Source organism: Neopelma chrysocephalum, unplaced genomic scaffold (genome assembly GCF_003984885.1).
Source record: "Neopelma chrysocephalum unplaced genomic scaffold, ASM398488v2 Primary Assembly neopelma1_147, whole genome shotgun sequence".
Lineage (NCBI taxonomy): Eukaryota > Metazoa > Chordata > Aves > Passeriformes > Pipridae > Neopelma > Neopelma chrysocephalum.
This window is the reverse complement of record NW_020897809.1, coordinates 12,229,033-12,299,747: the sequence shown is the minus strand read 5'-3', so window position 1 is coordinate 12,299,747 and position 70,715 is coordinate 12,229,033. Positions and strand designations below refer to the sequence as shown.

Below are 70,715 nucleotides of genomic sequence, written 5' to 3'. Positions count from 1 at the left end.
AGAAGACATGCCTAAATGCTACAGTGCCACCTTTCAGAAAACAGCCTACTAAAACTAATTAATAGTGCACCCTAGTTAACACATGCAAACTTGGCATTATTAGTCTAATTAAACGGATTTTAACAATCCGAGTTCCCTTCTCTCTCCCCCTCACAAATTCCAACATACACAAGTTGAGTAAATTAAACCCATTAATCACGATTGGTGCAAATGATACAGGTGCCTGTAAGGTAGGCTCTTCTCTGAAGAGAGATGGTAACAGGCCTCGTTATGTTTAATTTTGCTCCTTAGCAAAGGATAATAAATACAAATTGTATCATCACAATAAAATATTTAATTATTCACGAGTTTGGCGAGAAACATAATTAGCTTACTGGTATGTGTCTTCATTTGGGTGATAATGGATCCAATTTAGGACCTTAAACATTTCTGGATAAAGGCTGAAAATGAGAGGTTTGCTAGGACATTAATGCTTATAAATAAAGAGAATGAGCCCATTTCCACAATCTCTATTACCTCCTGTGGAGCTGTGTGGACATCCCAGCTCACAGGCCTAGGAATGTGCCACGGGTACCTGGAGCTCTCCTGCCTCTGAACGGGCTTGGGTTGATCTCTTCAGTCTTCTACAGATATGGGAAACTGAGGGCTGATGGTGCTTCCACAGATAATACTAGAACAATCCCCAAGAACAGTATGTGGATATTTTAAACTTAATAATGATGTGTTTTTAATTTGCTGCAGAAAGACTGCTTTGGGTTTTGCAGGGGTTTTCTTTCAGCTACATGAAACAGAAGCCACAGTTCAGGCTATGCCCTATTTGCAAAGAGAGGAGGACTGGATGGAGAACACACCCTCCCCACCTCTCTCTAGCCCATCTACATCCCTGGTCACAAGCCTGGCCATAATGAAAATGTCCCAGGAGCTCCTGTGGATGGGCCCCTGACTTGCAGAGCTGGTGCTGCTGCAGCTCAGGGGTGCAGGAGTTAAGCTGGTGCACTGCTTGGTGTAGGAGGCAACTGAGCTGGCAGCATAGCTGCTGCTGTTTGCTTTTATGGGATCCTAATTTTATTTATTTTATGTTCTCCTTATTGCATGTATTTAGGTGACAGATGTGCGCGTTCCTTAATCTCTTTCTCATTATCCTACGAAATTGTAGCCGCGTTTTGACAGCTTTGAGACAAAGATAAAAGAGGAAAGGAGAACTTCAAACATATGGAAATTTGCAGATACCCTGCCCTGACTCCTGGTGAGGAAATCACTGAGCACATAGTTAGAGGAATTAGTTAAGACTGGTGGCCTTTGAGTTCATGGTGTCTGAATGCAGATGTGAGGGAAAGCATTGCTCCAGCAGCCATGATCCCAGCTTTCGATTATGTATCATACAGGAGTGAAGGGAGCTTAGGAGTGGATTAATGCTCTGAACAGATTAGTTCAAAATTGTATTTCCAATGCACTTGCCATGCACCCCTGCACTGTAACCTTGCTTAAGGGAGGGGAAAAAAAACACCATCAGGAAACTTGGGACATCTGAGCACCTGCATGATGCAGCCAGTATAAATCAAACTTTCTTTGTAAGGTAATTAACAGTGGGTTGATTGTCCTGGCAGAATAAAGTGTCTTACCAGAAAGGGCTCAGGAGATTTACATCAAAATTAGTGAAAGCAAAGCACAGTATTTTTGCTTAGTCTGAATTATTTTGCATTATTTGCCATACCCATTTTCCTGACCCTATCATGATGTCCCCTTCACTATTTCCACTCTAAACAGATTTTCAAAGAATCCCCTAAACCACAAATTATATTATCTTTCTGAAGAAGGCATTTCTGGTTAGTGCAAGAGAATGTGAATATAAACTTGCAAGCAATGTAATAAATGTGGTGTAAGTATTATTTCTTCCTCCACTAATTCTTCTGAGTAAGATTTACTGCCTCAGCAAAGTTTTTTTTTAAATAAATTAAATATAACATGAACTAGATAGTTGTTCACATGGAGCTAGAGCTGGAGAGGCTCATTAATCACTAGTTTAAATCCCAGAGTATCCAGTCATCCTAATTAATGATTCAGTGCTGAACTTTACTCCGGCAATGGCAGCTGAACCAGGCTATTACCCATCTCGGCTGATAGGGACCGAGTGAGCTGGAGGAAAAGAAACAGCCCTTGGGGCTGGTGAGGCAGGGCTGCTGCTACCTCTGTACCACCTGCATGGGCAGCACGGGCTGTCAGGGATGCCAAAAGCAGCTGGCCCTGCCACCAAATAGCCACATTTTCATCAGTTGGTTGGTGCAGGGTCAAACTGCAGGTTTGGGGCGTGTGCTGAGAACTACACACTGCACCTCTCTGGGGTGAACTGCATCCAGTCACTCCTCCCCAGCAACAGCATCCCTAATACGTACTCTAAGCTAGGGCACATCTGTCTCCAGCAGGCGCTCCAGCCACTATTTACAGAAATCACAGAATGTGCTGAGTTGGAAGAGACCCACAAGGATCATCGAGTCCAATTCCTGGTCCTGCACGGGACCATCCCCAGGAGTCACACCATGGGCCTGAGAGTATCATCCAAATGCTCCTTGAGCTCTGTCAGCCTTGGTGCTGTGCCCACTGCCCTGGGGAGCCTGTTCATGCCCATCTACCCTCTGGGTGAAGAACTTTTATCTAATATCCAACCTAAACCTCCCCTGATACAGCTTCAGGCCATTCCCTTGGATCCTGTCACTGGTCACCACAGAGCAGAGATCAGTGCCTGGCCCTTCTCCTCCCCTCATGAGGAAGTTGTAACTGCAATGAGGTCTCCCCTCAGCGTCCTCTTCTTCAGGCTGAACAGCCCAAGTGACCTCATGGAGTATGTTTTTGGGGTATGAGGGTTTCTAGCCCCCCGGATTCCTGGCTAAGGTTCTTCTCTTGTCAGAGATGCAGGGCCCCAGAAAGGAAGCCACGTCTGTTCATGGTGCCTGACATCTCCTCTGAATCCTGTCTGGGGTCCTGATACTCCATGCACAGGAACAGAGCAGCTTTTGTGCAACACAGTGCATAATTAAAGGTTGTAGAATTGAAACTCACTCTTGTAATAGGAAAATCATAAATCATAATCCCATTATTCAAATGAATTTACCTGCTCTTTAGGGTTACATTAGTTCTGTATTTCATTTATCTGTGTTTCTAAGGCAAATAATTCACACTGTTTCAGTACTGGTTTTGCAGTAATGATTTAGCATGTAAATTCTTTGCATTTCTCATAAATGCCAGGGAAAGGACATTGTCTTTTGATTTTTTTTGTAGGAGTTAGTTTTGATTATTATATATTGGCAAGAAACTCCACTAGGAAAGTGTTTCATTGTGCCTTGGAGAGGAAGGGACACACTCAGGCCCTAGATTAGCAAACCAACAAATGACAAACTCCTGTGCCTTGCTGCAGCCCCGCTGCCTGCAAGTTAATTAATTAGGTGGTCCTGAAGGATTGAACTTTGCTGGCTTTGGGGATAGCAGAGGTCTTGTTCTTCTTTTTGTTCTGTTACAGGCAAATTCTTCCAGGAAATAGTTAGCTTGAGCACAGTCTCAGCACATGGAAAATCTGCATAGAATGAGTTTTGCACTTGCAGCATTATTTTACACTTAAAGTTTTTGTCAGCTGTTGTTATAATTAACTTAACCAAAAAAGCTCTTAGGACTCTACTCACCTAATTCTTAACACAGAATCAGGACCTTTGCAGCAGCAAATAATTTTTATTCTTGTTGATTTTCAGCCTGGCTAGTGGGAGCTGGGAAATTTTAGCATATGTAACTTGAATTATTTCATGAAACATTTAACAAGAACCTATTTCATTCTTCACTAAGGCAAGTTGATATAAGAAGGATGATGTTATGGTTAATGTAAATCATAATTATTACCAGGTGCATCACTGAACTGGGAAATTGTGCTAAAAATGTAAGTTTTGCTCCATTTCATATTGAAAAATTACTCTGCAGCCTGACGGCCATTAATCTCTGTTACAGGAATGTTATTCTTTATTTTTATAAATTACAGAGCTAAGGTATAACAAGGCATAAATTATCAGGCCACAGGAGTCCACTTCTCTGAGCTGAGCTGGGCTCAAACAACCCCTGATGGTGAGAGGGACCAAGGCACCCACACCCCATGTCCCCAGCCCCCTGCTGCCCACGCTGGGGACACCCAGCTCCACACACAGCCAAGCCTTGAGCACCTCTGTTCCCCAAAACTTTTCTTTTGGCCACATCTAAAATGCTTTGTCAGGGCAGCACTCCATCTTTGTAGCTCCCACGAGGCTGTGCCCCAGAGAGATTTGTGGGCTGGGTGCTCTTCATCTGTTGGCATTGCTAAATCCTCTCTAAAAATGGATTTCCTCATAAGGCAGGGCTCCAGGAAGAGTTATCATTTAATCCATCAGCTTCATTCTTAAAAGCAGGATGGGCTGTCCGTGTTTGGTATCTAGCTCTGAAGGTGGGATGCAAAACTGTATTGCCTTTTTTGTCCCCAGGGGATGAATTGGCTATTCCATGGTAGAAGCTTGAAGTACATTCTAACTTGTAATAAAAATGCTTTTTTTTCCAGAAGTGATTAGCTCTGTATTGGGCTTGTGGACGGGGAAGCACCATGGGCAGTAGGGCTCTAACAGCACTGGGTGTAGTAAGGTCTCCTTTGCTAACAGGGAGAGCACTTGTACAAAGGAATATTTATTAGGAAATACCTGGACTTCCTCAGAGCAGGTGCTGCTCATCTCAGTTTATGCTGTAACATCAGAAGTAGAGAGTCCTAGTAGTTTGTGCTTTATAAGCAGGAGAAACAACAAAACACGAGTTTCCAAGCACTGAATTATTCAATAGGAGTGTGTAGGTTTTTGAGATGATTCTCCACAAGGCTTTTCATCTGCTCCCACTGAAGCAGTTTTGGTTGACCCTACTCCATTTACTGCGAATCCAGCTTCCAGGCTACTGACTCCATGAATGCTATGAAATTCAGAATAGCCTTTATTTTTGATAGATATGTCTTTCTGCATATAAATGATACCTCTTCTCTTCCTCTTACTTTTGGCACCTACTCCAGATCAGTGTAATCATTGTCACTCTTCACAATAGTGTTTTGAAAAACAGCACAAGTTTGTCCATCAACACATCATCACCTGCCATACAACGCTTAAGCCTGAGGTGGTGAATCTCTGCCCTCTCTGAAATGCCTGTATCACCCATTTTGTTGGAGCTCAGCTCCTTATATTCAAATCACTGTCCAAAAACCCTAAGGGCCCCTCCAAAGCTTTTCATTGATTGTGCAAGCAATATTTCTCAGAAGACCCTTTATTAAATCCACCCTCACATTTGTTCTGCGCACTTCATCTTTGACAACTTCCCAAGACAGGATGAGCAGTTTTGAAAACATAACTGAGGGATAGACCAGAAAAAAAGTCTGCCTGCCTTTAGTGACCATTTGTAATTTCCATTATGTCATCCTCAGGCTGCCAGGGAAAGGGGCTGGAGTGGACACGTCGGCGTCCTGGCGTCTCTGGTCTCTTCACTTGCAAAAAGCAATATTGAAAGTGTTAGAAGTGCACAGCAAAGCTGAAGTGCAGCCTGTGAAAATGATGATAACAGCAAATGGGAAACCATTTAATACTAGATGTGTTGGTCAGCCTGACAGCAGTGTGAGAGTTTTGCCAAACCTTAAATATGTGTCTTGACAGTGCAGAGTCAGCAGGAAAGTCCTGAGCCAGCTGAATCACTGTGCTTTGTGTTCAAAGAAATGGCTCAACAGATGCAGGTCGTGTTGCATTCAGGGTTTGCTAGAAACACATGAGAGCAACGTGGAGCTGCCCTTTACCTAAGCAAAGCAGGAAGTAAAATTAAATACATTTCTCCAAAGTTGGTGCTCAGCCCAAATGGTGCTCACAGGCCCATTAGTAACTAACCTGACCAAATTTGGTTTGCATAGCAATGCAATTCTGGGCAGCTCCCTTCAAATGATTGCTAAAATATTATTGGCATTTTCCATACTTTAGCATCTGGTATATTGTTATTCAGAGGGCTTATTTCTCCTGGAAAATGCTGAAGTGAAAGTGGTTTCAGTAGAACCGTTGCCATTTGATAGCAGGGAATAGTGCACCACAAACATTTCTCTATGTGCCATTTTCTGGGCTCTTAGAAGAAATGTAGTGTCTCAGCCAGAAAGAACAGATGTGAGAAAATTGCAAAATGGTTGCCAAGCATCATGAATTAACTCTGCTGGTCAGATGTTCAACACCCCCAGTTGATTGTGCGCTAATCTGAGAGTAGAGTAAATCAATCATTATCCAGGCTCAGGATATCTAGGTAGACCATAGGAAGCCTCTTGATTAATATGCACATCCTCACCTAGATGATGGTTAGCTCTGCAATTCATGGTTAAACTGAAGGCAGAAAGAATTGCTTTTTAATAACCTTGATAATAACCCTTCTGATAGCTCCATTTAGGCATCATTATTGAATAATGGCCTGTGCATGTCATCGAGTCACTCTGACATTAGAACAGAAAATACACAAATATCCTGGTCATGCCACTGATCAAAACAAGAGACAAATCCTCTTCTGGGGCAAATTAACATAGTTCCCTTGATATTAACAGAATGGAGTAGAATTTCTAAACAGACACCAAACCAAAATGATGCTTAAAATTTTGATGCAGTATGTAAAAGATTTTATGCATCTAAGATGCTTTAAAAAAGCTTTAACTGCCTCTCTGCTGTCATTCTGGCACTGTGCAGCATCAAAACTCGTGCTTAGAGGGTTTGTGATGGACTTGAAGCTGCAGGATGGTGCAGATGGATGAGCACCAGAGCCAGGGGGACCTGAGCCACTGCAGACCACAGAGTGTGGGGAGATGATCAGGGATGTTACAGGGTGGTGAACCAAAACTGCAGTTCCCAAAGGTTTCCAGAGCCATTTATCACAGCTGCTGTTGTGACAAAGGAAGGCAACACTGGAGAGACTTGGTAAACACAGACAGGAAAAGAAAAGGTGGGATAAGGTGGGATATTCCTGCAGCACTCGGAACACCTTTCAGAGGGAGGGAGACGTGCTCATTACCAGAATTTGCTGCCGTCAGCTCAGCAGTGCCAACATCAGTAAAACCACAGTGAATTACATCAGCTGCTCGTTATCTGCTCCATGACATACTGCATCTGAGCCTGCTCCCACACTGCAATATCTCTGCTGATTCAAGCGGGAACAAGACTGTGTGCAGCATGAAGTACAGATCCTCTGTGCAGTTAGCACAACTTCAGCCATGCATGGCATGTGAAATACCCATTTCATGGAGGCTTTTGTTTATTTTTTCCTCCATTAAACCAATTACTAGCTAATCATTTTCTATAAAACAACACAATATGACATTAATGGATCTGATACATGCAAGCCTTTTATGTATAACGGCCTTGGTTTAATTTCATTTGTGGGATTAAAAAACAAACAAACCTAACAGCAAAATTGGCATTAATGAAAACAAAAGTGAAGGCAAATAATTGTCACCCATGTTCAAGCAGTGTTGAGTGATATAAGTTTTGTTTAAATTTTCAGCTCTGATGACATGAAGCTAAAAGGAGTCTTCATGCCAAATAGTCAGCAAAGAGGACTAAAATGATTCAGTTACAAAAATGGTCTCTGTCAATCTCCTTTCCCTTTATTTTTGTGGTAATAGTGCATTTGTTATGGTTCCAGCATTGTGTGTGCACCCATTCCCCTGGATGGCCCCAGTATGAAGCATTTACTGGCTGGGCAGAGAGGTGAGACCTCTCTGAACAAAGTAAACGAGGTGGTGATGGAAAGGGAGACAGTGTTCAAATCACTTTACCTCTTCCAGGTGTTTAACTAGGACAATAGGTATTTTTCCTGATGTAGGAAATGAAAGACATATTTGCTCTAAGTTTTGTCCCCTGAGTTGTTCCTTACAGACAGGCTGTAAGGCTCAGATGGCAAAGCAATACTGTGGAAGAACCAGATTTTTTGAAGGAGCATTTGAAAAAGCATTTGCACAGTAAACATTTCTCATTGTCCTCTTTCAGAGCACTCTGGTTCTGTAGTTCTGTACAGTAACAATTGTTCCTGAGCTGCTAAGTCCTTCACAAATTGCTGTGGTCTGGTGCTTTGCAAATGCCAGTGAAAAACTCCTCGAAGAATCAAATCCCAGCCTAGCTAAATCAGAGATATAAGCTGAAAGGTGCCTATAAATCACAGCCTGCTTTCATAACTCCCTTCTTATGTGAACAATATGTAAGAGCTCCTGTATTAACAACAGAGCTCTGGTGAACAGCTCTGTGGACAATTCTGTATTAGCTGCCAAGAAAATATGATTTATCTGAAAACTTTGCATACAGAAAAACTGACATGCTCTCCCAGGTGGCTTTTCTCCCCATCCCTACTACTTATGGCAGAAAGTAGAGCTTGAGCTGACAAGCCAATTAACTGTCAATTAGCTGGTAGATGTGCCCAGCACTAAGCAGTGTGCAGCTGGACACATTGTCACAGGCCTGGAACCACAAGTTCGGTTTTAGCACAGACCTTCCTGCCTTGCTTCTGTCTAAGTGTGTGTCAGGATTCATCCAGGAGTAGAAAGAAATTTTAGTGAAGAAGCCCCCTGGTTTTGCCCTTGCTTTGACCCCTCAGCCTTGCCTTTGGGTGGATTTAGAAGGCTTTTTTACTTCTCTAAGCTTTACTTTGCCAGAGTCAGAACCCCTGGTAGCAAGAGTGATGAGGTTTTCAGAATAAACCCGCCACTGCTTACTGGACTGGGGGGTTTTGTCCTATTTACACTACTTCTAGTAATCCTTAGTTACAGTTACATTTATTCCCAACGCTTCTGTGACAAACTAACACACTTAGTTTGCCCTAAAAAAATAAGGATGGGGTTTTTTTAAATAGAGTATCTTAAGTTCTTTATTTACATTCTCCTGCGAATACACAGTCAGAGTTCCTTCTTATTCATTGGTTATTTTATACATTACAAATTTCTTATTCCCTGTATCAGTGGCTGTTTATTCAGTTACCCTGTGGAAGGAAAAGTGATGCAAACCTGCTAATATTAGTATCACAGGACCTAAATATTCCTTTCTTGCTCTCTCTCTCTCAATAGAAGTTGACTTCTAATTTCCAAGCTTCATGCCTTCAGAAAGCCAGATGATACCCATTTGTCTGCATGTTACCATTGTTCAGTAGCTGAAATATTTTTTTCTCCTTTTCTAGGACTTGTTTTTCTTATATAATGAGCTTTAACATTTTCCAGTGGTTTAAATCAGTATCTGCTGCAGTAATTTTTTTTTCACATTTTCCTAAAGCTTCTCTTTAAAAGTAAATCCTTCTCAACAGTGAGTGAGTGTCTTCTCTCACTTGTTAGTGTGATGGTTTTAAGGTGCTGATGGAGGACAGTTAATCCTTAAGGACAAGAGAGAGAGAGATTCTTATTCCACAACTGTGTTCCCTTGCACGTCCCTGGGTCTGTGCCTCACTTTTCCCTCTCTTTTTGCAGTGTTTGATGGGGCTGTTTTGCAGAGTAGTTGTGTAGTGCCTACAGTGACTGTGTGTCCTGACAGGGAGCTTGGGGTAATATCCTGAATTTCTCTTTCTGATGGATGTTTGTAAGCACTTCTTGGATATAACTGCAAGACAGCAGAAAGAACTGCCTGCTGGTCTAGGAGAGAGTTGTTAAAAGGAGTCTTTGACATTGTTCAAGTGGAATGTTTTCCACTGGAGTGCAATTTTTATGTGACGAGTGATACAGGTCGGAGAGCAGCTGAAGTAAGAGATTGATTTCTTGGGTTGATCACAATCCACGATGTAATCATTGCCTTCTGCAACTATCTGTGTGTGAACCTGCCCAATTCTTTCCACCATAGTGTGACAGGTATGAAATTCTTCTATTTGAGAAGGTAGAGAGACCCCAAACCTGCAGCAGTGGTGCCACAGGGCAGCAAACAAGGTAGGAAATGTGCCACACCTGGAGGGTGAAAGCAGGGGCAAAGGGAGCTACTGTACAGGCAGGATGCCTTCCTTGTTTTCCAGCTGTGACATGATGTAAAGAAAACATAAAGGATGCTCAGGATGAATAATTAGGGAGAAATAGAGGGTATAAAATTGGTGAGCTCTGAATATGCAGCCAAGACTACAACTTGAAGCTGTGTCTGTCTCATTTTCAAGGCAATATTGGATTTTAAACTCCTATCTCCAGATGTTAATCCTTAATGGGAGCAGAGCGGGATCTTGGCTTCCATAACTCAATTTGTAAAATAGCAACCACGTGTTCCCTTCATCCCCCTATGGTTTTTATCACATAAAATGCGAAATTGCAATTCCCATGCTTAATTTTTCTCCTGTACAGTCTTCCCATTTAAAAGAGTTATCAGCCAAAAACCCATTAAGTAATGGTTTTGTCTCTTATTACAGGAATATGAAGTCTTACTGCAAAGGGTTACAACTTTCAGAGACCTGAGCTAACCTTTGACTCTGCACAGGTTCACTATGAGTCCAAATTGTTGACCCCCTGACTTCTAGAGACCAGATCCTTACCTGGCAGAGACCAGGCCAACTTTTATACACACTGAGGCTGTCATGGTATGTGCTGGCCATTCATACATTCTGCTCTGCTGCTATGGGCAGCAGAGGATCACTTGTAATCCTACTTGTAGTCATTACAACTGACTTTGCACATGGTCAGATGCACAAAGACAGAATCCCTTCTTTTTCCCCCATGCTTCCATTTTCAAGGATTTTCAGTTAGTCTGTGCAGTGAGAGATGAGCACCAATGAATATGCAGGTGTCTAGTTTAGCCCTACAAGGAGGAATACCTGAAGTTCAACCCCTCATTTATTTGTGTGTGCCTTGGAGAAAATTGCTTCTCTGCCACAGTGGCAGCTGTTGAATTGGAGGGAAGGAGGATTAATAAGAAGTGGTCAGCAAGAAATTTGGAGAGAGTGGACAAAGCCATGCATCATTCAAGGGGAAATGATTCAGAATCAATCCAGTCTTCAGCTTTGGGGCTGCAGGAAGAGCAGCTGGATGAAGGTGGTGGATAGTTAATACCTTTTCCCTCTGTGGGGCTGACAGTATCAGTGGCAGGATAACGGGAGCGTGACGGGAGCTGTGCCATCCGCGAGCGCCGCTCGCCACGCGCCAGGAGGGACATCTGCTCTGGTTGGAGGGGAGGTAGAAACCTCTCATTCCCATCCTTTGTGCGTGGGTTTCCTTTAGGTCAGATCTGTCTTTCCCACAGTTCCTCCAGGGCCTGAGGAAACTACGGGGAAAACAGAGCGAGGCACATCTGGAGCGATGCAGCAGCTGGGAAATGCCTGATGCTGCAGGGGATGGTGATATCGTGTGAATGGCTGTGACCTTTTCAGTATTCCAGATTTTGATTGATTGGCCATTTCCCCTCTTTCCCAGGCTGTAAACAGGGGAGCTGTGAAATAGGTGGCCAAAATAAACACGAAGTTACGTAGGCTAAGACAAATTTATTTTGAATTTATGAGAGATAAAATTTTGCTACCTCATTCCACCCATAAAAATTATAAAGAGGAAAGGAAGTGACATAAAATCAATCCATTTCCATGACAAAGCTCATTATGAGAAGAGAAAATATAGACCCATACTAACTTGTTCTCATTACTGTTCTAAGATTTATCATGTCAGGTGCAATGTGCAAGGGAGGAAAGGAAAACCTTCCTTGCCCTTACCTTAAAAAAAAATCAAACAGACAAAATAAGCCAAATTATCCTCATCATGTTCAGTGAGAATATATTTTGCCAAGGTTCAGAAGGGGCATGAATAACTCAAAGGTGTGACTTTGAGGAGCCCTTCCAGGCTGGATGCTCTGGAGCAGGACAGGTCTCCCTGTCCTACCAAATCAGCTCTTCCCTCAGTGTCAGTGAAAACTGGCACTCTGGGAGGAAGCTGCTGCTTGAGGGCTTGACAAGATGAAGGAAACCACTTTGAGTCCATAACATCTTCTAGAGGGTGGCAGGAAGTGTGTCACAGCTGTTAAAATGCAAGTTTTTTAATATTAATGAACAAGTAACCCTTTTTTGTGCTACTGTGTTTATTCTGAAATGCTCATTGCATGTAGCAGTTGTCTGCTTTTTAGCAATTTACTGGAAATGTAGTAGTTGGGAATCGATAGAGGGCAAAAAGATATCTCAATTTCTGTGCCAGATAAGTGTTAAAGTTGGACATCAGGAAGAATTTCTTCACTGAAAGGGTGGTCAGGGAGGTGGTGGAATCACTGTCCCTGGAAGAGTTCACTAAATGACTGGACATGGCACTCAGTGCTCTGGTCTAGTTGACAAGGTTGTGATCAGCAAAATGTTGGACTCAATAATCTTGAATTACTTTTCCAACCTTTATTATTCAAAGGTGCCAATTATTTGACTTGCAAATATATTAGAAAATTTTTAATTGGAGGAGTTTCTTGGCAATGCACAGAGAGCTTTGTAGCTCCAGCTCAAACCCTGGCCCCGCTCCCATCCATGTAGTTGCAATCAGGTCAGATCTTGGTTGAAACAGCCACGAAATGATGTGTAAACAAGGTTCTTCACACTGCAGAACACAACCCAGACTCCAACACATGAGGAACAAGGTAGCCCAAGTGCCCCTTGAGCTGACTGACTCCAAATACACCATGGACCCAGACCCTCTGGATTGTTTATCAGTGGTGGGTGAGTTAGGACTGGCCTTCCCAATGTCTTTCCAGTAGCCTGTCAGGAAAAAGTCATCTTCCTTCTGGAGGAGTGGGACTATGGGGATGAGAATCTGAACTGGAAAGGTCAATGCACACCATGCCTGAACTTCAGCTGAACTTGAGCACCCACTGATGTGACATCAGGCACCTGTGCAATAGGCTGGAAATTTGGGTAGAAAAGCTCCTCTTGTCCCTAAAGCCCAGCAAGGAAGTCATCTGCTCCAGCCAACAGACAGAGCAAAGGGCTGCTGTAGATTTAATGTGGGTTTTCTTTTAAAACCCCTTAGCTGGAAGGGAGCAGGATTTGGAGTGGGAAAGAGCTGACGGAAAAATAAGAGCAGACCTGAGTTGCTCAGAGCCAGGAAAGGGAATTGCCAAGCTCAGGGCAACCCCAAGGTCAGTTATTTGTCTGACTGCTGTATTTTACCTGCAATTCTCATTCTCAACTCAGCTTAGGCAAAGCAACAAGTCCTAGGAGAGAAGTCCAAACCTGCCTTTGCAGATGGACTCACTGCTGCATTTGCAATGCAAGCCCACAGCCCTGGCTCCGAGGGGCCATTCCAGAGTCTGGACTCATCCTCACATGCATTGCTCCTCATGTACAGCTGAACAGATGCAGCTCATTTTGGAGCTGACATCTGGTGCTGTCAGAGCACATAACTGGTGCTGATTTGCAATGCAAGCTGAATACTCTGACCTTTTTGGTGCATTCATAAGAGATGATAGTCTGTGTGCACTGTATGGATACACTGCTCAGTGTGTGGTGCGTGTGTTTGTTTGCAGGGGTGACAAGGAAGAAATAAATACCCAAACCAGAGCCTGCCAAACCTGGCCAGTGTAAAACCTCACTGGCCAGCTGAAGAAGGGAAGAGATGACAGACAAATGGAGGCTGAAATGCCCTGATAAACACAGGCATTTCCTCAAATCAGGATTACAGATATTGCTTCTCAATTCAATCAGTCTCCTCCTTAGCCATGCAAATATTATTCCCAGCCTTCTCCCCTCACCTGTGGAGGTGCACAGCACAGGAGTACTGTGGTGCTGTAATAGGATTGCCTTCATCCTTCCAAAATCTGGGAGAGCAATGTGAAGTATCACTGAGGCTGGGACGAAGAGAACCATGCCAGGGATAGCTGTGCTTCCTGATCTGTCCATGAAACCTAACCTAGCACTGACTTGAGTGGGAACTTTTACATGGTGCAATGTAACACCCTGCAGCAAGGGTACTCCAGTCTCGAAGTAGGGGCTCTCAGGACAGGCTAGGCTTGCTTTCCCATGCATGGTTCTGGGATTTATACTGTTGTATGGTTGTAGGTCTTTGTTTTGACTATTTTGTCTCAGTTTTGTGGTGTGGGCTTTGAAACCATCACCTTTCATGTGTTTAGCCCCCCCCATGTCAGATTGGGACCTGGGGAATGGAGAGAGAAGCTGTTTAAGGAGAGGCTTTGCTTTACTTGGCTGTTAGCATCCAACTCTGACACACCCCAAAGACTGTTGGCATGGGGAGATGTAGGGTCACACAGTGGGGACCCTCAGCCATCACCTGTGGAGGGCACTTGGTGCACTTGTGAAGTGTGAAACGAGAAGGGATAGTCAGAGCTTCCAACCTTGCCCATTCTGTGAGAGAAAGGAAGAGAGGCCAGGACCCCTCCTTTGCAAACCCTCACAGTGTCACACCCTGCTGGGAAGGAGCTGGGCATCCTCAGCTCTGCTTTGAACTTGCCCTGAGCTTTGAATTGCATCCAGTGGTGGAAAGCTGAGTGATCACAGGGCTGGGCAGAGCAGCTTCAATAGTGTCAGTGCAGATAAAAGCGAGATACAAATGTTTATCTACAAAGAGGCTTGAGCACTAAGTGACATGTTTAAGGGAGAATTGAACACAGCTATCCAAAGCCACAAGTTAGAGAATCCTTCCTCCATACAGAATCATACCTATCTAAAACCAACACATCTCCAAGGAAGAGCAAAACATTGCCCTGCCAACAGTGAGTTTCCGGGGTTCTTCAGCTCCGAAGAGACACAGTGTGCTGACCCCCAGGAGAAAATTATCTCAGCTGAAATCAGGACATCATGCTATAGGATTTCCCTTGGCTTCAGCAAAGGTTTGCCCCATTACAAAGATTAAGACTTCCAGATACCTGTAGGATAGAGGACAACAATCTTGCAGTTTTTCTGAAGGCATCCAGGGGACAGTTGTGTGGAGGCATCCTGGGTTCCCAAATTCATGGTAGAGGAGGGCTGCAGCTCTCCCTGGGGCCAGTCTCTGCTGTGAGCTCAAGGAGGGGAAAATCCTCTCTGGGCTCCATGAGTTACAGAGAAGGTTTCACAGCCTGCACCTCTCCTGTTGTGTCCCCTAAAGATCTGGCTTTCAGCGACGAGCAGCCTCACAGATTATTGCAATGGCCTTGAGATCAGTGTGTAAAAGTCAAAAGTAAAAAACTTTCTCCTTATAAAACTTGTTCTGAAAAGTCGACTTTTAAATGAGGCACTCCTTCAGCTGTGGGACTAATAAAGGCTGATTTCTTAGAGTTGTAGTCTGTAGTTTGATTTTCAGGAAGGGACAGCCTCCAGGTGAACATTTTCCTGGGTTTAGGGTGCTGATAAAATCTTTCCCTCTGTGGACTCTTCCATGTCTGAGTCAGGATGAGGTCTGGTTGCAGCCTTTCTACCAGGAGGAATAGCAGCCCCTCTTTTCCTGACAGCCACAGGATTTCTGTTGCTTTGAAACTGCTGTTCCTTTTCAAACTTGTTGCAGACAGCCCCATGAATTCAAAAATTACTCAGGAGGAACAGACATAGACACACAGAGGTACATGGAGTACAATTGTGTGAACCTCTCTTGCTTGGGAAAATAGGCTAAAAATAATAAAATGCAGGAGCCTTGTTATTATCTCGGCTGAACAGTCCTTTCTGACATATTCTATTAAGTCACTTCTGTTTCACTCAGGTTTTGCATTACTGGCTCTCCTTTCCACAAATGACCTTTTCCATGCCAGCCTTTGTAAAACTATTGTCATTCTTCATTTAGAAATTTGCTAAAGTGTGTTTGCAGAAACCATAGATTTTTTTTTTTTCTGATGAATCATCCATTTTTGGGGAAAGGAACAGAGAATTATGCTGCTGACCTTTCTTTACATTTAACAGAATCCTTTTGCAAGCTGAAAATCATGCCATCGTCTCTAAGTAGGAACAGCTCTTCCTATTCTGCATCAGTATGTTTATTCAGCCATTTCTCAAGTACATCTGTAATGGTATTTATAGCACAACATGTTTTGTGGGAAAACCTCACTTTCTCATTCCACAAGAAACATATTTGAGAAACTGAAAGAATATTATCAAAACATTTAAGGAGATGGGGTAAGTTAAATAGAGTGAAGCACTTGGTGTCCTGTACTTTGATGAGAGAGAACAAAATCTATCCTTTATTAAGCCACGTGGCAATTGTTTTGCAGGTTTTGGGATACACTCAGGTTTACTATCTCATGCACAGCACCATCATCTCCCCACAGAGGAGGGAAGGAGCAGGGCTGTGATGGCCAGCAGTGATGAATTAATTGAATGTCTTACTACTTTACTGCATTGTGCCCTGACAGGCACCCACACCACCATGGCCATAGGAGAGAACAGGAGGGAAACAAGATTTGTTTTGACCTCCCTGGTTGTCTGAAAGCTTGGTCTGATGGCTGCATGCACAAAAAACACTTGTTACATGCAATCTTATTGCCTGTCCTAGTAGTGTTACTTATTGCTTGGGTCATGGGGACTTTGTTGGTGTAGGATTTTATTTGCTGCATGAAAAAGCTACTAAACTTTTACCTTTACCACTAAAATAGTTTTTCCAGCCACTCTATCGCTTACCTGGAACACGTTACCCTTGCAATGTGGTGCCTAAGCCTTGGTTATGTATAACATTGTGCCAGCCACCTCCACGGATTCACTGCTCCTGGTGGCTGTGCTTGGAGTTTGGAAACATCACTGGTCATCCCTGTAAACCCCCACTGACCATCCTGCCTGGCTGTGTCCCTAATGGGTTTTCTTTCCCTCAGCATCTGGCTCATGTCTCACAGCACAGAGCAGACATCAGAGCCAGGGAACCCTGGAGCACTGGGTTCAGCTATTCAACCTCATATTCTGCTTTTAAACGTGTTCAGGAGAGGAATACCTTGAGCTGCAGCCCTTTCTCACGCTCCAAATTCCACCAATTGCCAGGGCTGATTTGCAAAGCTACCACAGTTGGTCCTACAATTAACTGAGGACTTCATCTCAGCCCAGGAGCAGGGCAGTGGCACCAAGAAGTCCCATTAAGTTCAGCAGCACGTAGGTGAACAGAAGGACTGGCTCAGCCCGGGCTGCCAAGCCCCTCAGCTGATTCAAAACAAATCTCTTTTGTTCTCCCTCTTTGTTTCATGCGGTAAAAAAAAACGAATCCCCCAAGGACCAGAGCATTTAGGCTTAGCATATTCCTGTTTGTTCAGAGCATATCAGTCTGTTGTTCTTCCTGGCTAATCAGATAGAGCGGAAACTAAAACAATCAAAATTTGTTGTTCCATTTTATTCTATACATAATCACTGCTTCTCGTTTGCTTCTAAATAGCTGCATAAATACACATTAAATGCTGTGACATCTCTTTTGGGACTCACTCCAGTGTTTCCTGGTTATTTTCTCACTTTGAAAGAGATTGGGTTCTCAGATATTGTCATGTTTCTTGTAAAATCCTCTGTACTGTGCACATGCAGGAATAGAAATTATAATGCTGGGCTCATTCTTGTGCTCTGCAGGCACAAGGGGTTTAGTGACACTAAATGAATGTGTAAGAACAACATGTGCCCACATCCCACGTGTGAAAGCAGAAAAGAGCTCTCAGTCTGGGCAGCTATGGTATTTTGGACTGACACTTTTTGCAGTGTTCCCTCTTCTCTCAGCCTTCTCTCCTGCCACTCTGACTCTCAGGCTCCCATCCCAGTTTGCAGGGATCAGTTTGTGTTAGTGGCTCTTGGTTCCTGAAGAGTGTCTGGCTCCTCTTTCCATCTGGTTTTCATCACCCAGGACATGTGCTGTCACTTTTGACTTTTCAAAGAGCCATCACAAGCCTCTTGTGAGGATATTGGCACTTCAGGCTTTCAAGACTGAGGTAGATACCAGTGTCAGAATCCAAATTTTTGGCTGGTCAATAACTGTCCTTCCAGTAGAAGAAGAGACTTTTGATACTGTAAACACTAGCTACCAGCTCAAGAAAATTGTGAGCACTGCAATCTCTGTAGAATTCATAAACTAATTTTTGCCATCTTCCTGCACTTTCTGATTTTGTTTCCCAGAGATGAGCAGGAGGAGGAATGTTCCCAGCACCTGAAGAAAGTCACTTTCAAATTCACCCATTCAGACAGTTGCACAGCATCATTCCCAGAGCAGCAGCGACATGAGGCAGGCACATCCCTTGAGGGCTGCCACATCTGGCCAGCTTAGAGCAGGAGGAGATTGAACCCACATCTGTTCTCAGCATAGCACACAGTCACCTTGTTCATTTTAGATTCCATTTTCAGTTTGTTCATTTTAGCTGGAGAATCAGGAGAGCAGCCTCCTCAGTTTAAGCCAACCCATGGGTCGGTTTTTGCATTGTGGCATGATGAGAACTACTGTACATTTTTCCCAAAAAGGCTGCACTTAACTGAAAATATTTATTGAAGATTAACTATTTCATTCTAACAGTGAGGCATAAATATGTGCACACACAGGCATGCATGTTAAATCTGGAGCTCTGCATTCAGAAGATGATATTTTGGTAAAGAACTGGGACAAATTATGAGGGTGAAAAGAGTTCTGCCTGAGACAACCATATAGCTGAGGTCCTATAACACAAATGAAGCTGAAGCCCAGTTTCTGGCATTTCCCATCCTTTGGTGTGCCATGTGCTTCCCACATCTACACGACAATTTGTCACGGCTGGTTACGTCGGCACATCATGTTCAATACATTTCCAAGGCACAAAATGAGACACGATCAGAGAAGTTCTGAAATACTTGACACGGGGAAACGAGGAGATTAATTGCAGCATTAAGGCTGAGTGGGGCACAAAGGGGGAGCTGGAAGAGCTCTGCTCCAGCGGAAGCATCTGTGGAGTTGCTCTTTATGGAGGGCCACTGTGCACTGCTTTGGCACTTTGGTTGTTGAGCAGGGTGATATCACTGTCTCCAGCATCTCCAGTGTGTAAGGGAACTGGTGTGGGCACAGGGCAGGATGGAAGATGGATGCACACCAGCCCTGCCCTGAGCATGTAGGGTAGTGCTGGGCTTGTCCTGCTGCCCACTGCCCCCAGTCTCAGAGAGCAGGCAGCGGGGTGGGATGGGAGAACCCTTGTAGAAAAGCAAAATATCCTTTTTCCTTTGTCTGTTTTTATCCCCCCTCCCAGATTTGCGTATTTTAGAATGGAAAATGTCAGGCGTGGCACTAAGACAGTCATCTGACAGCAGAGAGGAGTCGAGGGGGAAACAAAACTCTAAAAGTTTATAGCAGAGTATAGTATAAAAAAGCAGCTAAAACAAAGCAAACAGCCTGGAGACAGAGGGAGTTCGGCGTCTCTGCTGCGGAGAGATGCACACAACCCCTCTGCAGGAAAATGCATCTCTCGTGCTGTGGGCTAATTAATGACAGCCAAGCTGAAAGTGATGGGGGAAAGCACAGGGGAATCTCCAAATGCACAGGGAAGAGCGTGCACATTCCAAAGAGAAAAAAAAAAAAAAAAGGCAGGGTGTGAAAAGCCGAGGGTCGGGTGGGACCGAGCAAGGAGAAGGCGAGGGAAGGGTGTTGGTGCGGCGGCAAGCGCGGGGCAAGGCTGATCTCTAGCGGCTGCTGCTCCCGCGCCTCCGCCTTCTGCAGCTGAGCGGCGGCTTCCAGGGGCTTCACTGCAGCACCGCCACCCACAGCAGAGGGAAAATTTGCCCAGATAATTTTTTTTTCACCTTTGAGTACAGGGCAGAATGTATTTTCACTCACTAAAGCCGTTTCTGTAGCAGCACTATCCCTGTGTCTCTTAGAGCAGAACTCTTCTCCAATATTGGGCTTCTTGACAAGAGTTGTTTGGATAAGAAAGGTAAACAGCGATTTTTGATTTTTCTAGAATTGTTTAGATTATGGTTTAAAACAATTGTTTCTTTTTATTCTCTGTTGAATACTTGGTTTCTATTTACTTCTCTGTGTTGTTCAATCCAGTTCCTCCCATGACTGATGGAAGGAGCAAAAATAGAGAAAAAAGAGGTCAAAGCCAGACTTGAAGTATTTTTCATCTGTCTTAAATAGTTTTCTTCCTAGTTCTACACATTAAATAAAAAAAATAAAAGTGATGGCCCTTCATGCATAATATTTGGGGAGCCATTAAAAAGAAGAAAAGGGAGAAAAAGACCCCAAGACATTATTTCTTTAGAATGAAAAGGATGGTTTTTATCCAGTAGCAAAATGCAACTCCTTGCTAAGCAAAGTGCACATTTATGCCATCAGCCAGTCAGCACCAATGAATGTGCACCAATGAATGCTTGCTTCATGTTTTCTTGTTTCTCAATCCAAGTCTCTGAAAGGGCAACTGGGAAAATCAGGTGCCTTTTAGCCACCACTTACAAGAATCAGGAGGAAAGAAGGAATCCAAAATACATTTCAAAATAGACAAAACCGGTGACCACTGTGTGCTTTGAAGGGCTATAAAATATGGGATTTATCAGGCAAGTCATGTTCCTCTGGGCTGTGCTGTACCACCCAAAACCACTAATTTGTTCTCAAGCTGCAAGACTAATAGTGACAATACTATTGCTTTTGCAGTCCTTGTACATGTTTGTGTTCTACATAATGCTGACAAGTCACTGAAACAGAAACCACATATTCAGAGCATTACTTACATGATTCTGTTTGCTCACACCCTCTTAATCTAAGAGCTTTCTTTTATGAGCTGTTAAAGCACGTAACCCTGTTGTATATTCTGTATATTCCATTAGCAATTGTTAATCAATAACATTTGCTGATGAACATTGCATAAGTTTAGAGAGAAAAGCCTACAAACTTCCAAAAATTATTTCACCCGTCACTGTCCTTTGAAACAGGCCATTTTTTCCCAGATAAAATTTTACCTTCCTGTAATTACAGAATATATGATTAAGAATACCCTAAATTGATTTAGCACAGTTCATTCAAGGGGCTTTGCCTGTTGCATCCTTCTCATCCTGAGTGGTCTCCATCCTGCCTGTACAGCAGCTGCACTCCATGATCTATTTTCTGGCTGGGCCTCACAACAACAGCTAATAATTTTGTCACCAAAACCACAGCCACTTCAGGGAAAGACAGAAACACCTAATCAGCACATAACTGTAATGTAGTGGGAAGGAGCCAAGCTGAGGGATATGGGAATTTATAGAAAGGGCAGGTTTGGTTTCATTTTTAAGTGTCCAAAACTGATCTAATTCTCCTCCCACCAACCACACCGGTAAAATTCCCTTTCTTAGGCAAGTAAATTCTCTCTGATGTTCCTCACATTTGAAGATCTGGGTGATTAGCATGTCTTAGGGCATCTCTTAGTAGTGGAACTTGACTGGGGAAAGCAGCCTACCTTATGCTCCTCACCGACCTCTGTCCTGCCACAGCCAACATCCTTTTTTTTCCTGGACATAAAGCTCTACTCCTCAGACTGTGCTTTTAACCCAAGGAAGCTTTTCTTTTTTTTCTTCCTCTTGCTAAAATATTTCCCTTTTGGCAAAAGCAGAGCTGTCTCCTGCAGTGATGCCTCACTAGTGACAAGTGCTTATGAGAAGAGAGAGACCTTGCTCCTCAGGAAAGGGGTTGCCAGTGCCATCCATCCCTGAACCAGGGCAGGTTTCAGTCTTTCCATGTAATGTCTGTGTCCTGAAATTTCCTTAATGTCTGTAATGAAAGGATTTACTACAAGGCCTTTCTGGTTTTAATGTCACTTTGGCATTAAAGGGAGGAAAGTGTCCAGGTCTTGCACGAAGTTCATGCCATGAGTTGGTCAGGGCTGGGCTGGGCTGGAGCCTCTAGCATGGCAATAAGTCATATACATGGCAGCATAAACTGGAAGCACAAACCCTGCAGAGGAAGCTCCTCAATTTTGTCACCTTTCCTGTAGCTGCCTGGTTTGGGGTTTGTTTTGGGTTTTGGTGGGGTAGACGCTTTCCCAGGCCCCTGCCATGGGGTCAGCAGCTGTTCAGGGCTCACACCCCAGCATTTCAAAGCAGCCCTGAACACTTTCTGCTGGCTTCAGACCTGTTTTTCCCATTTTCCCTCTGGCTGTCCCTCTCATGGCCCAGCAACCAGCCCTGATAGCATTTGCTGCCCTGTGATGAGGAGCTGCGTGACAGCCAACAGGTAATAAAAGTCCTGCAGCAACCTGCTGCTGTCTGTATGGATGCTTAGGCTGATTCATGCCTCTCTCTGTGGCAGCATGGGTTTGACACATCCTGCTCTTCCTGGCGTTAAGGAGAAGCCAGTCAGCAGCTTCGTGTTTGGAGGAAGCAGCAGGTAGAAAACGCCTCTCGCTGAGTGTTGCTGAGGAATCCTCCTCGTTCTGCCACACTCCCAATGAGCAACCCCAGCTACAGAGGCCAAGGGTCTGTTCAATGGGCTGTCAGGCACAGGCAGGTGTAAGGGAAGGAAAGATTTGCCCTACTTTTCTGCTCTTTGGGGCTGTTCCATAGGAGGAGTGATATTTTCTCTGCAGGGTTTCCTTCCCCCTTTGCAGTGCAGGCAGGCTGTGCTTTACCTTGAAGGGGGGCACCAAAATAGTTTCTTCCTCTGGCCCCCATCCAAGTAAAGCTACTGTACTTCCCCATTTGGAGGTCTCAGTGATGGGAGACACACTTAAAACCCTTCCTAGTTATTTATATACATATTTACATGTCTGCTACAGAGCATTCTTTGTTATGGGTTCCTGCTTTTCTGGATTTTTCCAGCTCATATTGAAGTCATAATGTCATCACCTGCATTTTAAAGTAGGGTCTCTGGGAAGTGCAGATCACAGTCTGTAGATAAATATATGGCAGTTCCAAGTGTTTCTTTGCAGCCCTGGGGAGCATAGAGACCAGCAGCCCAGCTGAATGTAGGGCTCATGGATGTGCAGAAAAGCCAGGGCTGGTGAAGTGATTATGGCTCACAGACAAGGACCCAGCAACCCCAGGATGATTTTAAGCCACAGGGAAGCCCTAGAAACAGCCTGTATCAGGTATAAATAGGACTCTGCAGCATGCACATGGTATCTGTTCTCTGCAGGCAACATGTGCAGTGCCCAGACACATCTGCACATCTGGATGTTCTGCACACTGGCCAGAGTTGTCCTTCCAACAGAATGCCAGGCTCCTGGACTCATGGATTGAAATGGCACAGGAGTAAGAGCCACGAGATGGTGCAGTTCATGTCCCGGCTGCACCTCCAGCTGTCCAGCAGCTTTGTCCCCTCTTGCAAACTCTTTTTGAACTCACACTCACGTTTCTGTTCACGTTATGCAAAACAGGAGCAAAGGCTGCTGCTCTCAGCAGTGCTCACAAACTGTGTGTGCCAAGGGGAAAGCCCTGCCCAGCTCCTGTGCTCATTTCTCACAGGTAATGGCTCCTGCTAAATCAGCCCCCAAACGGTTCTCCAAACAGTGCTTAACTGCTTACATGCTTAGAAGTAAACCACATTTAGCTGCCCTTAACGCGTTTCCATCTCTATTCTTATGCATTAAGATCAATTTCATGAACTTTCGTGGGTAAGGTGATTGCCATCGGCAGGAAGAATGTAGTAAATTAATTATAGATGTATGTTAAATTACTTTCATTACCACTCTCAGTTCTGGGAGGGAGTTGTGTGAGCAGGATGACTGATGAAACAGTGTTTTTTACATATTCCCCCGGTAATGGATATTTTTATTTGGCTGCCAGTGTTGTTTCTCAGCTCAAAGAAGCTGGAATTACACATTTCAGAAAATGGAGGTTCAGTCTAAAATTAACCTCCAAACATTGCCAGACAACTGTGGCTAAGACAGACTTGCCGGAACACAGACTGTCTGTTCAGGGTCTGTTACTGGAAGGCTCAGTGATGTACAAAGGTGAACTGAGAGAGGATTCATCCTCTAAACATCAGGCACACCCAAATCCAAGGGACTCATTTGCATTTTGGGGTCTTGTTTCTACACACTGACAAAGACGTAACAGCCAAGACAGAAGGCAACATGAGTGGAAAGTTATTTTCCATATTCACCTTAAAACAACCTTGGTGCATGATATTTTCTAGGGATTAATGACCAGGCCAGTTTAATGGCTCTCTGCTGAACTTCAGGCTATCAACTTTTCACAGCCTATCATTAATCCCTGGAAAATATCTGGGTTCGTGGTAGATAAGAGTGAAAAATAATACACAGTGTGAAGGTAAGTGTATTAATATATATACTGGTATTGGTGAAGGTAATTGTTTAATCATGGACTGGCCCTAAGTGCTAACTTCAGATGCACTTCAGAATACAAGTAAATGAGGTGCAGCTTAATTACACTGTAATTACAAAGTGGCTTTACTGCACTTCTGTTTATATGGTGTGTGATTGCTCTCTGCTCTGGCTGAAAGCTGAAATCATGATATTATTGTCCCTCATGTTTCGTACTGGAATGTGCTACACAATACTGTATTTTGAACGATATTTGTAACATGTAAGCCAGAGTTCAAATACCTAGTGAGTAAATTAATTCAATATATTTCTAGGCACTGCAGCCATGATCATTTGGGGTTTCTTTAATTAAAAATGGCAATGGTTTGCTAACAAAAACAAAAAGAAACAAAAGATAAGCCCAAACGGTCAGGCTGTTTTCCAAAATGTTGAGTTTAGTCAGAAGGACACCAGTCTTCTGGATATTTGGAATTTTCTAAGCCAATCCCCTGATGGAGGTCCCCAAATGGAAGCTTATCTTTAGAGAGGTGATTCCTCCTCATAGCTCTCTGTTTAAATAGAGTATCACAATAATGATAGTGATGACATATTTGCACTCCCTGCAGAAGAAGTCCCACCCTTTGAGCAGCAGCGAGATTTTGCTTCTGATCTTAATTAATCAGCACAGTTGTCTTTATAAACTTCTCAGGTGAGGACTCACTCATCCATATGATCCATACCAACCCAACAGGTCTGTTGTCCACCAGACTTTTGATCGACTTTCTGGAGAACACATCATCTCATGAAGGGGTACACGTGTTCAAAAAATCTTTCCATATAAATACTCACAATCTCAAGGTTAAGTTGACTTTTAGAAAATAACACTGAAAGATCTAAAAAAAAAAAAAGAGTCCAAAGAAATAAGAAATGTGGATTACCGTACATCATGTCCCAGGTCCTGAGCTGTGAACAGCCTTAATTACATGGGTTGTCCTGCCTGGAAGAATGGAAAGGAGAGCTCAGCCCTGCAGAACAAGCTGTCCTGCCTCCTCAGTCCCTGGCTGTGGTCTGGGGTAGGGGGTCAGCACTGAAAGGGGCTCCCTTCTCACTTCTCATTGTGGCTGGCACCTGGCTGGGACCCACCCAGCACCATCAAAGATGTTCCAAGGATCCCTCTGGGCACCAGATTTGAGTGATTCACAGTCTTTTAGCACATCAATCCTGACAGCTCTGGGGAGTGCAGCCCCTGAATCCAAGCCTTCAGCAGGTGGATTTTCCTTTCAATCTGTTGGGGCAAGGTTGGGATGTGCGTGTCTGCATGTGTGCACAAGGTAGGGCTATCTCAGATGTCTGAAACACATCAGAGAGATTTTCTTCCCCATGCTGCCTTTGCAGCAGCAGGGCTGCAGAGGTTTCCATCAGACTTGTAGAAGTGCCAAAAGAAACCCCATAGTCTGCTGGGAGAATAATTAGGCTTGGCAGGTTTGCTCAACAAGCACTTCTTAAACATAGTATTAATGGGTGATAGGTAGAGTCTGTGCTTTTTTCACTTAATAACGCATGGAACCTCCTAGATATTCTAAGTATCTCTCTCTGGAGTTGTGCTTTATGATCAGATGGCATAACTAATGGCTGGGACTGATTACATACTGATTAAAAACTACTTAAGAATCTCATCTGTCCAGGAGAGGAATGCCAGGCTCTGCAGCACGAGGAAAGTGCTTGTTCCTATTTCATTTCCACTGTACCCATTCATCTGAGGGACTCTGCTTTGCACATCAAAGGGGGTCCAGGATACATCAGGAATCCTGATGTGTCCAAGGTTAGTCAGAATTAGACCTTGAAGCTGATATCTTTGGTGAATGGATATCTTTTCCTCCTCAGAAGCCAATGCATTTGACCAGGAAAGCGCAGAAGCTCATTATTGTTTGGTGCTTATTCCAAACAGCAGGGTTCCCACAGAAGGTGGGAATTTCTTCACGTGACACATTTTGGTGGAATACCCTTGCACCGAGCAGATAAGTCTAAAAAAACTCTGGAGAGCCAATGGGAAGCCCGTGTTTCTCTGGTTTTCTCTTCCCTTGGATTTAACTTAGTGTCAAAAATGACAAATTCACAGGCTGGGGAGTTGGACCATGGGCTGGACCATTCAGAGATGGTGATGGTGTGATGATGGACAGCACCACCCAAGGTGTTTGCACCACTAGGACTGTCAGATACTTGGTCAGAAGTAGATCCATACTTTGGCTCCTCTGGGCACAGCAATACCTCAGTGAGTGCCAGAGCAGACAGCAGGTCAAGTCTGTCTTTCTGAGCTGCACTGCCATTGTGGGAAGCTTTGCTGACAGCTGTGAATGTCACTCATCAAAACACCCTCACATGGTTCTGATAAGTCTAAATAACACTATTTTACAGACAATGTCATTGTTGCTGTAGAGGGCACGAAAGTCATCTTTTAAATTCATTCCAGATGTAATCTGAGTGCACTTGTATTGTCTATTAGGTGTTTTCTGAGCATAGCCAAATAAATTTGGCATCAGCTGCCATGGGAACTGTCCTTCTGAATAATCTCTTGTGTCATCTAAAACAACTGCATATTTCAAACATATAGTTGGCACTTCATTTCTTTGTTTGCTTGCTTGCTTTTATTTTTAACACAGCTACTACCAAGTTGCCTCTACTCATTCGTAGTTCCAGACTTCTCAAGTCTCCTCATGTGTTTTGCACTTTCTGAACGTGGTTCATTCTCGTTATTTAAAGGAGGATGAGTCTGTGTGTGGCAAAGCAGCATCTGGCACAAGGTGTGATGAAAGAAAATGTCCCCTTCAAGCAGTGTGACACTCCCCCATGTGGCACAGTCACTGCTCTACCATTCTGTTAAAACAGGAGGTGGGGGAAGGTGTACAAATTTTGCCACGTCCAAGTGTTGAAATATCTGAATTCCACCTCCATGCCTTTAAATTCGGAAAGTTAAATATAGGGAGGGTAAAAGTGAGGGGAACTATAAATAAGAAAAGAATACATGGGATAAATCTAAATTCAGTCTGTGGTACTTGTCACACCTCCCTGTCAAACAACACTCGTGCCTCACCAGCAGAACACGGCGAGGGCTGGGAGTGCTGTGTGGTCTCCTGCTCTGTTGGCTTCCTTTGTGGTTGTTGGGAATGATGGTTCAGCATTCAAATCAGGCTCTTGACAAAGTTCAAGCAACCCTGGAAACAATGGGCAATTACTTTTAATAAGGTCACAAGCTAATGAAATACGAGAAAAAAAAAAAGTCTCATAATTGTACTCCAAAGAAAGTGTTTGCAATCCTCCTGGCATGTCTGACATCCCAAATATCCCCCATGTGCCTGGTACATATATTCATGGTACAACACTTGCACTTCTTGACTTGCCTACACAGGTGCTTTCCAGACTTAAGTAAATATGAATATTGTGTTCGATTTGCCACGCAAATCGCTAAATTAGATGCACAGGCAGCTTCTACTCTGTCACAAGAGCTTTTTGTAATGGATATTTCATATTGCACCAGTCATTTTTAATAACTGAAAATGTTCTTAGGAAAGTTTGTGAGTTTTCCAAGAATGGATTACAGCTTGAGCCTGCAAGGTGCTAAATTCACGGGATTTGAGTCAGCAGAGCATTTCTAGGGCTGCTCACAGACTTTTAAGTACAGTTACTTGGCATTGCTTTGCTGCAGTCATTAGTGAGATGTGATCAGAGGCTTGAATGTGGAGTGGGAGCAGGAGGAAGGGAACAGGGAAGAGTCAGGCCACCCACCACCGAAAACCAGCTGTAATCACCAAAATAGTCTTAAAATTATTAAGGCTTCCTACATGACAAAAGTAGTGCCCTAATCTTAAATGCAGTATATGCTTTTATGACAGGAGGGTGAGTAGGTTAAATGAAGTAGCTGCTTCATGTTAGAAGAATTCTGAAGCCTTAAAGATCTACTTATCCAACGTAGCGGTTTTTGCCCTCAGGGACAGTCTAACAACAGTGTTTCTTTTCCAGAGGATTTTCATACCTAGCTGAGCAGTATGCCTTTTTATTAAAAATTTTATCTGTATTAACAAAGTTCTATAACTTAAAAAGCTTGCTTTGGGTTTCTGCTGGGCAAGGAGCCTCACACCAGCTCCCACTGTAAGGACAGCTGGAGATCTGGGTCATTGTTCCTAGGATTAATTGATATGACCTGGTGGAAAGGTATGAAAATCTTCTTGCCAGTTCATTCTCCACTGTTTTCAGACTCATGGTCCCCTACAAATGGAGGTGAGAGTCAGGCTGGCCCAGATCACTGAGGATGTCAAAAGAACCCTGTGTCAAGGAGCTCCGAGTGGTGGTACTGGAGTAAGAGGCTATGATCAAAAGTTGTACGACAATGTGCAGGGAGCCAGGACTAGAAACCCTCTGAGGATAAACTCCTTACTGAATCTAAAGGCAGCATTACACACATGGGCAAATGTAAATCCATTTAATTTTTAAAAATAGTTTTATTAAGTATATGAAAGCTTCCAGAAGGTATATTGGAAAATGTTCACCTCTTTCAATGCCTTTTTTACTGAAATATCACAGGTAGATTTGACAGAAATAAAGGGTATTAAAAACACAGCACCAAAGGCCTAAATATATCATATAGATTTTGTTTTTTTTCAGAGAAAATACAAGATATGACATAAGGATAAAATTTAAGTCCTACTGAAGACAACGGCCAAAGACCACTATTCTTCAGTGAAACAAAAGATTTCACAGAAAAGAGATGTATTTCAAGAGTACAGTGTATTTATGAAAGTATTTTTGCATGGCTTTCTTCACAGTGTGTATACAAGTGATAATTAAATAGAGCTTTTCAGTGGCGAAGTTATGAAAAAATTACTATCTGATCACATACGGGCACTGTTGAAGTAAATTAAAAGGAGAGCTAGCCTTTGGACTGGTGTTGACTTCAGATTTGGGTGACGTGCCTGAAAAGTCCTTGTTTTTATCTAGTCACTTGGAGCTAAATCCACAGAAGTCTGATGATTCAACAGCATGATGCCATGCTCAGCAACCATGGCTCCTGGGCAACAGCTGCTTAGTATAAAACACATCAGTCAGAGTCCTGATCTTCCCAGCTCAAAATTATCACCACGGGATGACAGTCTCCTGCGTGGCCTCAGCTCCACCTCTGCATCACTGACCCGGGGAAATTTATTTAATTCCACAGGATGGCACGAAGCCAGCAGGTATTGCAGTGCAAGCACCAGGGAGGTGCCTATCCCGGCCCAAACAAGGGGGAGGCAGCTGTGTTTGTATTCCCTCCAGGATGGATGCAACTTAACCAGGTTAAAAAAACACGGCACAAGGTCGCAGCTCTGAGACAGTGTTTAAAATCACTAATCCTGAGTAGCATGAGGCACACAGTGAGCAGACTGCACTGCAGAGAAGGCTGTGGTTTAATGCACAACTATCCATGGTATTCCCTATTTTCTAGCACAGGATATCTGTGCTCAGCAGGGCTTTTAGGCATCCAACTCAGGGCAGTGGATCCCCATTTCAGCTCTGGTATGCCTAAGCTTTATTCACTGATGCAATGATGCCCATAGCTCCTCTGTGCTCCAGTTCTTCATTTGTGCAATTAATTAATAGTAGCAGCACTTATTGCCTCACCAGGGTGTTGTAAAGAAAAAGCATGCTAAAAATGGTAAGGCACTCAGAAATTGGATAATAAGGACTTTGTAGCCTCCCAGGGTAAATTTCAATTTGCACTGTTTGAATGCAGATCAAAGTTTAAGCCCTTTAAAACTAAATTTCTGCCCCACATAGATAAAACACCTGAAGAAGGACTCTTGTAGTATGTTGGCCTTGTCCTGGCCCCCTGCATAACATCACCTTTCTGGCCTTTTCCCTGAGTGCATCTGTAGTACAGGGAATAACAGCAGGGTGTCAGTTATACCCCAACTCAGCCCCTCTGGGAAATGGAAAATATCTAAAGGAAAATAATATTGCAGGACCTTTGGTATGCAAATGGATACTGCACAGTGCCCCAGCACTTTATGAGAATCAAGACTTGATTCTGTTCTAGTCTTCTCCTACAACAACAATGAAGAGGATGCACATGGCAGAGAGCAAAATTTAAAAACCTATTGTGATTTCACAGCAGGTGCTCACTTAAGAAACCCAGAAGTCATTTCCTGTTCAGCCTATGAGAACAGGTTTAAACTTCATTTGTGCCATTCGTTTCCATCTTTACTCCTTCTTGTTCCTCTCTCAAAGGTTCCAGCTCAGGTCCATCCTGGGTGGTGTCTCTGTTCCAGTTATTTCTGCCTTCATTTTCTGTCCTTACAGATTTAGGATCCTCTTCTTTTGTCTTTCTTTTCTTCTCCTCTTTGGCAAGCATACGGTAGTTATAATAATTCATGATGAACAGGAAAGTTCCTGCCAGGACCATCACAGCTCCACATTTAATGAACATATATTTATAGTCCCCAAAGGTATCAATAAGAGTTCCTGTAAAATATATATCAAAAAAAGGAAAAAAGGAAAAGAAACTTAGAGATGAAGGCAAGATTATTGTGTTTTCAGATCCTAAATATAAAGGAACATCCATATGGCTTTAGGATAGGATAAGACATTTTCTGGACTTCTGATATCTTCCACAAACACCCTGAACCTGCAAATGCTTCACACATATTCCACTATACAGCCTGTGGGTAGTTGACATTTGTGCAGGTAATGCTACCCATAATTTGCATAGTGGAGTAGAAGGGGACAGAACCTACACTGTAAAGACTGGACTTTTCCAGCACACCTGTTTTTTCCATGGAGAAACTATTCCTCTGATCACAGAGCCTGCAGGTAGCCTTTCCACTGACTCCAATGATCAGCTACAAGGATGCCCATTTGACCTGGCAGTCCTCAGGCTGCCAATAAAAATGGCAGCTTTTGAGAAGACCTTCCTGACAAGGCACCTGCCCACTGGATCTCGTCTCAGACTCCTGACAAAGACCCTCAGATTTATTCCACCACAGGTCGTTCACCAGCATTAGAGGGGACTCAGCTTTTGGTCACAGCTGCCCTTTCTGCATTTATACTCATGATCTAAAGATGAAAGGGCACAGCGTGGAACTGGGAAACATTAGTTCCAGGGAAAGCAAAGATGATGCTGTCAATGTCAGACAATTTCAATGCCAAGACAAATGTGACAGGTTCCTCTCAAAGGTTAATGCCTCTGCTACGGAGCTACAGAGTAATTGAAGGGAGATGGCTTAATTGAAATGTCACTGTTCTCCATTATGTCAAAATGTAATGCAAATCTTATTGGGATTACGATCCTGAGCATTAATTCCCATTTACTGGTGCAACGTAGACCATTCTTAACATCCCAAATCCTAATTAAAGTAAGACCCGTTCCTAACCTGGCCTTCATAGCACAGATAGTCCTCCTTGAAACTGCCCATCATCCATTAGTTCTCTGACTTTTTGGAATATGTTCTCCTCCTTAAAAAGAGGGACCTTTAATTACTTCCAGATTGACCCCTAATGTTGAAAAGCTGATGATTAATTATCCCACTGCATTACACTAAAAAAGGATTTTATGGTCACCAAATAGATTTCTTGATCACAAAAATAATAATTTTTCACTGGTTTTGGTCAATGGTTTTTCCTGGATCATCCCTGGCTGCCTTGGTGCACCATTTTCAGTGTACTGTGTTGTAACTGCACAATTCATATTACTGGTGAAACATCAACCAAGTGTTAATTGCAACAATTTTTCCTTTTCTGCTCATCAGGATGACCTAGAGGTCTCCTAAATACGTTTCAATGAGAGTTTTAATGAGTAGAGTATTGGAAAATTCAACAGTAGGATAGTCTTGCCTCTTTTCCTTTGAGAATAAGATAAAGTCATAAAACACACTGGGAACAATTTACTTAGTTCATTAAAGCAGAACCCTGTAGTAGGTTATTAAAATGCCAAAGAACCAATAAATTTGCTGCTTATTAAAATGGTGGGAAAAGCCCTACAAAACTAATATTACTGATTATTACCTAGAACTGTTTTAGCCTCATTAGCAGTCTCTGGTCATTAACTTAATCTTCCACACAGAAAATTATATAATTCAGAAAATGGTCATTTTAAAATTGTATTTTCTTTTGTTTGTCATTAATTAAATAATGAATCTCTAAGACAGCAAGAGGATACAGCTGCTTCTGTCACACTGTATGAGCACCATGGTAATATGAAGAATTAAATGGCTCTGCAAGATGTGTCATATGGAGTATTAGCCAGATTTCAGTGTTGAATCCAGAAAATGGGTTTAAACTGCCTGCGTTCTGTGCACCTTTTACATCCAAATAAAGACAGCACACACAACCTAATTAAACATTTTAGCATACTTAAAGGTGACCAGTTTCCAAACCAGTTATTCAAGATTGCATGCAGGTGAAATGCAAATTGCAGGACAGGGCAAATAGGCAGGATGGTATCTATACACAGAGGGAATGTCACCTATAAAGTTATTTAATTCATGTTCAACTGAAATTTGATAGTACCTGAGCCAAATGCCAGATTCAAATATGGTGTCTTTCAGATATGGTGTGTTTCTTGTGGAAAGAGCACATGTTATAGAGGGAATATTAAGGGTGTTAAATCACAGGAGATCACTGCTCCCACTTACCTTTTTATGACTGTAAGTCCTCCTCAAGGTTCAGTATTGTCCACATGGACCTTTGAGGGTCTCTTTCTTTTGATATTTCAAACCATCCAAAATAAACTTTTTAAAATTATTTTTGGAACAGCCTTAAATCTATCAGCTGTACTAAGATAACTCAATTTTGTAAGTGATGTGCTCAGAGCCTTAGAGAAAAAGAGAAAGGCTTAAGTTTGACTCAATGAAAGGATTTCATACAACCAGTGTGTTTTAAATTGTGGTGAACTCCAGCCTTTTGCAACAGGAACAATCTCCAGGAGGAACTGTCTGAAGTGCAGCATTCCTGGTGTGGTAGGAAGTCCTGCTCTGCAAGTTCAGTTCAAGTGCTTGAAGGGATCAGGGATTAAAAGATCACTCTCCAAAACTGACTTCAGCTGGAGGACAACACAGAAAGGAGGAAGGAGGAAATGCTGGAGGAGATATCAAGGACCTCCTTCCCTCTCCAGTTACTAGTGGAAGAATGGTGGTTGGGAAGCAGAGAAAACACATTTAGAATAATTTCCTACAAACTGTGCTTGCAAGAGGCTAAATATAAGCCACAAGCCAGTGGAAGCAGAGGAGGAAAATACACTCACCTCCAATAGGTGGTCCCAGCAGGATGGTGCAGCACTCCGCGATCGTGACCAGGCCGACGGCGCTTGTGAACCGGGCAGCTCCCACCAGGTCCATCAGTGTTTCAAAGAGCATGGCACAGACCATGCCAAAGGCCAGGCCAAAAAAGCTGGAGTAGACAATGAGCCCCATGTAGTTGGAAGCCAGAGGGCACAGGAGGTGACAAGCACCGTTGAAAGCAATGGCAAAGCTGAAGAAGTATTGAATCCGCGGCCTCACCCATTTGCTGTTTGCAATGATACCAGTGGCAGGTCGAGCAACCATATCCACGATGGCAAGGACTGAGAGAAGGAAAGCAGCTGAATATTCATCAATGCCAGTGTGCTTTGCATAGGGTGCCAGAAAAACAATGGGGGCAAAGAAACCCAGGAACATGAGCACGTTTCCGATCAGGTAAATCAAGAACCCTCTGTGTTTAAAGAGGGAAAAATCGAGGTACCGATTGATTTTTTCACAACAGCCCTTTCCTTCTTCTTCTTCTGTTTTATTCTCCACGGGGACATTTTTGGGACTACTCATTTCTGTGGCATCTTCAGTGATCTTTCCTTTCAGTGCATCCTGGGGTTTGGCTGATGCTGTGGCTGCCCCGATGGGTCTGAAGAGAGCTCCAGCCACACAGCAGTTTAATAAAATTGCCCCAAGAATTAAAAAGCTGCCCCTCCAGCCAAAATTGTCAAAAAGGAATTGGTTGAGAGGTGCCAGGGTGCAAAGCATCACGGGGCTCCCTGCCATAGCAAGGCCATTTGCAATGGGTCTCCTCTTCAGAAAGTATTTCCCTATGATTATCACTGATGGCTGGAGGTTGAGAGCAAGGCCAAGTCCTGGAAAACAGTTAAGATTGAAAAAAAAGAAGATTTGAGACCCATTTCACCTCAGGTTGTTGTTTAAGGAAATTCATGGACAGTGGGACCACTGGTGGCTCTTCAACATGATAATCTGGATGCAAACTTTGCTCAAGGTATCCCTGAGCTTCTGGCTGCCAAATTTGGATAACTAAACCCCAGAAAGACCCTCTCAGTCAGACTGTCCCCCTGCTCTTGAACTGCGAATCTCTTGGGTGGCAAAACTAGGGCAAAGAGTTTGCTTCAGGAAAAATTGAAACTGTTCCTTCAGTGAGTGCTGATGGGTTCTGTCTGTACACAGCGGCCTTGCTGGGGGAGAGCTTGGATTTATTTTTAAAAAATAACAACTCCCAGTTTGAGGAAGGTTTTTCTGGCTTGGTCAGTGCCAGCCACCAAAGCACATCCTTCTGGGACTGGCCTCCCCTTCCATGGGCCATGGGCACCCAACATTGCTGCCAGGCAGAGAGCCCTGCACAGAAAATAACATCACCTCTCTCAGCCATGACTAATTTGGTGGTGTGAGCAATGCAGGTGTAACGCAAGAGACTAAGAGGTCTGAAAGTACACAGCAAAAGAGCTACTGAGGATGCTAATTACACAGGACCCTAGAGTGTTTCTTTTAATTAAAATTTATTTTTATTGCATTTAGGTATATAAATGCTATTATAAATCTGCATTGCTAATTCAGTTAGAGAGTTTCTCTTGCACAGGCAGAGATACCAAATGCTGGGACAGTCTTTCTGTGGTACTGTTTGAGAGCACTACCATACAGAATAATAGAAACATAGAATCATTCAGTTTGGAAAATAAGTTCAAGACCATTGAGTCCAACCTTTGACCAATCATCATCTTATCAACTAGATCAGAGCACTAAGTGCCATGTCCAGTTTTTTACTGAACACTCCCAAGGATGGTGAATCCACCACCTCCCTGGGCAACCCCTTCCAATGCTTAATCACCCTTTCAGTGAAAAAATGCTTCCTGATGCCCAACATCAATAATCAATAATCAAACATCAACAATATTTTCAAACATTTCTATGATGTGCAGTATTTTCTTAAAAATTTAATTTTTCATAATCTCTGCAAAATTACATTTAAAAATCATGCCACATATTTTCCACTCTATCATCCAGGAAAGAATGAGCCACATTAGACCAAAGCAGAAATATAATCCTTGGAGTGATTATATCAGAGAACATGAATCCTGAAAAGAGGGTCACGAGGATTTTTTCTTGTTCATTAGTCTATATAATTAGTTTGTTTAACTGTGCAGTACGTAATTAGGCATATTGCTTTACAGAAGAGAATTTAGAAAGGTCAAGGTTCTCAAAATTAATTAAGGAACACTATCATTAGGCGCTGATAGAGTAGAATCCAACTGATGCAGCAGAATTCAGCTGATGTTGGATAGCTTCAGTTTGAATGGGTTTACAAAATTATGATTTTTGCCAAGTCTAAGATTCTTTTTTTTTTTTAATTACTTTGAAGTTTACAACATTAAAAATAAATTCAAATGGCAACATATTAAAATTAATCTTGATATGAAACACATTCTCAGCATGAACTTTGCTAGATAGTCCATATATTTGGTAGGGCACGTCTTTGGGAAGTACAGGCTGCTCATAATGCATACGGGGCCAAATTCAGGCTGACCTGAGAACCACAGAGGGTAAACACCACCTTGGTTAGAGAACACCCTTGATGGTGCTCAGATATAGGAATGCATCTTCTTTCACCTGAGAAGATGCAGTACAGTGGGTAAGAATTTGCCTTAACTCCCCATTTCTCAGGCTGGTCAGTAAGGGCAGAAATTGAACCATCATTTCCACAGAATCATTTTTGGTAGGGACCTACCACATGTCTCCCAGAGAAGGAAATCCAGACTGGATGCCAGCTACCCACTTAAACAATAATCAACTCAAATTTTTATTATGTGAACATTAATTTGCCAGTCAGACAAATCCAATTTAACATTACCTCATACTCTTCCATTAATTAAATCTAGAGAGTTTCAAATTGAATAACTGGAATTTCAATTTACTTTAAGCTTTTGGCTTACTTTAGTCGGAAATATTTACATCCATTTTATTGCAGTTTGCAGAAACTACAGCAGCTTTTCCATAGCTGAAATTGTTACTCAATAACCAGATTTTCTCCCCAGGGATATGACAGAGAGGCCTGTCAGTGGAATTGCATGTGCAGAAGCAAGCCTGTGCCAGATACAATGTCCTTCCCTGGATTAAATACATCTCCCTCATATTAGAAGGAAGTAAGTCTCTACAGGAGTCAGCTGTGTAGTTATTGATCATGTTCTTACTTTATCAGCAAGGGAAGATCTGACCAGGTATTTCAATGCTCAACATTTTCAGCTGTGGCAAAGACTCGACTCCCATCAGCCAACAGGCTTCATCCAAGATCCCTTTTTATTTCCCAGCAGTCCAATTGGTACAGGTTGAGTTAAACTCTGACCAGTTGTTACTGCCTTGCATTTAGCTCTGAAATTTGCTTCTTCTACCTCAGACTTAAGAAGAGGCTGCACGTTGAAAACACCTATTTAATGCCTCCAGGCTGGCAGCTGTCCAGGCCGACAGCTTGCAAACCCCATTTCTTTTTCTAAGCGCTGTAGGGAAACAAATGGGAAGAGACTGCGGGGTTTGCAGTGTGTGCAAAGAGCCTCGTGCAGCCCAGAGCTCGGTGCCATCAAGGACAGAGCTGCCTCCGACAGCAGAGCCTGGTTCCTGCTCTGCATGCAAATGGCAACAGACATAATCATGAAAGCAGCTGAGATTGCCGTGTCTAATCTCTCCACCACAAGCAGATACTTCCTGCTCTGCTCCTCTGAAGAGATTTCCATTAATATGCCACAGGCACAGGGCTGTAGCAGGGACCTCCCAGCACCAGCTACCTCGTTTGTATCTCCATCCCTGCGAATTACATGAACACAGGCTTTTACATCAGTCTGTTTCCTTTCCGGGCTAGCAGGAAGGAGGCCAAAAAGAGGGTGATGTTTACAGGTTGCTTTGCAGTTACTGCAAATCCCTTTCACAAAAGTCTCTCTCCTCGTGCAGTAATGCTGTCGCAGCTGCATGATGAGCAGGCAGCTCCCTAATTGCCCTTGAATGCTTCCATGTAAGGCCTGACCAGCAAAAGCACTTCAAGCGTAATTAGAGGCATCAAGCATGTTAGCAGGCGTACAAGCATCTTCCCTTCTCTCTCAAATTAATATTCCTTCTCCAGCACACACACCGTGCCTGGAAATGATGGGTTATTAGCCAAGACCTCATCCGTACGGCTGCCCTCGTTCAGCAAGCAGGAGGAAAAGAGGTACACAACAAAAAATGGGCTTTGCTCTGAGGAAACAACACAAAGAGATGTGGGGGTGGTTTGCCCCATACCTTGAGGCTGGTGGGAGGGTTACACGTGTGCACTGAGCACAGAGCAGACTATCAGCTTTCTGAGGTGGGCAACAGACCAGATTTACAAACATATTCAGGGACCAAAAAAGATCAAGCTCTTCATCAATCCACTTGGGTTAGGCACAAAACACGTCCTCCCATGTTTTTAGACAAGGACCTTTGAACAGAGAAGCTGGTGTCTTCCTACAGTCCTGTTTCTTGCCTAAGCCCTTCTGCTTACCAAAATGCATGTATTTTTAGCAAAGGTTTTATGGTTTCCATGTGCCAATCCAATGTCAGTCAACTCAGAATCATAGAATGGTTTGGGTTGGAAGGAACCTTAAATATTTTCCAGTTCCACCCCCTGCCACAGGCAGGGACATCTCCCAGGATGCTCAGAGCTCCATCCAGCCTGGCCTTGAACACTTTCAGGGATGGGGCAGCCACAGGTTCTCTGGGCAACCTGTGCCAGGGCCTCACCACCCTTAGAGGGAAGAATTTCTTCCTAATACCTTATCTAAACCTACCCTCTGTCAGCTTGACGTCATTTCCCCGTCCTGTCACCACATGCACTTCCTATAGAACACTTGTTTAACAGGGAAGGATGCAAGCTCATGCATCAATAAATAGTGGGAGAAATTGGTTATTTTTATTTCTCATTGCTTTGTTTCTGGAATCTCTTTCAAGGAATCTGCAAGATTTATTCGTCCAGTAATAACACGGTTTCATCTAATTACAGTGACACTCCATAGAAAGAGCAAGGTTTAAGAGAAGGAATCCTATATGGGGATTTATTCACTACTCTACGGATTTACTAAAGCAATATTGGCATAGAAGAGCAGGATGACAATCCTTCTGTCCCAATTTACTTTGCTAGAGGCTGGTTTTATCGATTTTAAATGTTGAGCTCACACTTTTCACATTCAGAAAGCAGCAACACTTAATGCATCTGTAGAGAGACTGGGAACATTCATTAAAACATACACCTTGCAACCTCAAAAGCCAATTTTGAACTCACTGTGTCATGTTTTCAAGCAGATGTCCTAGCTACCCTGGAAGAAACATTGGCTGTACCTTATCCAAAATAATAAACAAAACTGTTTATAATTAAGCATCTATACTCACTCAGGTAGAGAACTCTAATGCACCTACCTTTAAAAGCCATAACCTGGCACCTGCAGGCTTTAAAGTGCTGGACTGAGCCTATGCCTTCTCCTGTTTCCGATATATACATAGAATACAGACAATTCAAATTGCAACTTCAATAAGGAAATAGAATTGGTGTTTGTTCACGATAGGAAATATTGCTTATTTCTAATCAACTCCCAGGTTATTATTTTCAGATAAAGGACCTCCTCACCCCACAATCTGGCAAAGGGCAAATGAACTAAAGTAAACCCCTGAAATCTCATTTTATGTATCTCACAGAGGGAAGATAACACACAGTAATATAGGAACACTGGTGCTCTCTTATAGTCACACTTGCGTCCAGAAGGACTTGCTTTGCCCAGGGCAGAGCACAGTCAACCTGAATTTGCTTCAGTGGTTGCTGAGGGCACTGATGGCCATCCCCACTGTCCCCCCCAGCCCAGAGCACTCAGCTGCCAAGAGCACAGCCCTGCTGAGATCCCACACGCGATGTTCAGCCGGGAACACAGCGCTGAGCAGGGACCTGCTCTTTGCTAAAGTTCATCTGGAGCAGTTAATAAGGAGGGCCCTTGTCCCACCAGCTTTTCATGTCACCACTTTCCCATTGTGTTTGTGTTGGTCCTCACATCGCCCAAGTGTGGATGTCCCAAGCATCAGAACTGAACCTCAACCGTGGAGGGGAAGGAGGTGCTCTGTTCTTACCTGTAATGAAGCCCACGCAGATGTAGAGCTGCAGGATGCTGGTGCAGAAGGCAGCTGAGATCATCCCAACACCACACAAAAGGCCCCCAAACATGACCACGGGGCGGCTGCCATAGCGGTTCACTAAAATACTGCTAATGGGACCTGGGGAAAGAGTGAAAAAGGGTCCTTGAGGTTGGTATCTTCTGACAGAAGGGTATATTTGTCACAAAGCAGGTAAAACTCTGCATTATCAGTGCTCCTGAGGTGCTGCTGACAGCTTTTAGGGTGACTTCAGGAAGAAAATGGAAACGAGAGAAAGGTGCTCCATATGGAGATGGCAGCGTTCCCGATGCCAAGGCTGTGTGCTTGGTGACAGCTCCTGCCCCCAGGACTTTCAGATGTCATCAGAGAAGGCAAACAGCAAAAACAAATCAGGTGAACACATGATCTCAACATAGGAGTTTCCTGATTTACGGTGATAGTAAACCACACACACAAAGCAGTGGTTCATATTACAAGGCTGATATCATGAATGCTGTTGCATTTTTAATGCCCCCATTTAATGCAATTCCGATACTGCTGACCAGAACCAAAGCTTCAGCAGAACAGTTTTAATTAAATGTTAATAGTAGTCCATGTAGGAAAAACAGTTTAGGATGATGGATTAGCCAGAGCTCAAAAGAATCAGTTTGGCCTTGCGTTTATGCAAAAAGGAGGTTCAGGAAAGTGTAAAATTATGAAAGAGGGAAATGGTTTAGCAAAGACTGTGCACACTGAAAGGAAGCATTGAAATCTGAGGAAGTGAAACATGGAGGACCAGTAAAAATCAGAATCGCAGAATAATATATATATGAGAGACTTCGATGGAGTCAGGACCAACCTCCTGCTCAAAGCAAAGGCAACTCTGAAGTTAGACCAGGCTGAGAAAGCAAACCAAGCAGGAAAGAGCAGTCCAGAAGTCCAAGTCATGAGATGTGAGGAAAAGATTCTGTATTACTCAAAAACCTTGAACCAAAATGCTTCAAAAATAATGTTGGAAACAGGAAAGGGGAATACAGGCAGCTTTTAGTATCTCATCTTACATGGTTCACAGCAATGGTGTTTCAGAGCCCAATGTGCCTGTTTGCCTTCATTCCTGCCACTATGAACAGCCCACGCCATCCACACACAGAGTACTGGAAGCAGGTATTTTAAACGTACAAGCATCTCTTAGGTGTTTGCCTGTGGGGACCTACCTTTCCACAGAGCCATGTGGAAGAATATTTACCTTTGCTTAAATAATCTCAGCCAGAAATCGGGCCAGAGCTCTTTCCAGACCCTGCAAACCAAAGCACAGCTGAGCACAGGAACGAGACCCAGAAACCCAAATACTCCCTCAGCATGGCTGACAACATACAAACAAATTCTCAGCTGTTAAAATGTGCATGAATAGAAAACAGTAGGTATGACTGGTTTAATCTGGGGAATGAAGCCCACAGAAATACTTTCCACTAGATGTCTGAGGTCAAAACACTCCTGGATGAAATACACACAAGCACAGTCTCAACAGCATCCCTGTAACTGTGTGATCTGTGAGCTGGTCCCATCTATTGCACCACTCAATTAAAATTTCTCTGTGTATAATTATGTGGAGAGTTTTTGTCCCCTAATCCTGTAACTGGATTCACACACACGCACCCTTCTGCTGCACAGAGCACTACAAAATCCAGTGAGAAGTTCTGGGGAAGGAGATGCATATTTCAGATCAGCACAGTGAGAAAGGGACCCCTTTCTGCCTGAGTTTCCCCTGGTCAGGGCGTGGACTTGCATCATGCTTGAGCTGGTCTCAGCGTGTCCTGTAATTCAATAGATCGAGCCAGTGTTCCTCGGAAAGGCACCAACACATTCATCTGCAGCCCAAGGGCGTGCAACTGTTCCATTTTTCAATTTTCCACATGTCCGCATTTCTCCAGAATCAATCTAATTACTCAGCTAAGAAAATGTGGTTTCAATTACTTTCTCCCATTGGAAGAGGGCTTTCCCATCAGTCCTAAAACTATAGGATGTTGTACCACAGAGTAGAGCATTTAAAGTCCACAGGATTCCTTCTAAGGCCCCTCTCCTGTTCCAACCCAGGGCAGCGACCAGGGAGAGAAGCCCCTGCTATGAGAAGTAAAACAGCCTGCTCAGATACGTCCACTCTTGCAGCATCCAGCTTGGGAGAAGGGAAATGTGGATCTATGTCCCTCTCACTTCAGTCCATAAGCTCTTGTACGGGGTTCACCCATCAGTAAGGATGGTTTGGACCATGACAGCAGATTATGAACTGGAAAGGGCTGAGGGTAGGACACATTCTGCTCTGCTGCCAAGGTATGGGGACAGCCCAGGGTAGATGCTGGAGCAGAGGAAAATAAAAGTTCATGTCCAAAACACTGTCTGTACAAATGAGAGAACCCTTCCTGTGTCCCTGGGGACCCTCCATGAGTGCAGTGTCCCTAACCTCATCCCAGCTTCCCAGTGATCACTTATTAAGCCACAAGACTGCAATTGCTCCCTGTTCTTGTCATGTGTGATCTCTCGGCAATGCTTTACAGCAGGTCTGCATGACCTTCAGCAAACAGCCTTCATCTGCTGTAACCAACACTATCAGTTTTACAGGAGGATAATCAGTCACACTTGTTTGCCGGTGTGGTGTGCTCTTCAAAGGTGTCACCTGCCTGGGCTGGGCTGGGCTGGGCTCACAGGAAACTCAGACAAACTTCAGAAGCACATAAGCCTTTCGCACCTTGAAACCGTAAGTCCAGGCACTGTCAGCCTGCTTTGGTAAAGAACACAGTGTACAGCACATGCCTGTGAGTGACAGCATTTGATTTCCCTGAATAGCCTCACCCACACAGCACTGAGGGTTGGAGACCTCTAAGGTACTGAGTGCAGCCAGTTAGAGAAGAAAACAGGAGCAGAACACCTGGATTAAACCTTTCCAGCCACTGGAGAATCCACAGCAAAGGCCATGATGAGCACTCAACCTGCAGCAAAAGCATCACCTAGACCTACACTTTACAAGACAGCAAAAAATCCAACCCAAAGCCTCAAACAGTTGGGAAGCCAAACTTCCCTGAGCTGCTGCTCAAAGGCCGGAGGGTCTTTAATAGTCCTGAGCAGACCTTTCAAATGCACTGAAGCAAGTGCAAAATCACATCCCCAAAATTACTTCCACTTAAGTCATTCTGGACCTAGAGAAACACCCACAGATTTAACGGAGCAGCCCTTCAAAAGCTGTCCCATCTCTCAGCAGAAACCGGCGCACGCAACGTGTCACATATTGCACACTTCAGCTCCCAAATCCTGCCTGTCTGGGCAGGGGCACAGAGCACAGACACGTTGCCCTTCACCCTGCCCAGGTGTCTTCAGTGATCAGCATCACACCCAGCAGATCTGAGTGCACCCCTCCTGCCCTGTGACACTCACAGTGTATTTCTTGGGGAGGGGGGTTGATCAGCCATCAAACACTAGATAACTTTAACAGCAGCGTTGTGGGGAGCTTCAGGAAACATCAAACAGCAGAGGAATTAAGACAAGGGAACACAAAGCCAGCACTGCAGCTGTGGGAAGTGGGAAACACAATTACTGCTTTGCTCGCAGCTATTGCAAAAATTAAAAGTGTGACAGCCCCTGGCAACACAGTGGAATTGAAAAGCAGGACCTGTCATTTACCAGTTACTCAGCTGGCATGGAAAGAATAAAGATGCTGTATATTACCACAGAGAAACCATTTACGGTAACAACGTGTGCAGCTTAAATCCCAAGGCACCTTTACTTGATAATACCTGCCTGGTCAAATGTGCAGGAGCCACAGGCTCCCTGTCCTGGCATCCAAAGGAAATAATTCTTCCTTCCTGCAAACCTTCAGCAGGAGAAGCTAACAGGAGTCTGGGTGATTTTTGCCTCTTAATTTACAGCATCAGGTGAGAAAAGGGCAAGAGAAACAGCTGGCAAAGTTCTCAGAAAGCTGCCATTTGCCTGGCTCGACCTTGCAGAAGGAACCACACAAACACTTTGCAAGTCCCTGAAATGTCAGAGCAAGGAGCAAAAGATATCCCAGATGCTGAGCACATCCCAGTGCACAGCTTCTCAGGGAGCAGAGCAGCCAGAGCCAGTGTCACCCCACCAGGGCTGTGCCCTAAACCCAACACCATGACAGTACTGAAAATACAAACAAGGAAATTAGAAGTAACATTTAATCAACCCCTTGCACCCTGATATGTTGCAATGACAAGGGTGCTGGGATAGTATCACCAGTGTTGTAGTGCAGGAAGGGATGACATTCCCACACACTCAGCCTTAGGAAACACAGCAGCCCCTTCCCAGATCCAGCAAGTGACTTCCTCCCTTTTGACTAACTTCCAGCTATGGCCATCATTTATCACCCATTGCAGGGGGATGACACAAGGCAGAGGAGGACACAGGGAAAGCTGAGCCTCATCCTGATGCAAGCTTTTCTCAGAGCTGTACCTGTGTCTCTGCAGCTCCCCTGGCTCAGTGTCTCCATCACCCCTGGCTAAGAGCAAGGAATGCCCACTCAGAAATGCCTCACTTACACCCCAAGCCCTTGCAGAGCAGGGTGCACACAATGAGGGTTCTGCTTCTACCTGCAGTAAAACTCTGCGGTCTGGTGAGCAACAGTTTGCACTGAATATCTCCAAAAGATGCAGCTGGGATCATGGAGCCCCTGGAAGACTGATGAAATGTAAAGTACTATCCTGAGTCCCTATAAATCATGCTGGTTTAGTGCCTGTCCTGTTTAAAGCCTCTCTTTTCTCATATCTGTGGCAGATTTCCATTCTTTGTTAGCTGGTACATGAAAGGCCATGTCAAAGAGGCTGCTCTTGGTGGCAAGAGAAACACAGCAACTCGCCAGTGGGGAATGGCAGCAAGCCCCAACTCATTTGTTAGCTTGTCCAATTACTTTTCACCTTGAGTTTTGTGTTTGCAGAAGTGAAAAGGACCCTGAAGAGGAGACTGTAAACCCAAAAACAAAATGCAAAATATCCTGAATTCTCCTCTCTTCTCCTCCACAAAGCCAGGCCATCTTGTCATTCATTCTTTTTGAGTCGCTGAACTATGATCCAGAGAGGATGATAATGCAGAGTTGGCATTTAACAAGAAACATCAATCCAGACTGGCTTAAACTCTTGCAAGTATGACAGTGCTCAAAAAAAAGACACCTGAATTGCCTTTCTGTTTTCCTCAACAAGGCTTATGAATTTTTTATGAGCTGCAAAACTTCCAGTCTCAGTACAAAACACTGATGTATTTCTAACAGGGACTAAAACATTCTTCTCTCCCATACCTCTGACCCTGCACGTATATATATATATATATATCCCTTATTTGTAAAGTTTGGTGGGTTTTTTTTTAACTTAACCTCACACTAATAGAAACAGTGTTCCTCATTTTCGGTGGAACTTGTCTATTTCTGCTGAAATATTTTTATGCAGGGCTCTCAGAGAAGCAACTAAGAGCTGAGACCCTGAAAAACTGACTCTGTCAACCAGAGGCCTCCAGCAACGCAGTTTTTTTCCAGGTTTCACAAGACTGACCTTCTGACAGTGTAAAGTGGCACAGAGCCATTGCAAATGTTCTAGGTCTGCTGGTAAGACCATTTGATGACCACACAGATGATAAAGTAGCAACACTTTAAAATCATCAAGTGCATGGAACTGCAGAGTTGGGAGATTTGGGACCACCAGTGCCCCCATCGCTGGGGCTGCAACACGCAGCTCAGCTTTTCCTAGTTTTCCACAGTGAGAAGTGGCTCTAAACAGCTGTTCCTGCGCAGGGACATTGGTCAGCATCAAAAGAACTGCCCAGGTAGTTAATATTTTTTCAAACTTTTGTGAACACACAAACAGGAACTCAGTACAACATGACTGGCATTGACTGTGGGGAGTCACAGGGGACGCACGAAGGAGCGGAATGTACTCAGCTGGGAGGAAAGGGGGGGAATAATTTATGCTAATAAACTAAAGTCTATTTTTACACCAGTAGTAAAACGACTGGAGCAGGCCTGCAATTTCCTCAGTAATAATCTCACTCCCTCCGTGGAATAACGACACTGCCTTTGGCTTCGTAATTTATCCACCAGGGGACCAGCCCACTGTAACAGAGTAACCTCCTCATTACCCTGAAAATGAAAGCAAGTTGTCCCCATGTTATTAATGTGCTGCCAGACCCCATCAGCCTCTGGAGACTGGGAGGATCAGCCATCAGCTCCTGGTACCCATGCACAGCCTGAGAGGGAGGTGGCCTGAGAAAACACAAGGGACAGTTCCAAAGGCGGGGAAAAGGGATGAGAGGGTTAAAACCTGGAGCCTTTCACTCTTTGCCATGCCAGAAGAGACTTGGATAGCTCATGCTCCTAAGAACTGCTGCTTACCAGCTGACCCACAGTAGCTGAGCCCAGCACATGCCTGCTCCAGATCACTGGAGAAGAACTGGTGGTACCTGCTAATAATGAAGTATATTATTAGTCTCAGCTGCTTGGTTCAGGTGGTTTTGTTTGCACCTGCGTTGGCTGAGGAGCCCACAAACAACTGACTCTTCTTCGGGCAGTGCTGCTGAAGACAGGACGGCCACTCATGCCAGTGCTGGAGGACAAGTGGCAGTGAGCAAAGGCCCCAGGTGACAACCACAGCATCAAACACCACTCTACCAGACCCCACAGGGCAGCTTCCAAAGACCTGTCCACACCTAAACCACCGTGATGCCTCCAGCTAATGACCCTGACATCCCATCAGAAATACTTGCATTTACCACAGCAGCTTCCAATTTTTTTAAAAAATTAAATAAATAAATAAAAAAGAAGAAAAACAAAATAGACGAGTCCCAAGCTTCAGAAAGACAAAGTGTTCTCCTCCTTATCCAGCAATCTTTTCTGATCAGCACTCAGGCATTTCAATTCCCAGATAACCCAGATGACGCACTGCTCCTGCGGCGCACGGAGGAGCCACGGGCCAACAGCTCCAAAACTGGGGCTGCAGCCAAGGTCCTTCATGTCACTTCGTATTTAGGCAGTTAAATAACTGCTCCTGCAAGGGGATGGCATCTCAGGTACCCAGGACATGCCACCTGCCTGCGCTCGGGGGCTGCTCCGGCTGCCGGTCTGGATCTCACCCACACAGCAGATAACAGACACTCACCCTCAGAAGGTCACGACATCACGGTTTTTGAACTGCTTTCCCATGATTTCTTTACATAACTTTTTGCTTTGGCAGGACCCCTGATTTTTATCTCTTCCATCATTCAAAGCCCAGCTGCATGAGTTCCTTCAACACCTCTTCCTGGAGGTCAACAGCCTGTTCGTTATCTCTCTTAACACATTGTTCCGCAAACAAGTTGGCCCCTGCCTGGTCACACTCTCCAAAGGGCTTTACCCATCCCTGGAAAGACCCGCATGACTTGACCAAGAGGCCAGTTATGCTGGAGAGCCCATCCAGGGGCAGAAGAGCTGCAGTGCTGTGGGACAGGTTGGCATCAGAGCTCTTGCCCACCCAAAACACGTGCTGTACTGACTGGGGAAAGAAGCTTTCAACTTGGGGCGGTGGTTATAACTTATTCCTGGGTTTAACACCTGCCTGTGCACCACTAACAACCCCCACAACCAAAACTCTTTGGTTTCTTCTTCCTAGTTCTTATTAATCTTGGTTTTTATTAAGTCTATCACATCTCTATTACTGCTGCCTGGTGACCTTGCTGGCTCCAATGAAGGGCAAAATGATAAAGCTTTGTGACCAAGCCCACGAACACAGAAATATTTCACCTGAGCCTATAGTGCTATTATCGCTCTTAAGTAGAGCAGAGCTATTTAAAAAAATAAAAAATATAGGCCCATACATGGTGACCTTGCAGAGCTTGAGTGTTCTCTGAGAGTCGGGAGAAGTATATGAATCTGCAGCACCATCCATTACAGAAATCAAATCATTCCTCATCCAGCATTCATATCAAAATCCACAATTGTAATGGTGCTGCTACCCCAGGGATTGCCCCAGCATGGGAAGATGTCTTGTTTCAATGGCATGGGGAGGCTGGTTGAGTGGGACTTCAAGAGGTGGGGAGGATAAGAAAAGGGTGAAGTCCAGCACTGGGCAGCTCCAGAAATTGGGCCAGGATGGCAGGATGCTGGATATTCACTGTGATAAATAGAGATATTCCTTTTGTTTCAGCCTCCACAAAATATCCAGGTGGAAAAGCACATGCCTAGGGAAATCCTAGCAAAATCCCTACTTGAGAATTTTTGTTGAACCAGTGCTGCAAGCAGAGCAGTAGAGAGCTGACACAGGTTACAATACTACAAACAATCTGTCCTCCTCTCCCTGTCCCTCTCCTCTCTCATAACCCCTGCTCAGCACTCAGGGCTGATGAGGAGATGCTCATGTCATTTCAGACACCCTTGGGTCAGTCAGGCATCCCCTGGGGTGGCCAGACACAGCCCAGGACCCAGAGGATACAGGAGCTGGATCTCCTGGAAAGGTCAGTGAGCAGCCAGCTGCAAATCCACACTGCCTATGTTTGTGAGCAACTCTGAATGCAAACCCTGTTTGGGTCCTGACCCCTTTATTTCTCTGCTAAACCCACATTATACAACATGCTGGGCAATGCACAGCACACAAGTTTACCAGGCACCCCTGTCACCAAGCTTTCAGCAGGTAAAGCCTCCACCCATCCCAGTGCTTGTGGTCTATCCCAGAGCCAAAACTGGCTTGCAGAGAGCTTGCACCCCTCAAGGCATAGCCTGGACTCTGTTACCCACTTGCTGCCTGCACTTGAAAAAAACCACCTCCCTCCCATGCCTCAGTTTCCCCTCGTAGTGCTGTGGTACCTATTTGAAAGCTCTTGGGATGGGTGGAGAGCCTTGGGTGGGGTCTCCTGGAGGCAGAGAAGGTTTTGATGGAGTCTGGACCAGAGCAGAAGAGAACGTTGGCAGTTTTGATAAAGTTAAAAACTGCAGAATCAAACTTATTATTAATATAGCTTTACGCCACTTCATGTTGTAAGGTGCTTTCTAAACCTGTCACTGCAATTTATCATGCTAGCAATGTAATAAAATACAGCTATAAAATTTTGGATTAAATGTTCAAGGTCAATGGTGGACTTTCAGCTTCCCCATCTCCTCCTTGCTGCTTTAGGAGATGCTCTATTAAGCAGCTACAAGCTCTGGGAGAAAGTTTCTTTGGAGAAAAGATTCAGTTGTGGAGCATTTCCAGAATTAAATCTTCAGATATTTCATCAAATTACAAAACAATAAATAACAAACAACAAGAGTAATAAACGCTTCAGGTTGTGGCTTTTCCTTTAGAAAAACTCTCATTTTTCTTGTGTTTGCAAAATGTGGCTCTCTGCTGCTGTCTTTGAAAAATAGACAGAAGGTGATTCCTTAATTTTAATAGAAATTTGGATGTGTTAGAGCAGCACCCTGGAGATTTTGGGAGGAGTGTTATAGCAGCGCACAGCAAGGCTGAGACAAAAATTCCACTTCAGTGCATACTGAATAAAAACAATGCTGATGCAACTGAGCTTTTTATGTATTAAAGGGCAACAGAAGCAGCACATATTTACACCTACAAGCTGTGCACAAACCTGCACAGCAATTGCAACAGACTGAAGTTCTTCAAAATTACTAAAAAGAAGGTCTCATGTTCCCTGCTTTAGCCCCAGTTATTCAAACCAAGCTGCTGAAATGACCCTGTGTCAGGATCTGGTCAGATGACTCCTCTTATTCCATTATAAAAATGAAGGAAGCAGTTGGCCACAACATCACCATTAAAAAAAAAAAAAGGAAAAAAAAGAAAAACCCACTGAAAATGCAGATACTGTTCTAGGCATTAAATTATTCTCTCTGTTCTGGCACATGTGTCAGAGAGCTGGCTCGTTGTTCAAGCTCTAACAAAAGTCAGCCATAATAAAAGATATTACTTCTTCCCATGATCCTTACCTCTCTTTACCTCTCTTACAGCCTTACAGGAGAAGGTAACAGCTACAAGAACATTGCTGCTACTAAATTATTATCAAATTAATATTGCTTATATTTTCTTTCCTGGGAGCTCAGCTGCCTCCTGCTTTCCACAGGTAACAGTTATCCCCAGGGACATATCTGTGGTTTAGCTTTAAATGTATCACCCTTAAAAATGGGAGAAGGGAAGCTCAGTTTGGTTTTGTGAACGTGACACAGGCACAGGGCCCAAATCAGGAGGTGCAAAGGCCAAAGACTTTTGGTTTTGCAATGAGGTTGTTTCCTGAACAAAATTTGCCCCTGTACTTGAGACAAGACCTTGGGAACCTTGGTATTTTGTTGACATAGCAAGGTCCAAGGAGGCAATTTGCCCTGCCCAGGGCATCTGGCAGCACCATGGGTGCCCTGTGGGGCTCCACATTTTGACAATGTTGGTGTGTCCTCGTCACTCCCAGAGCCTGTTGCGTGGGTGCTGAGGTGCAGGTGAAGCACCTTTAGGGAAGGATGATGCCATGTCTCCTGATCCCTGATGGAATCAGAGAATGGTTAAGGCTGGAAAAGTCCTCTAAGATCATTGATCAGATCCTGGTTAATTTTCTTTTCATCTGTCAAAGACTCTGCTCCATAATACCTTTCTCATTTGGGGTAAGGGATGAGCTTCTCACCCACGACAACAACAAAAAATGGTGGAAAGACTGTAGAACAGAAATCCTTCTTTATCAGATTGACAGGGCTTCAGCCTGTGGGATTTAGTCAGAGAAAAGCAATGTTCTCTCATGCTCCTTACTCACAAAACTCCCAGTCTGCCCTCCACGACTGGAAACATGGAATTGCTGAACATGAGCACTGACAAGAACTACAAGTACCCCATCATAAAGTCCGGGCTATCCACTTTACTGCACAGTAATCTGTTTTACTACTTGTATTATAGTGACAGAATTGTTTTCTGCAACCTAGTTCAGATTAAGAAACTGGGGGATAAGACACATTAACTTCTGTAATATATATTGCCAGAGCCTCGGCTGGTATAAAACAGCTTCCTGGGGGAATTAAGCAGAAAGCAAAGAGCAGAAGCAGTCTCGGCTGCTGATTTTCAGTTTTTGTCTAAAAAACTGGAACTGCTCTAATGCTACAAGCTAAAGCCTCAGGTGGCACTGTAAATCTGCACCCATGCTGTCAAAGTCAACAAAGCTTGAGTTAGTTCGTGTATTTTCAGAAAATAAGCTTCATTTGCATTATTTATGAAATGCAAACATAAGCTCTGTCACACAGGAAGCTGCACGTCCCAACAGCAAGTCCCTACACCAAGGAGCATGACAAGGAAACCAGAAACTGTTTCCTGGGGATGTTTGCAAACAAAAGCTGTGGTCAGTGGAAGCACCAGCCCCTGTGTGCCCTGCCAAGGCACCAGGACATGCCAGCTACTCCCAGCTTCCAGGGACAGAGGGAGATGAGACTCCATGGAGGGTCAGCCCTCACAGAGGACATTCCTGTGCCCAGATGCCAACCTCACTGCCCTGAGTCCTGGTTCTGAGGGCCATGGCACAGTCCAGAGACAAGGCCAGCACTGGGAAGGGGACAGAAACACTGTGGCCTTTCTCTGAGGGCAGCTGAGCAAACAGCAGGGAATGGCCACTCTTGAGGAGAGCTTTTGATCCATGTGGCCACCTTCCAAATCACTGCCTTTTACTGCAGTTGGAGCAGGGGGAAGGGGTGTGAGACAAGTTTGGGGGTTTCCTTCAGCGGCTGTGATGCCCACACCTGACCCCAGCAAAGGCACCACTGGCCCTTCCAGCCCCTCAGGATATGGACTTGAGGAGATGCTCAGTGCCCCTCACACAGTTCCCACACAGCTGCAGACTGCACCCCCTGCACCTCTGCTCTATGACAGTTCTGCCCCACCACTGATTTGGGAAAGGAAAGGAATGGATGAGCCATGGCAATATTTAGTAACACTATTAATTACTCATGACTATGCTAAAAGTTTGTCATTTTTAGAATTTTTTTCTTTTCAGAAAGATTAGCAAAAATCCAGTGTTCAACTATTTTATCGTCTTTCAGCAAAGTAAATCAAACTTTGCCACACAGCTCTAACAGGTAGAGCAGCAGAGCAAGACTTGGGCAGCTCACAGGAACCATCCTTGAATGGGAATTTCCAAATCACTGGAGTCATTCATAAGTTAAACCCACTCTGGCATTAAATGCCCAGTCAATCAAATTAGACGTGTTAAATACGCTCCTGGGCACGTGCATTTCATTGCTCCATGTTCCATAAATTCCCACCATGGCCCTGTATGCAGCCACTGAGTGACTTGGTATTTCATCCTGCAGAGAGAGTGAGGATCAAACAAGCATCAGTCATATTCCAGAGCAGAGGAGGGGAGGACTGATAAATGGACATAACTCAGCAAGTGGGAAGGTACAAAGGTACAATTGCCTGCAATTAAATCTAATGGTGCCCAGCTGTACCATCCTCCATATTACTGTGTAATGATATTAGGGAGGGTAAAGTTAAAGATCCTTGCAAAAAGGCGGGAGATACTCAGTTCATGGGGATAAAAGTCCCCTACAACATCCCAGGTGCAGAGCACTTGGCACTGGCTTGAACACCTGGAGAGACAGAGAAGGGGGTGGGCTGGAAAGTGAGGAGATGGGAGGAGGCAGAGACAAGCAGAGCAGCATTTCATCTCCTCCAGCACCAGCTCGTTGGCCATGACCTGCACCCTCAGGGGCTCCAGCCCCCCCTCTATGTCCCTACGAGCAATTTCAGGCCCTGCCAGGTGCAGGGTTAATCTGCTGAGCATGTTCCTCACTCAGTCATGGTCAGGCACTGAAGCACCTCTTCCATACTGGGGGAAGTATGGAAGTATATGACATTTTTGTATAGGAAGACAAAGCAGAGCTGCCAACAACCCACAGGGGCAGCCAGGAGCCCACAGGCACATTTATTGCAGTGTAGCGGGACAGGCGATGGGACAACAGCAGTGGCTCAAGCAGGGGATTTCTCCTTCTAAATCACCTCTTGGGTTTTGCCTCAAGTGCTCCATTTGTGGGTTCTCAAATAGGAACTCAGCTCTTGCAGAGCTGTGTTCTGTGGGACCAAGCCTTTGCAGTGGGTTGCAACACAGTGCATTACAACAGGCTCTGTACAACACATCTTTACCTTCCTTAGCGACTGTGCTGTCCAAAAACCACTACAGTGCACTATTAAGGAAAAAAATCCTTTGCAAAAATAAAGAATATTTTCAGAATTGCTTTAATAGCCAGGATAAACACTGATGAAGTTTCCTGCAGTCACAGAGGATGGTTCATGTCCACCTCCCACTGCAGATTTAATCAAGAGCAGCCCAAGTTTTTCATTGAGTCATGAAAGTGATATCAAAATCCATAAAAAAGAGCAACATTATATGCAGTGCTTAACAACTGATAAGAACGACTAACTGACGATTTCATTGCTGTGATTACAAGCTGCCACAATAAACAAGCAGCTACTTCATTTATTGATCTATATCCATGCTCAGCTCTGGCTGAAACCCAGAACCAGCTATTTCACACCAGTCTGTTCTCAGGGCTTTGTCCCTGATGCCCATGGAAAGTTTTCACACATAATCTTCTGATTTCTGGGTAGGTGACCTCAGCAACACGCTGGGTCTGGCCATGCTGGTACTTCACAGTCTCTTGGCTGCAAAGTTACTGACTTGTATCAAAGCAAGGCAGAAGGATGCTAGTGTTACCCATCCTTTTGCCACTTGGATACAAGGAATACGTCTGGTATTGCCTTTGGGGGAACGGAGCTGCTGTGTGACAGGACGAAGCCCTTGTTTTGTTCACAGTGTCAGAGAAAGCCCCTGATGTGCAGCCTGTGGCTGGCAATGTCCTGGGGAAGGGGGTGCAGCAAGGGACACCATGCTGTGGCTCAGCCTCTGGTGCACAGAGGGTGTTGTACCCCTATAGAAGGGCTTTTGCGTAACACTGTGCCCATATCAGTGAAATACGCCCTGTTTTGAAAAACAGCAAAGGTACTGCAACCCCAACTGGAAATAAAGGGGGTACCAGCACCAAACTGGCCACAAAACACATTTTCAAAGACATTTGGAGTCCCCTACAGGCCAAAAAAGCACACAGAGGGGTCAAAAGAGTCCTGAACCCACTGAGCCAAACAGCAAATTCAAAAGGCACCAGACCTGTGCCCCAACCAACACTAATTCAACCAAAAATATTTCCCCTTCGTCCCTTATGCTTCACGTATGACTTGTTTGCCTGAGCTAACGTTTGGAAACAGGATCAGAAAGCAAACCTGTGGGTGGTGCCCATGCAGGTGGGCACTGCTGCTGCTTCTCATCTACACTGTCCCAAAGCGGAGGTTTCTGGCTTATTTCTGCTTTCACACCACGCCGCGGGGGCTGGTGCAGGATCACTCACCTGCACCGTACGTCGTGGCCAACATGATCGAGGAGATCCACGCCACCTCGCTATAGGACGTGCCAAAGAAATCCTGGATTTCTTTGAAGAAGATGGCCAAGCCCTTGGGGAAGGCGTAGGCGAAGCCGATCGAAACGAACGCCCCGAAAACCACAGCCCAGCCCCAGCCGCCGTCCGGTGGGACGGGGGCTCGCCCTGGGGACGGCATGGCTGGGGAGGCGAGCGGCGCTCAGGCTCCTCGGACAGCCCTGGAATGCAAAGTGCAGAGTTGTCGGGTCAGGATGCGGAGCCCCGGACCCCCAGTCCCGGGATGCTGCTCCCCCAGTCCGGGGGTGCTCCTCCTCCAGATCCCGGTCTTGGGAATGTCACTGCCTTGGGCCTCTCGTCCCAGGACGCTGCTCCTCCATACCCCTGTTCTGGAGTGCTGTTGCCTGGAACCCCAGTCCAAGGATGCTGCTCCCCCAGCCCCGGAATGCTGTTATCCCAGTCCCAGGGTGCTGCTTCCCCAGCCCTAAAATGCTGTTATCCCAGTCCCAGGATGTTGCTCCGCTAGATCCCCAGTCTCAGGGTGCTGCTCCCCCTGCCCCGGAATGCTATTGTCCCAGCCCCAGGGTGCTGCTCCCCCTGCCCCCAGCCTGCAGCGACACCGCGGCCCCAACACATTAGCGAGTCCCGTCCCGTGTCCGCCCCCCCGAGCCGTTCCGTGGCCATTTAACCCCAAGCCCACAAGCCCCGTGTCACCGTCCCGCGGGCAGCGGCGCTGGGGAGAGCGCGACGGTGCAGAAATGCCACGTGGAATTGGGTGAAACCAGGAACAGCGGCTCCAACCCGGTGCACCTCTCCCTTCGTTCCTGCCCAGCCTCCCGGGACACGTCTGTGATGTGGGATCCCCGCACACGGACCCACCTGCGGAGCGCGGCGCCGGCACCGACCCCGCGGTGTGGGATGAGATGAGATGGGACGGGACGGGACGGGCAGGATGGGGCGGGGGAGCGCCCGCACCGCCCCGCGCAGGACCCGCCCGCCCCGGTGGACGGGACACGCACCAAAACTCCCCCGGGAGTTACATCCCTTCCCGCTTCTCCATTTCCCCCGTGTTTTCCTCGCCTCCCTCGCTCGCAGCAGCGCCAACCACCCCGCGGGCGTTAATTAAACCACCCTCAGTTACTTAATGCAAATTGTTCTTTTTCCTGCCCCCCTCCCGTGTTTCCATCGGCATGCCTCTTTTCTGCTCTGTACCAAGTTGCAGGCTGCTCTCCTGCCCCCAGACCACATCATCATAATAAAAAAGAAACAGATAGTGACTTTTTACATGGGCAGATGGGGATAGGAGATGAGAGAATGGTTTCAAACTGAAAGGGGAGAGACTTAGGTTAGATGTTGGGAGGAAATTCTTCACTGTGAGGGTGGTGAGGCCCTGGCACAGGTTGCCCAGAGAAGCTATGGATGTCCCATACCTGGAAGTGTTCAAGGCCAGGTTGGACAGGGCTTGGAGCAACTTGGGCTAGTGTAAGATGTCTCTGTCCACAACAGGGAGTTGAACGTGATGGTCTTTAAGGTCCCTTCCAACCCAGTTTTGAATTCTGTGATTCTACGATCACTGCAGATTTCTACCCTCTATTTATGTTCACCAATTTGCTGTATATTCTACTTTTCACATTGAACTCTGTTTTGGAAAACATTAAGCAGTGTTTGCTCTGGCTGGAAAGTTGCAGTTTCACCACAAGGTGTTTATCTTACTCAATCTTGCCTCCCTCTGGCTTAACTAGCAGCCCCATGGGTCTTGAAGGAATGCAGGTATGTGCCTTCCTGGGCCCAATTTTGTGGAAATTCATATGGAGATGGCAGATAAGTGTCAGCACCTTGTCTCTTCCCGTGAGGAGACTTTCTTCCATCCCCATGTAGCCACGATTGGAGTACAATGGGGCAGATCTTACAAATCATTTTGGCAAAAGACATTTTGCCTGCAAATAACTGTACCATCTGCATTGCAACTATGGCCCTTTCTTCCCTCTTTTCCCAAGAGGAGTTTTCATTCCCTTTTGGTTTCTCTCTGTGTCAAGGTTCAGATCAACTCTTCCCTAATATCCTACAAAGCTGCATTCAGTCTGTTTCCAAAAAAAAAAGACAACCCAATGCTCAAAAAACCAAGGCACACTAGTAAGGTGTGTGGAAATTAGCTGGTTTTAAAATCTGCCTTCAGATACTGCTGCTGTTCACATTTTTCTTTTTGAGCACCACATGGGGATGTCACAGGGGGCAATGGGCTTCCCCTTCCAACGCACACCTGAGATTGAACTTGGCACATCCTTAGCAGCAGCATGGAAGATGGGAGGGCAGAAGGAAACCCCCAGGAGCAGAGGGATGAAGAAGCACGTACAGCTCCAGCCATGGAAGCTCCAACTCCCAGCTGGAAGTTGAGAATTTCCTTCTGCAGAAAAATTGGATTGGATGTCATGCTCAAGAATGTCCCCCACAGGACAGCCTTGGGTAAATTCAGACAAACTGGTGGCAAATTCAAAACTGGAGCAGGAAATCATTTGCAGCAGGAGATACTGGGGGCAAACAAATGATTTCTAAAGATGTCTAAATGCAATTAGTTTTTGCACTCACGTGTCTGCTCTGAAGAGAAGCTCACAAACGAAGCACAACAGCCTGAGGGCAAAGGGTGGGGGACTGACAGTAGAAATCCTGGGCTCACTAGGTCAAAAAAGACTTCGTAGCAATTTAGGGGGACTTGGGCTCATCTCACAGTAGCTGCCTGTGCCAGTGCTCCCCCTCCATTTCGGGAGCACAGACTGTCCCCCAGGGCCGGGCTCTGCTCCCTCATCCACTGACAGCAGTCGCTTCCTGGAGGGCAGGTTTTTTAATTTGCTGGCAAGCAGCAACAAAATTGATTAAAATTGTAAAGTACCTTTTCAAATGACTCATTTCCCTATCACAGTGCTCCATGTAAATAAGTGACTGCTACTGTATTCCCAGTGCTCCACTCCAGAGCTGTTGAAAGAAGAGGGGCAAACCGGGAAAAGGGGCCGGGAGCAAGGCAGAATCTGAAACTCTTCCACTCTCCCCAAAAGGGCTCATTTTCCAATCTTTGCAAAGCTTTCTGTGGCAGTTCCCATACCACGACTTTTAAATCAAATGAACTAGCATCCTTCACTTACTTACAGCCCAAAGTTTCATGAACAATACTTAAAATCACAGAATCTTAGGATGGTTTGGGTTGGAAGGAATCAACCCCCTGCCATGGGCAGGGATCAACCTCCTGCCACAGACAGGGACACCTTCTGCTAGACCAGATTACTCAAAGTCCCATCCAACTTGTTCTTCTTGAACACTTCCAGGGATTAGGCACCCACAGCTTCTCTGGGCAACCTGTGCCAGTGCCTCACCAACCTCATAGTGAAGCATATAAGTTGCCCCCAAAAAAGTGACTAGTGATGACAACTTGAGTGTTTTTCTTTTCTTGAAAAAGAAAAAAAAGGGGGGGGGGGGGGGTGGAGAAACCCTGGGCTTCCTCGGGAATGGAAATCATTCCTATTTATTCTCAGTGGACCACTTTGGTATTTGGAAATAATTTTATTCAAAGCCTTTAATGCAAAACATCTAATGGCAGACAAAGGCAGGAGCTCCAACTCTATAACTCCAACAGCGTTTTTCCTTTGTTTAGTCTTTGAAAGTCAATTAAAAGCTTCAGAAACTGCTTTCACATTAAAAAAAATCTTTACCTAGTTCTGCTGCATGAAAACAGCATCTGGTAAGTGAACACTGAAAGAGGTAGCTCTGCACTTCCATGGCACACGCCATTTCTCAAAAGTACTCTGTTGTCATGTTCCATTTGCTCATAAAATGCAGCAGCAGTAGAATGCAATCCATAAGCATGGTTAAAATGGAGCTCCTGAATTAATGAATGTGATTACAGGCAGCAATTGTCCCCAAAGCCAAAGGGCTGGACCTCACAGCTGGGATATGATACCAGCAGTTTCCTCAGTGCAATGTCTTAGGAGGGAGATATCCCACTCCTCCAAGAACAGACCTACACATTTATGTTCCTAACAGTATTCTTAGCTTTTTTCAAAGGATCAGTCCAGACTGATACAAGAACAGATTTCAATTCAGCAAAATTGTTGGCTCTGGACCAGATGCCATCATGAAATGCCAACTGGGGGACCAGAGCAGCAGTTCCCTCTCCTGGTGAGTGCAGAATTACCCTCATACCCCACGTTCTCCTCACCCTGAGTGTGACCAGGTTGATGAAACACATTCCTCGGTATTTGTTATTTATCTTGGTGGTAAACCTTGTTCTCCTCCGCAAGACCTCCAGCATTCAGGGATTTACCACTGATAATTTCATGCTTGAGGTTTTAATTAAAGGGCACCTAACTCTGGCTGGTGGCTCCCAGGGGAACTGAGCAGCAGGAGGGTTGCAGGCAGCACCCCACCAATGCAGCACCCACACATGCTCCACGTGGGTCAAGCATGGCCAATCCACATCCCTTGACATCTCTATGGCTATTTGGAGGGGACCTTTAATTTCCATGCAGCCTCTTTGCTGCTCTGTGAGATGTTCTGCTGCGGGCAGAGCCACCAGCCCCTCACACCCTGCACTTGGTGATGGGGTGACAATGCATTAAGCCAGGCAATGTTGGTGCTGGCACTGCTTGAAACCACCCAGGACACTGGCAGAGCCTTATGGCTTTGATTTTCACTGAGTAATGTTTTACAAGAGGGTCAAGGAGAGGTCAAAATAGAAAGTTATGAAATGTCAAACTTGCTTTTTGCTAAACCCCAGTATTAATAGCATGGAGACCAGACAGGCAAAGGGATTCATATGACATGAAATAAGTCTCTCCAGAGCCAGTTAAACCTCTTAGACAGCCCCAGTCCTGTGTCTGTGCCATCAAACCAGCCAGGTGCATGAAGCATCACTGCGGGATGAGCTGGTTTCCTGGAGACAACAGAATAAACCAAGCAGTAACATCACTTCTTCTGTTTTTCCCCTGTTGCACGAGTTTAATCAGCAGCCCAAACCAAAGCATTTTTGTTGGTAAAAAGATGGTGACAATTAATCTAAATCTAATAACTGGAATGTTTTCACTGGGGAATTAAAACAAATTATTCCTTTGCTATTGCATCTTTGTCTCATTTACATTTTAATCCCAGAAGGATCTTCCTGTGTTATATTTGGAAAATGACTGCATAGAAAGGGAAAAACAACATGGTTGAAAGTACTTAAAGATTCATCCAGAATTTAGCTATTAACTTTTATGGCAGAAGTCTGACTATGCCAAGCCCTAAATGGCTGAAAATTAGGACAAATACTGTGTTTTTTTCCAAACACTGCTGAATGCAGAGCCTGGTGCCATTTCAGATTGTTCACACAAGGTCGGGCAAACAAACAGCTGGGGCAGAAGGTTGTGTTGAAGGTGTAATTACACATTAGCCAGAGCAGAGAGAGTCACTCTGTCATTTGTACTGAGAGTAAAGGGGACCCTTCTCTGATGACACCATGTGCAGAGGGAAACCTTTGACTTCCCACCCTGTGGCTCTCCACTTGCAGACTCCAGACTTGTCCTTGCTCTGAGGTTTCACCACAGGATGAGTTCATACCCTTTTGCTCAAGGTAAACACATGGTGAAAAAAGGCACTTTAGTGTTGTCCAAGTAAAACCAGTGCGATATCCCACCTTATTCCAGCCTGTCTTACCTATTTGCCTGCCTGTGACTCCTGATGGAAATATACTTGTGGGAGTTTCTTCACTCACTTCAGTAAAAAGGAAGCAGATTAGCAAAAATCTGCAGCTCAAACTGTCAAAACTAATCCAATGAACTGTGACACATCCAGCCCCTCCACAAGCACCATCTCCAAGGCGTGGCCCTCAGCAGCTGTGCCACATCTGGGTCCAGAGGACCACTGCTGCTTCTAGCCCATCTCCAAGTAAACTCTCAAATAGTTCTCAACAGGGTAGGAAGAGTATCAGCTGCCTCAGGGCTGCCTGAATAATGCTTCACCAAGGTAGAGAGCTTTAGATCTCATTAAACCCTCACAATGTTTGAGAGAGCAGAGATGATGCAGGGCCACCATGAAGAGTGATTCCCACTCCAGAGCAGCAAAAACCTGGAACTGCACCATGTTGACTGTGCCTGAAACAAAGGTCAGTGGCTGGGGGACAGGGGATGTCACACCACTTTGCGAGTAGTCTCTGGGACACTGTTGTTTGCAGATCATAGTACTCTGAGTCATAATATAATGCAGGTATTTTCCCAAAAAATTAACCCCACCTCACCCAAGTTTTAAGGTATTGGATGGGTAGTCAACTAAAGCTACAGAAAAATGTCACAGAGGGGTAGCTCAAGCTTTGTATTGATTTATTTTTTTCTCCATCAAATAAAATTGCGACAAGCGACCGTAACTCCATGAGAGCTTCTGCGTTTGATGTGAGTTTCCCCAAGAAGTCTTCCTGCAGGACTGCAGCATTCTGGGAGCAGGTACTGCTGTTTGCTGCATATATGTAGGACACCTTTGATGTGCTTCAAGGCCAAGGATGCACCGAGCAGAAGCCAATCTCAGCTGGCTCCTCACCACGCAGTTCTCGTCACCAGGGAGGCTCCTGGGCACTGAGGGAGCGGGTGGGGAGCAGGATGACAGGATCAAGCCTGTAGCTGCTCTGCACACAACCAGATCCTCTCAGTGGGGTGGAAGAAACCTGGCAAGCTCCTCATTAGCCCTCAAATTCAGTTAAATGCTGGGATATGGAAATAAGAGGCAGACTCAAGCCTAGGAAGAGTTGGGTGCCCGCATCACGTGGTGCAGAGAGCTGTGTGTAACATCACTGTGCCCTTAACACAGGGTGATGCAATGCTCAATATTGCTGTGGGTTAACTCAGCCAGGCTCCTGAGCCTGAATTTTCTGTGTTGCTTTGCCCTCCTGGCTGACCAATGTCCAGCAGATCAAGCATGATGCTTTAGTATTAACTTTCAAGGTCTCGCACAGACAGTTCTTTAGGAACTTGTTGAACTTTTGACATTGTGCATCCATGTTACCTCACAAGATAAAAAGAGGAGACTTTTTGGTCGAAGTGTAGTATTTGCTCAAAGCTTGCTGTAATCCTGGGTTTACAGACTGGCCTTCCTAAGAGCCCCCAAAGTACCACAGAAATGACTCCTCGTAAGACAAGCTTCAAAGATGCACCTATTTTCTTGTTTACAGGGTACTCCATCACTTCACATTCCTGCAGACCTTTGGGAAAGCCTCTTTTCCCAAATATCATGCTTGGGGCTGAAATTTGCCAGGCTTCTAGTGCTGTAGTTCAGCCGATCACACTGTGCAGCTGAAAGGTGAAATCCTGGCTCCACTAAAGGTGATGGCAAGGTGCCTGCTGACTTCAGTGCAGCCCAAGCTTTACCCAGAAATAATATTCAATGTTTGAAGCTTTTTTTTTTCCTAATTACTCCAGCGCAAAGAAACACATGCTGTCCCAAACAACTGCTTTGTAGACAGTCAGCTGTAGCATCTCTGAATATTGTAAAATGAAAGTTGGGGTTTGAAGGGATCCCCTGCATTCCCTCAGTCATTCTGGGTGGGCTTTGCTGGTGCTTTCCTCCCCCCTCAAACACAGCATGCAGCTTCACTGGATGCTACACAATTGCTGTAGACTTATGCTGCTGTAGCTGAAAGGAAGATCAAACTGAGTATTCAATTACTTATTCACTCAAAGATATTTATTCCCCGAGATGAAACTCCTAAATCTGTTATTATTGCCATTCCTTCTTCCATTACTACTTGCATGCTGCTGCTTTCAGATCTATGGAGATGTCAACACCATTTACTGGAAGCAACAAGTGAAAGATGAGAACAAGACAGGGAAATGTTTAGAATTATGAATCATCCTCAAGAACAGAGGATATAATTGATATTCCTTAATTCTAGAAGAGTCTATAATCATTACACAGGGATTCTTTCAAAGACTTATGCTTTTCCAAGATCTATTTCTTTCATAGGTTTTTTGGTTTTTTAAAACCCAGTTGCTGCAGTGATTTAAAAACTGAGGGAGGTGAAGAGCAACAGCTACCGCAGCACAGGCAGATTCCCCAGAGAGGAAAGGTGCTCTTGGCAGCAATGAACACAGGTATTTCTGAAAGGGACAGGACCCCCCTACCAAAGTCTGTGTGAAGCTAAATGCACTGCTGAAAAGGGAACGTCACCTTGCTTCATAACATCTCTGCTTGTGCTGACACCCTCCTGTTGTTACATGTGCCATCTGGGAAAGTCAGGCACTTGCACACAAGGCTGTAGATTACAATGACAGCTCTGCAGCAGTAAGGTTTCATAAAAGTCTGTATTTAAGGATGGGAAAATTAGTGCTGAAACCCATAAGTTTTATACTGTAATGGCTTCTTCCCCCATCAAAACCACTGACAGCACTTCCCTTGCTGTACTCTCCTCTGTATCTTTGTTTGGTGTCAAGGGCACCAGCTCAGGGAATGTGGAGAATGAAAAGCCAGAAATCTCAACCACTCTGAGACATGTCCAAAGTCTGGTGCTCAGCTTCAGACATCCAACTTTCAGACTGCCCTGAACAGCGACCCTGAGGAAATGAGCCCGCTAAATAAGTCTCTCTTCAGTCTCTCACTCTGACTCCGTCAGCCCTTCTCAGCTCCTGACATGAAACCACCAGAGCCAAACAGCAGCCAGAGGATACACATCCATTGTTTCAAGGGGGAATCAGTGTTCAGTAGAGCTGCTGATTTAATCCCCTTGGAAGTGAACCCTTCTGTCCATCTGCAGCAGCAGAACACAGCCCAAGGAGACCAACGAAGCCGCTTCGCTGCCCAGCTCATCAGCTCCAACCAGACCTGAAAAGGTTCTTTCTGCAAGCAGCAGAAAGGGAAGCAGCTCATCCCTCACACCTCTCAGGTCATGTACATTGCCTTTCACCTTAATCCATCCCATATCAGATGACAAGACAGCTCCTTTTTTTTATTGCCATGTAAAACCGGTTCCTAAAGTACATGAGTGTATGACACTTCCATACACAGGGTGTACCCAATGTCTGAAGTGTGTGACCCAAGAAGCCTCCAAACCACCCTGTCCCGAAGGCAGCATGGTACCAGGAGGATCCTACAACTTCTTTTGCACTAGTCTTTCCAAAAGTGTGTGTCAATGACCTTGTTTGAGGAAGAATACATGTTTGGGTAGATGTCAGTGGTGTGGCTATTCTTGTGTTCTTAAGTGTTAATCCACTCACCTTTCACCCTTGCTAAACAAGCTAAGAACCACCAGAAATCTCCTCAGAGCCCCGAAATAACCATCACCAGCTGAGCCTCACAGGCATTAGTAACCTAAAAGCAAGATGGTCTTCTACTAACCATTAACAGCAAGAGACACACCAGATACTCAGATCAAAGTGACATCTGGCACCAGTGTCTGAGGGAAACATCCCTCTGAGAATATACACTTCATGATTTTGTTATAAGGATAAGAGATACCTTTCCCACAACAGCAACTTTTGCAGCCAAGGTACAAGAAAAAACCCAGAGAACATTTTTACTTGAAGTAACCGGTGGACATACTTGTTCTTTCAGAAAGATTCTGCACAGAAAAGTCTAAAACATCATCCCTTAATTATTTGCAGCAAAATTTTAGCAGCAGAATTAGGGAAAAACATATTTAAATACTATAGCAATATATACACGCACACATCCCATGTTTGTTCATCAGCAAAGCTTAGATTTCAAGTTTCCAGCAACTTCTCTGCAATCATGAGTGCAAGTAACACATTTTTGTTTCAAATAGAAAGACAAGAATAGGAAGGGAACAAAAGACAGTACTCAGACAGTCCAAGAGTCAAATAATTCCACCATGGCCAAGCCTCCACCCACATATAGCAAGATTTCTGATGAAAAAATAATTGATGATGTCATATATGTTCTCAATAAAATACTCAGCACTACTGGCTGTCTCAGTTTTGCCAATGCACATCATCAGAAAACAGAAGGCCAAACCTGCAGTTAGCAAGAACTCTCTCAAAGAAATATGTTCTCCCCTTTTGGTGTAGAGATCAGACCTCCTCCTTCCCAAAGGAAAATACAGTCTCGCTTCACTTACCTCCTCCATAGGTGGTAGCACACATGATGGATGTTGTCCAGGCAATCTGGCTGTAGGAGATGCTGAAAGCAGCCTGAAGCTCTTTGAAGTAGATTGTGAAAGCTTTAGGAAAGGTAAATGCAAACCCAATGGAGATGGATGCTCCAAACACCACTGCCCAGCCCCATCCACCATCAGGGAGGACATAGCCCAGGTCCGAAAGGACTGGAGGAGACATGGTCAGAGCAGATTTCAGAGCAAAACCTACTTCCCTCTGTCCTGCAGAGCAGAGGATACGTGTGTTATACAGAATATGCATATCAGGTAATCAGGCAACATTTTAAAGCATAATTAAATAATTTAGAGCTACAGAGGATCCCCCTTTCTCAAAGCTTTGAACTTTTTGCTGCCTATTAATGGTTCTGCTGTTCAATTCTAACACAACCAAGATCACCCTTCCCTCTCCAATAACCCTGTCCAGCCCTTCCACCTGGATTTTAAATACATACCCTCAAAACACTCCCATGGCCTCCAGGCTCAGGGATGGACCTCAGTCAAAACCTCAGTCAATGCCTCCACTTTCTGTTCTCTCCCCCATCCAGCTGGTGGCTCGGTGTCCCACCTTGGGAATGGCTTCTGGAGGTAACTCCTGTCGCAGTCTCTCTGGAGAGAACCAGATGCTTCAGCTGTGCTGTTTTTAGGGTAAATGCTTCGCTCTGTATCTTTCAAATGTAGATGGAAATCCTTTCAAATGTAGGTGGAAATCCTTGTGGTTTCAGGTTATCCCTGCTTAAAAGAATAGTTCTCATGACATGAGCAGCAGGTGAATGGCCCCAGTGTGTCCAGCACCCCCTGTTCTGCAGGGCCACAAGGCTCCTCTGGGTCTTTGCTTCCCTCAAACCAATAGTCAAACTGAGCAGCTGCTTGCAAAGGGGTTGAAGTTTCTTCCTACTTAGGGGCAGCAATTCCACTCATGCCTGGTGCCTGCCAGGTTAGCAGATTATGCTCAGGAGCAACACAGATCAAAGAGGGCATTCACTCATTTGCATTCTTCCCATTTTTTTTTGGCCATTAATGTAAAATGAGAGTAAAAAGGAAAGAAGAAAAACCTACATGTCTCTCAGGAGTTAATCCACAAGCCTTCTATCAAGGTCAAGGTCTTAAACCAGAGAGGAGAGGACCAGGTCCCACAGCAAAAGGTGGCAGGTAAGTTGGATAAAAGGTTGATTAGTGCCTTTTTATACTGAAACTCAGAAATAAGAGAAGCTGATAGGAAAGGGCATTATCAGAGCTAATGGGAAGGAACAGGCACAGATATCAGCTGGGAACATTTTGCTCAACCTTAATAGCAGCAGTCAGCTAGCTAGGGAGAGAGGAAACTTTGGTTATCTTGGAGGGGGGGGGGGGGAAAGAAAAAACATCTTAGGAAAAGCACAGTGTAATTTGCATCTATTTGAGAGTCCATTGGCTTTTGAGAGATGTCGTTCAGATTCAACCTGTAAGTAGGAGGAAACTACTTGAACCATACAGGAAAAAAAAAAGGGTATTTTAAGCTGGTGATGTGTCTGCAGATAAACTTCTGAATTAATGTTTTCATCTACTTTTACAGCTGTTTAGTGGTAACACCAATATGGGGCCCTAACACTACAGGCTTCAAGCTCTCCCATGTCTGGACATCTGTTGCACACATGGTAAACAGAGACATGTTACCTCCTTTCCACCCTCTCCAGCATCCTGGGGCACTCCTGGGCTGGGAATTTAACACACAATGTTAAGACAAGGAGCTGAAAACTGTCCAAGAACACTGTATAAGTACAATGAGATCTGGGTTGTAAACTCTCAAACCACTATAAGCATTTATTCCCTGTTCCTCTCATGAAGACATAGACCCAGAGCCTCCCACTTCTTTTTGCTGGTAATATCCCATCTGAATCAATTTTATCCACTTTTATTTTATAATTGCTCTGTGCTGGTGGTTTTATACATCTCAGAGGTTTTCCTCATTCCCTGGTGTTATCCTATGTTGTTTTATCTGTGAGCAATTCCAGCCTTCCCTTCACCTGGGTAAAAAACTGTTATTCTGATGTAGAGTCTGACTATCCCCCCTCACCAAAGCTTTTCCATTAAAAGAAATAATTGTCTTTTAGAATTGTATTAGCTATACTTCCTTACTGTAGGGTGGGATTTTAAAAGAAAACCCAAGTTAAAAAGTAATAGTAGTAATGTTGGAATGACTGTCTGTTGATGTTTAAGAGACTTCATTACCCATCAAGTTGCATTTCATTGCACTGTTTCTTTTGTTTATGGTTATTCTATCCAGTTTAGCCCATCCAAATATTGTGGAGAATACCAAGCTCCCAAAAATATTGACATATACTTGTCGTTCTCAAATTAGGCAAAATAAAACTGATTGAGGGGTGGGTATAGTGAGGATATGTTTCCTTATTTAACTTTGTGTTTGGTATTCACAATCTACCAAAATTTAGGACACACAAAATTCTCAGGCCCCTCAAATTCAAATCTTTTTTGGCAGTCCTTTAAAAAAAGTTGAGCCTGATCTTTAAATATATTTTCTGGGACTAACAAGAAAGGTTATTTTTTTATTACTACCAGTTCATTCTGCTTGTAAAATTATGACTAATTGTACACTGCCTTTAAAAGTCTTGCATGATGAATATATTAATTCATTTAATTTGCTTTTATGTACAATGAGACACATATTGAGAAGACATCATCATAAAGTCAGATTAAGGTATCAGCCCATTGCCCAGGTTTTCTATATCAAGGCAAATTCTTATACAACACAGAAAACCAAAGAGACGAACTGAAGTTAAATGAAAATGTGGTGTACAATAAAATATAAAAATCACATCAGCTGACTTGCTTCCCCAATTGTAAAATAAGGCTTACAGAGGCTGACTTGGGGAAATCAAACTTTGGGATTGTTTTAACAGAGTTTAATAACCTAAGCAATGAGCAGACAGTGATATAGTCCCAGTCTCCCCTCATTTCCCACAGTTTATGGGGACATTGGTACTAAGGAGGGCACAGGACCATTCCCTCATGGGGTGCTACCCCGTCATTACCACCCTCTTAGCCACTGCTTTGTAATTTTAAAGGGAGGGTTGTCTTTGTATAGCCATGGTCTGGCACAAATTTACTTGTTGACTCTCTCATTTTACTCCTATTTCCTTTTTGTGAAGTTATACAAGTCTGGACTTCCCATTTCTCCACTTACCGTTCCCTATAGGCTTCCTGCTTTATTCCCATCACTTTATTTAGACTTAGTTATTCATTGGTCACATCTGGATCTTCTCTCCCCACTATTCTTCCTTCCTTTTCAGGAAACTGTCTGGGGCTACTAACAACAACTTCAAAATAAAGGAGTTCCATGTTTCTTGTGCAATCAAGGCCCTTATGTTTCAATCCAGCTGATATTACCATCTTCTTTCCCCGATTTATCGAGCTGCTGCCTTTTGGAACCAACATATGCAATCATAGTCTGCATTCTATAAGCCAGATCAACTGGGGACTATTCTTAGACTATACAATTATTTTCTACAACAATTGTTTTATCTGCTTGGGGCTGGTTTTCTTTAGGTGAGAGAGCACCACGACAAACCAAACCCAAGTCTAATGCAGCTTCACCTGTTGATCCAGGGACTCCCTGATGCCAAGTTTCCCTCAACCCAAGGAAGCCACCACACACCAGACACACACACTCACCACTGTCCAGTGGGACTGCTCCCTCTTCGGCAGAGGCGGGCACCACTCGGGCTCCCTTCCCTTGGGAATGCTGGTCGCTGGCTCCCTCGGCAGTGACCTGCTCAGCTTTTAAAGCCATCTGCTGACCTTGTCCCCCACTCCAAATGCAGCTGAGATCAAAGGTTGAGATCAGAGGCTCTACTCTCAGATGTAAAACCTTCCAGTAACTTGGAACACCATCTGTCACCCAACCCCTCCTGTTACATCCAAAGGCTACTGTATCCCACATTAACTAACTTTTCATGAACAGGATTGCACTTCACCCAGGAGCAACAAATCCATTTCCATTTGCAGTGCTTGGAACATTGGCCTCTCGGGTCTCTGTGGAGGTTAATAAATTATTTGTCAGATATCACCTTTCCTTGTACGTATTAACTTATTCTCTCTTTACAATGTGTTTTTACAGGCTCTGCTCCCACTTTCCTCTGGGGGAACTTGCATATGGAGATCCTCTGTCTTTACCCAGCCTTCTATGGCAATTTTAACCTTCTGCCTGAAGTTCTTATCTGTGACTTCTGGGTCACCTAAAATCCTGCATCAGATTGATTCAGACCAGCCAAAAACAAATGCAGGGATTCACAAGCCACAGCAACACCTATCAAGGGATAAATGTCACTCTGGAGTGGACAAAAGAGGGTACAGAATATTCCTGAGTTTTTTGCCAGTAACCAAGCAGTTGACTTGGATAGTGATTGAGCAACATCCACACCCACCAGTTTGTGCTTTGGAAAGGTTAATGTAACCCAGTTTCTGTAGGAATGTTTCCACGAGACTTACGTTGCAAATCCCCATTTGGGGGATTTAAAACATTCCCCTGCCGTGTTTATAATCCAGACACTGCAACACACTATTTAAGCACAGGAAAAACAGGAAAAAACTGGCTGTAGGTGGTCCAGGGCAACGTTTTCATCCGGTCTGAGTAGAAAACTCTGTAGAAAGGTAAACAGAGACAGAGAGAAAAATCATCCATCTGAACTAACTTTGTGAGTCAGCATCTACTGTAGCGAATATTTCCTGCCTTGCGGCCACATGGACTCATCTTCACTATTTCATATTGCCCAAAAAGAAATATCTTCCTTGCAAGGACACAATGAATGCTCAAAACCACACACTGGCTCCCAGTTTGCATTAACAAAAGAGGTTGCCAATGATGCTCCTACAGCCAGCTCAGATGTTCTTCTCACGAACACAGGACACACAACACACACATCTCTCACTTTAAAGAATTTTCTACCAGCCACTTGTAACAGCACAATAAAAAATTTCCAGTGGTCAAAAGACAGGAAGATAAATTCTGAGGAGAAATCCATTGGGTGCTATTAAACAGAGAGATGCCATCTCTGGCATTGCAGATGGCAAATTGCTGGAGCCTGGAGAGTATTGACAGGTAGCTCCATACTTGTCTCCCCAGGCACTCACCATTAATTCACTGTAAGGAGAGAATTCCAATTGCACATACCTTGGGCTGATTGATCTTATGGTCCAGCTCTTTCTGCCTCACTGGTCATGGCTTCTACCAGTCATTCTTTCTGAAAATGTTTTACGACCAGAAATGTAACAAGCATATCTGGTGCTTTTTCTGTCTTCTAAGAGGAAAAAGTCTTTAAAGGCAGTTATAGGTGCTACGGGAATTCACTACAGATTTTTAGAGGTGCATGTGGATCCTCTGTGCTCCATCCCATGGGAGGGCACCAGGATCTGCCTGTTGAGGAGGCTGCAATCACACCAGACCTGGAATTCACAGGAGTCGTTTCTTCCAATGCTACACCTTGAGGAATGATGTTATTGTAAAAACTTTATGGCAGTGCAAAAGGTAAAACTCCTAGAGACCCCATTAGTAACTTCTATACTTTCAAAAATGTACTTTCTCTTTTGCTTGCAGATAATTCACAGTTCCCTTGGCTCTGAGCCGTTTCAGATTGGTGCTTTACCAAGTGAAAACATGAATATGCCTTTGTTAGATTATGTTGACCCTCTTTCCATCTCCATGTTTATAGCAATTGCCTAATTTATAAAGGTTTTCTGCTGGTAGTTACTGGGCAGTGGCCAATGTACTTCAGACACAATAGCCATTCACACCATTGAGATTGCTCTTCAAAATCGCTTTGGAAAACCTTGGACACCTCTACTATTTCACTGGCCTATGAAAAATTGAAGCTTGAATGTCTAAGCCAATGGCTCTTTCTTCTTAACACTTCTTACATAAGTTTTGATACACAATGTGGTACCTCTTTTATTTAAGAAAAACAAAATGCAAATTTGCAGATCAAACACAATTTAAGCACTTCATTTACTGGGAGAAGATTAATTTGCTATTCACCAAATATTTCTACCCTTAACTTCTCAGAATACGTGAAGAAATCTGTTCCTGAAGGAACATGGACTGAATCAAACTGGAAGGGTTTAAAGTGTTTCAAAATTTATCTACGAATCTTTTTCTGCAGCTGATGTATCACACCCCATCTTGACTTCAAAATCATTAATGAAATTTAGGGCTGAGTTTATGGATAATCGAAAACTAGACATGTATCATTAAAAAACAAGAGAATCAAAATTTGGCACAAATTGAGCATAAAATTCACACTTCTTACATTTGTACTGGACAGGGGCAGCTTTCTGGGGCAGTAAAAAAAACCAGGGGTCACGTGCAGATCTCAGGAGACATGGGGAACACAGAGAGCATTCCTTAAAGTAGATTTATTTGGTACTATTTTGGTTGATGTTTTACAGGTGTGTTATCATTGCTGGCACTCAGTGACACTTAAAAGATCTAAATAAGCACATACCATCCTTAAAGTGGGGAGCTGACCTGTTAAAAGGCAGCAGCTTGAGGTCATTTGGGCACAGCCTCCTGCCCTGTTAACCCAGTGTGGCTTTGGGGCCAGGCTATGTCCTGGCCCACAGCCAGAAAGAGTGAAAGGCGTGGGAGAAACCAGGCCCCACTTCTGCAGAATTACACAGAGCAATGGTCCTTCCACGCT

At 44.4% G+C, this 70,715-nt stretch overlaps 1 protein-coding gene across 7 annotated transcripts; it reads right to left on the bottom strand.

Annotated features, from left to right (window-relative positions):
• Nucleotides 1–28,852: 28,852 nt before the first annotated feature.
• On the bottom strand, nt 28,853–67,821 carry LOC113975980 (monocarboxylate transporter 2-like). 7 transcript variants are annotated; one of them, XM_027700676.1, is made up of 7 exons: nt 67,692–67,821; nt 65,389–65,465; nt 64,479–64,630; nt 63,991–64,248; nt 39,491–39,634; nt 33,364–34,221; nt 30,295–30,587 (listed from the first exon to the last, which is right to left on the bottom strand). In XM_027700676.1, the coding sequence occupies exons 4-7, from the start codon at nt 64,205–64,207 to the stop codon at nt 30,295–30,297; spliced, it is 1,512 nt and encodes a 503-aa protein (XP_027556477.1). In that variant the 5' UTR covers nt 64,208–64,248; nt 64,479–64,630; nt 65,389–65,465; nt 67,692–67,821. The 7 variants fall into 7 exon arrangements, with proteins under 7 accessions (XP_027556476.1, XP_027556477.1, XP_027556479.1 ...); XM_027700678.1 differs by having other exon boundaries at nt 67,696–67,767; XM_027700679.1 differs by lacking the exon at nt 65,389–65,465 and having other exon boundaries at nt 64,479–64,632; nt 67,692–67,802.
• Between the last annotated feature and the right edge of the window lie 2,894 nt (nt 67,822–70,715).

Coding starts and splice junctions, on each gene's coding strand:
- LOC113975980 (XM_027700676.1), bottom strand. CDS start 64,207: ATGTCTCCTCCAGTCCTTTCGGACCTGGGCTATGTCCTCCCTGATGGT. Junction 39,635..63,990: donor TGCTACCACCTATGGAGGAG/GTAAGTGAAGCG, acceptor CTCTTTCCCCAG/GTCCCATTAGCAGTATTTTA. Junction 30,588..33,363: donor GCTGGGACCACCTATTGGAG/GTGAGTGTATTT, acceptor TATATTTTACAG/GAACTCTTATTGATACCTTT.